At 38.2% G+C, this 72089-nt stretch overlaps 1 protein-coding gene and 2 long non-coding RNA genes across 11 annotated transcripts; 1 reads left to right on the top strand and 2 right to left on the bottom strand.

The window, feature by feature from the left end:
* Window positions 1-41101: 41101 nt before the first annotated feature.
* On the bottom strand, window positions 41102-51279 carry LOC149179096 (elicitor-responsive protein 3-like). 9 transcript variants are annotated; one of them, XM_089420526.1, is made up of 5 exons: window positions 51088-51279; window positions 50101-50311; window positions 42309-42387; window positions 42071-42188; window positions 41109-41416 (listed from the first exon to the last, which is right to left on the bottom strand). In XM_089420526.1, exons 2-5 carry the CDS (start codon window positions 50249-50251, stop codon window positions 41348-41350), a joined length of 417 nt encoding a protein of 138 aa, XP_089276652.1. In that variant the 5' UTR covers window positions 50252-50311; window positions 51088-51279; the 3' UTR covers window positions 41109-41347. The 9 variants fall into 9 exon arrangements, 8 of the variants coding, with proteins under 8 accessions (XP_089276652.1, XP_089276651.1, XP_089276647.1 ...); XM_089420525.1 differs by lacking the exon at window positions 51088-51279 and adding an exon at window positions 50489-51073; XM_089420521.1 differs by lacking the exons at window positions 41109-41416; window positions 42071-42188; window positions 42309-42387 and adding exons at window positions 48162-49223; window positions 50880-50974 and having other exon boundaries at window positions 50101-50740.
* Window positions 43454-44267, bottom strand: LOC149179098 (uncharacterized). Its single transcript, XR_016258896.1, has 2 exons — window positions 43972-44267; window positions 43454-43710 (listed from the first exon to the last, which is right to left on the bottom strand). It is a non-coding gene; the product is annotated as an uncharacterized LOC149179098 (long non-coding RNA).
* Window positions 45319-45893, top strand: LOC149179097 (uncharacterized). The gene is made up of 3 exons (XR_016258895.1): window positions 45319-45446; window positions 45553-45633; window positions 45725-45893. It is a non-coding gene; the product is annotated as an uncharacterized LOC149179097 (long non-coding RNA).
* Window positions 51280-72089: the final 20810 nt, after the last annotated feature.

Genomic DNA, 72089 nt, shown 5'->3' with positions numbered 1-72089 from the left:
AAATCCATTTTGATAACAATGAATTGACCAAGAAATTATTCAGGCTACTGATTCTTGAAGAGTAGAGTCGCCATAAAAATTCGGAACCTTGGGATTCTTTGACATTGGAGTCACCAGGTGAATGATTTCAGCCTTCCTGTGTCTGATTGTTGTCCACCATCAACAATCAGATCTGAACTTGATACATGTTACTGGGGCAATTTGCAAGTTAGATGTTCAGCTTACAAGACTGGACCGGAGATTGAACAGCATGCCTCTAGAAACAAGGGAACTGATTCATTCAGTTTCAAACAACCTCTAAACTGATGAATCTACCTATACAAGTGAAAATCCAACATATTTACATCATAATCCATCAATGTTCATCAAATTACATCATAAATTTTCCATTAGGAAAGTGAAAAAGTCAAACTAGGCAAAGCTGGGTGAAAAACAAAGCAAAACTTGGTCAAACTGGCAATTTTTCCTCTATGCGCCGTGCCTGATTCTCTATGCATAGCGCCTGTTTGGACCCACTTTTGGAGGCCTTCCCGATGTCCAAATGAGCTCCAGGTGTGCTTGCTAGAAAGGTATGCCTGTCTACTTTCCAACCCAAGTGGAATTTTTCAATTTGGCCTCCATTTTCCCCCCCAAAAGTCCATTCTCCCAACACTTCTTCCTGTGTGTCAAAATAGGGGCAGTGAGGTCATTTTTTGAGTGTTTTTTGACCTTTTGAGGGCTCAAAACCTGCCCAAATTTCTTGGTCATAGGTAGAAAAGTGTAATTTTGCATGAAAAATCCAAAAATGCTAAGTTTTTGAGATTTGGAGGCCTCTAGCAAAAGCGAGCGCCACGTGGCGTGGCGCATAGGGCAGAAAAACCTGTTTTTTGTGCCAAAATTTTGCAAAAATACAAAAAGTGCTCCAAATTTCTTGAAATTTGGGCCGAGTCTTCTCTATCAAGTGTTGTGATGGGCCAAGGAAGCTTCAGCCAAGATCTTAAGTCCTTCATCCTCTTTTTTCCTCCTTGATGCTTTCCTTCGCTTTTCTTTCAAATTCCTGATTCTCACTTGGCACACTAAGTTCCGGGACAAGTAATGATATGACAAGTTCCTAAGCATATTTTTCTCATTTATCACCTTATCCAGCTTCCTCTCCAAGTGGATATTGAATCTTTCGAGCCATGACTCCCTATCGGCATTGATCTCTTGCTCCAAGGAAGTGAACTCCACCCTCCTCCTTCGGGCAACTTGGCGGTTTTGCCGAATGTTTTGTAACTCCATCACCACCTGCTGATCCTCAAGTTGTTTGTTCCTCTGCTCCAAATACTGTATATTCCATTGGGCTCTATCCAAGTTGGTGGACAAGGCATCAATGTCCGCCTGCTGCTCCTTGATGATCTCTCTAAGGTTTGCACTTTGTGGGCCCATGTCAGTATCATCACCCTCAATGAGGATGAAATCAGTCTCTCACTCACCTAATGGTCCTTCCTCCTGTAGAGGCCTCTTGCTTCGGTCTTGAACCTGCTGTGCTGATGAAGGAAGTAAGGCCCCTTCCACCCCGGGTGGAGATAACACTCGCTTTGCTGCTGTAAACAACTATCTAATGCCTCTCTGATAGGAGATGAACATCGGCACACTAGCGGTCTCATGGCCCTCATGCTGATAAGAAGGTCCACCTATCTCATGCCCGGCCTCTGAAGGTCCCCGTGAATCTCTGAAAAACTCACGAGAGATGAAGTCATCCCAAGTGATGCCCTATAAATCAAGCTGATGAACGACCACAATTTTGATGAGAGAAAAATATTAAATACTGTTGAACTGCTGTTGAGGGGTCTTGTGCTACACAAGAGTGGTCATCTTCTCTATGTTTCGGCATATGAAGTAAGGAATGTTCATCATCCGTACCCGAGTAAAATGCATTAGCAGCCTGATGTGATAAGCATACAAGCGGGAGAACTGGCCCTCACAGGTGAAATACTTCATGATGAGTTTCATTAAAGGAGCATACTCATCCTTGAGAAACCAAAAAGGAAACACTCTCTTGAGCTGTCTCAAAAAACCGGGTTTGATATATGGTTCATAGTGCTGCCGGTCAATTTTCTGCCTCTTATTCCATGGTTCTCTAATGTTTGGTATGCTTGTTGCCAATGAAATGGTTTCTGGTGTTAATGTGAAAGTAACACCAGCAAGAGTGGCTTTATCACCATGTAATGCAACACAAATAAGCGGGCCAACTCATGATGACACTGAATATTAGCAACCTTCTCACAAAATTCATAACATGACTCATGCTGGAAACAAAAGATGGCAAGAGGGCAGGCCTGTAACTCGGCAAGAGTGGTTGGTTCTTCTCTAATATGTCTGCCACCTCTATGAGGCCTCTTGGGTGCATGTCCCTTCATGAGTGAGTCACTTTGGGTCTCCTCTTCATAATCATATGAAGGATCAGATGCCATAGCTACTGATAGACAAATTGCCTTGGAGAAATAGGTGTTGATGTGTCAAACTGTGTTGGGCTTCTTTTTGGTGATGTGCTTGACCTCTGCCACCAAGGGAAAACAGTGAAATGAGGGAGTATAAGGGGAGGGAAAAATAGTGGGAATTAGGGGCTATTGGGATAGATTTAGTTAGGGGAAATATGGGATGTTTGGGGAGGTTTTGTATAGGGTTAGGGTTTGGGATTTTACAATTAGGATTTGGGAAAGGGAACTTGGGATAGGGGATTAGTGAATTTAGGGGTGTGGGGGAACTTAGGGAACAATGAAATCAAGGGATAAATGGGCTAAGGGAGTGATGGAGGGATGATGAACTTGGTGGAAAAATGTTTAATCAAACCCTAGGCAGCAAGTTTCTTGGAGGTATTTTAAAAGATATGGTTTGATTGTTTTACACAAGCACCATGAAACACACACCATCAAACCATCATCAAACTTGGATAGAAAACAATTTTGAAGATTCTACCTACTTGTATCAAGACCGATTGATGCAATTTGGGGCGATTAGAGCGAGTTTGGAAGTTTTTCGGGCTCTTTGGCTATGTGCACCGCGCCCCACCTATGCTCCGTGCCCTTGTAAAAATGAACTGAGTGCTGAGGCCCAGTGCGCTGCGCCTCCTGCCTAGTGTGCCGCGCCAGCAATCTTACAGCGATTTTCACCCAATTTCTTAGTTGCTCACCAAAATTGCTCTATCTTGCTTCTCTTTTGCAAATGAACTTATCAATGAAGGAATAGCTTATAAACAAAGAGGTTTTGAAATTTTGGCTCATGAAACCCACTTTCATAATGTTTTGGATTTGACTTTATTTCTAAACTCTTTTTTTGGAATTTTCACTTCTTTTGAACTTTATGATGAATTTAATGACTTGAGCTTTGCTTGTTTTGCAGGTGATGGAGCTTCTGAGCTAAGTAAAGAAACCATGATTACAGATGAAGAAATTTACAATGAGGAAAACAAAATTATCATGATTTTTTACAATAAAGGCTAAATACTCTGTTTTTTCCTCAAAATAGAGTTTTGAGGAAAAACACATTTTCAAATGCTTAGTGATAAAATTTATTGATGTTACAACCTCCTCATGGCCTGCTGGTAATTATTGGACATTTTAACACATTTTTTGATGAAACCCTAATGAAACCCTAGACCTAATTGACAATGAAACCCTAAAGACAACCTTTGCAATTTTCGAGATAAAAGAAAGACTATATATGCTTCTTAAATGAACAAACATGAGCCAGCATGTAGATAACATGAGGGAAACTGAAGCCACAACCGTCAGATGATCTATGCGCCTAATGGAATGTGAATGACTGGGCGGGACACCTAATATGAAATGCAACAAGAGGATTTGATCTCCTACGGAGGGATGAGAATACCGACTCTAACACAACCCACATATTCACCCTATTTAAAGACAAATGTTATGACCATACTAAATAGAAAATGGTATAATATTATGTATTATCAAAAGAAAATTGTAAAGTTGCATGCATAATAGTTGGTGGGGCAATGATTTTGTTCATATACTTGATATCAAAGTAAATATATATTTTATGACAATTACAATCCACACATATGTACAAAAACTTTGGAGTTACTTGGTTGTATGGAAAATTGGCTATTAGAGCAGCTCAACTAAGGTAGGAACTTGAAGTGGATCATACAAGAGTATATCTATACATGTGAAAAATTATAGTTAGAGATGCCCAATCAAGCTATGAGCGTGAAATGAAACAATGGTAGACTCGGGAAAATAAATAAATTAAGAAACACCCACACACACACACGTTAACACAGAAAGATATGAACAACCACAAATAAAAACATATAAACATGTTCATTGTCTCAGATGAACATACCCTGAGAGGATGCTAGGTAGTCTCAATTTCATTCTCTTTTGAATTTGTCGTGCTACTATATCCACCAAGGCTATCTTGACAAGATTCTTTTGTGGAGCACTGTTACACTAAAAAATGTCACCATGACTATTTACAGTTAGTATGGCTCAATCAACAGTCATGCTATCCTCTTAGGCAAGTCTTATGCCTCTGCTCTCCATGTCAAAATCCAAAAGAGAGAAGGTCTTTTATAAATGTATTTATCTCTGGGGACGCAGGTTCTCTCAACCTTACCTGCGGGGACGCACCCAATGTTCACAAAAGCTGCGTCTTTGGACGCTCTGTATGTAAAGGGGAAGGTGCGTCCCCCTGTAAAGGTTAAAATGCGCAAGTTTCATCTTTAAAAAGTCACTTGTGGTCATTTCTAGAGCATTCTAGAAGGTTGTTCGACGTGTATTGAGCGCCTCCAGATGGTTCATGCACTCCTACCAAAGAGGAACTTATCCCATCAATAAGGGAGCTATCCCATCCAAAGAGGGGATTATCCCATTGATGGTGGACCTGATTAACTTCCTCTTGAGCACTATAAATACAGGCATTGGGCCAGAAGGAGAGGAGGTTGAAAGCTATACATTTCTAAGGGTAAATGCTGCAGGGATTAGGACTCCCATTTAGAAGCTTGTGAGGAGAGATTGCCATCTTTGCTTGTTCTATTTGGAAGTGGGTGAGCTTTGTCAAAGTAAAGGAGAACTCTTGATGGACCCTGGGAGGGACTTGCACAACACCAAGGCTCAGGTTGTATTTGTTCCTTTTGTTACCTATTAATGCAAATGAGTCCATTCTTCTCAATAACTTGTTATTTATGAGTTGTTTCATGTACTCCTTGGTCTATGTGTTAAATATGTTTTATTCTATGAGATTATCAAGTGCTATTTAATCGTTTGATTGTTAGTGTATGCAGGTTTCAAAGTGAAGGAGGAGCTCATCCGGATCAACGGAGCTGGACTGCTACAACAGCGTTGGATTACAGGTAGGATCTAAACACTTGATTTCCCGTATAGTAAATGCATGTTTAGAGAAGGATTGCTCTTGTTTGTCTTGTTTGTCACTAGAGAGTCTTAGGCTCCTAGGGAGGTTGGTTGTGTCCGCACAATCGACTCTTTCCGCCTGACAAATTGGCGACCATACTGGGGACTCCATTGATGTGAAAAGTCTTTTCCTTTGTGTGAACTTTGCTCTGAGAAAATTGGTTTATTTTTCTGGTTTTGGCTCTGTGACTTTGTCTTTGGGTGGGTTAGCTTAGGATTAGATTCATTTTGGTTTTTCTTGAGTTTTTCAGTAGGACGCACCCTCTGAGTGTTGCACAGTGCGTCCCTGGACGCACTGTCGCTGTGTGCACAGAGCGGGCCCGCACCTGTTCTAACGGGTCGCCTGCGTCCCCTGCTAAAATTTGAGAAAATTCCATTTTTTGCAATTTTACTCTTAGATTTTGTTTTTTCTTAGTTTTTACTGCCCAGATTCATTATTCCCTTGTCAAAGATCTTCACCTGAACTTGTTTCGATAGCATTGAGTTTTTTAGTGGATTTCATCGAAGTGTAAGCCCTAGGGTTTGGTTTTTGAGTAGGTCTTGTAGTGACTTTGGCGGTAGAAGTTGTCAAACCTTAGATCTCTCTGGTTTTGTCAGCATTCTAAGAAGTAAGACCTGTCATAAAGTCTACCTGTGTGAGCAACTTACCATTGAGTTGTCTCTTTGGGCAAATTTCGAAGTGCTTGTTGTTTAAGTCTTGAATTCCATTATACAAAAAGAACAAAAAGATTTGAAATTTGTTTTGACTAGTCTTTTGATTCTGCATTAGCTGGTCCTTGATTTGATTTTGGTCAAGTAAAACAACCTAGAATCATCTTTGTGAGCTTTTGCCTTGTTAGGTTTGCTTAGAGTAATTTCCCTTTTGATTTGCTTGTGAGTCCAGTTTTCATAGATTTTATAGCTTTTGAGATTGTTTTTTGTTAAGATAGGTTTATATGCTTAATTAAAAAGAGAAAATACAAAAACATCTCCTTTGAAAAGTTTTGTTTCAAGTAGCTTTGAAAAATTTTGAAAGAAAAAGAGTTTTTTCGTGCACGTAAGGAGTGGTCATGTTTGTATGCTTGAAAAGATAAAGAGAATTGTTTCTTTGATTGTCTTTTCTAAGAAAGTGGTTTTCTATAAAATTTGCATCTCTCAACTCTCTTAGTTAAGAATTTCATTGAAAAAGGAAAGTAGTGTAAATCATCTTAGGTGCATCTTTGTAGTGGTTTGAGTCGAGTCTACACACCATTGGTTTCACTTCCGCTACCTTTTGTCTTTAAGAAAAACCATAAAATTAACGCTTAAAGTAAAATCGACGTAGTAACTTTTATTTACTAGGGCTCTGAAACACCAATTTAGATCAGGCTAGTGTCTTGGAGTAGGTGAGTAATTAACTCTCCAAGACAACAAAACCAAACAAGTAGCTTATCTTGTGATAGAATAAATCCAATTGTCTCACTTGTACTCTGGGAAAGCTCCTCTTAAAGGAGAAGCACGAGCTCGTGTCCGAACCAGTGAGGGGATCAATCCCCCCTCGTTGGGAACGACGCCAGACACGCACGTATTACAAACGGTAAACCTCGGATTAACCATTGTCGAGGAGCCAGGGGTCACTTGTCGGTAAACCTTGGATTATTGTCAAGGAGCCGGCAAGGGGATTGAGCTTGCTACTCTGCCCTTGCGTGCTGTCGGAGTTTAGACTGTTCCCCCAGGTGCATTTGTTGCAGTTGGTAACCTTAGTGACCATTATCTTTAGGATTCTACCGAGGTGACGGTGGAGGGAAGGTCCCACTGTACCTGGAGCAGACGTCGGCTAGACTCACTTGGATTTTCTAGGGGGTTCACTTCACTCGAGACGGTTAAAGTGGAGGAACTTGGTCCAGTCTATTCATTAAGCAGGTTGCCGGGGTAACTGTTCCACCCGCCACTTCTGTACTGAATCCAGCGATGTTGGGCTTCATCACCAACTAGCGCTTTCGGTCTGGAAGGCTACTGTTTGTGCTTGGTTTGACGCCCTAGATTCTTTAGGCGTGTGATTCAAATTTGTTTGGTTCTTTAGAGACTTTAGGTGGTTTGATTTGAAGTTTTATTTTGTTTTCGTGTGTAGTAGTTAAAAATTTTTAGCTGTGGCGGAATTACCGAGACAGTCCCGTAGACTTCGGGGCCAGTCTCCTGAAGTTGTTTCTGTGGCCGAATTGTTGAGAAGATCCCGTAGGCTTAGGGGATCGCCTCCTCCAGACGACCCAGGTAATCTAGAAGGTTTAAAGGTCCTTGTAACTCCTCCTAGTGGCAGTAGAGTAGGTTCACCTGAAGAAGGAGAATCTTCCTTGGTAGTCCATTCAGATTACCAAGGCTTAGAGACAGGTTATAATCCCGAAGCTGTTACAGTTTCTGAGCTTGTTGGTAGTTTTTCGTCTGCTAGTGATACAGGCGAAGAACCAGAAATATCTGAACCTGTTACTCCGACTTCTAGTGTTCCTGATTCACCGAGAATAGAAAGAATTATCACCGAAAATCTTCCTACTGGTTTGATTGCTATTGAAGAACTTGCTCCAGAGGAAGAAATAGGCGTCTCTAACCTTGAAGATCAACTTACTATTGATCTAAGGGAGCGTGAATCTATCTTTTACAGTCCTCCTAGAAGTACTACTTGGTACCTTTCGTTAACCAATTATTTAGACAACTTTGGGCTAGGTTTTTCTACACCTCGTACTCCTTTTCCACCTGGAGGTATTCATACTCCTGTAAATATGTCTGGTCAGTCGTCCGTGTTTACTCAAAGTCCTGAATCTTTATTACACAGCGGTCCTTCTGTTCCCACTGGGTATCAATCTCTTTCTGGTACCTTTGCGGGGGCATCTCCTCAACCCGTTGATCATGGGTTATTAGTTGGAAACAGTGGTAATATACCATTGGGTGTAGGAGACATTTACATGATGTCAGGTTCAGTTCCCGTTTCCCAACCTCAAGGTGGCCAATTACCGCCTGGGGGGCAACCTCAGTTAACGCCTGGGGGCAACCTCAAGGTACATCATTTGTGTCTGGGGGGCAACCTCAAGGTCAGTACGCGCCTATGGTGCAATACATACCTCAAGGTCAACCCCAGCCTCAATATGTACCCCAGGGTCAACCTCAGTATCAATATCAACCTCAAGGATGGCAACCTCAAGGATGGCAACCCCAAGGGTATCAACCCCAAGGGTATCAACCTCAAGGGTACCAACCTCAAGGTCAAGGTCAACCCCAGTATCCGTATTTACCTCAAGGTTATCAACCTCAAGGTCAATACTCAGGTCAAGGTTATCAACCACCTCAAGGTCAATCATATGTTCCAAGTATAGGAACTGCACCTTACAATTATCAATCCTATCCTCAATCCGGTTATGGATCTCAGTATCCTCAACCTGTTACGGGTCAATACCCTGGAATGTTAGTGTGGGATCCATCACAGGGTCAACAGGTGTTGCAGCCAAGTATACAGTCGGTACCTCAAGCTGGACAACCCGTAGTTTCTGGTCCACCCCAGCAACCGCAACCTGTCCAGTCAAGTGTTCAAACTTCTGTAACTTCGGTAGTTACTCAGCCGCCAATTGCACCTAGTACTCCATCTCAAACGGCTGCTGCAACTACCGCCACATCTACCATACTTACTTCTGGAGTATCGACGGCTCCAGTTTCTACTGTCCCTGTGACCACTCCTCAGACATCTTTACCGTTGTCTGGATCTACGATTCAAACCACGGTCCAGATGCCTATAGGTCAGCCTGGTATAAGTACGGTTGTCACTACTCAACCTCAATTTGTTCAACCTCCGTACCAGGGACAGTACCAACATGGGCAAGCTGTCCAACAGCCGGTTTACCAGTATCAACCGTATCCTGGGTACACTTATCAACAACCTCAACAACCCCAGTACGGTCCGGTTAATCCTGGTTTTCCAGGAGGATATAATATCCCAAATGCGACTCCTGTTCCTAGTTATCCTGGATATCCTCCTCCTGGGGCTGGTATTGTGACCCAGAGTTTTAGAGATCCTAACCGGCAGTTACCGTTTATCGCAACTTTGGATTTACCAGACTTGACGCGCCTAACGAACGATCCAATTCAATATCTTCAGTTCTGGCCGCCAATGCCAAATAAGTTGCCCAGTGATATACCCAAGTTCGAAGGTAAGTCTGGAGAGGATCCGTCCAATCACGTGATGACTTACCACCTCTGGTGTGCTTCAAATTCTATCTCGGATGATTCGATCCGCTTACGTCTTTTCCAGCGTACACTCATTGGTCTCGCGGCCAAGTGGTACATTGAGTTACCACGGGCCTCTTTTTACAATTTTAGCCAGTTAGCTACCTCGTTCTTAACTCACTTTCAGTTGCCGGTCAGATACGATAACGGCACGGAGTTATTAACTTCACTAAAACAATCGACGTCCACGTATATTTCTGATCACATTCATGAGTGGAGACGTCGAAGAAGGCTAGTGAAAGTTTTTATCCCGACCAAATCTTAGCTGAATGGTTTGTTAAATCATTATTACCGAAGATTACTGAAGATGTAGCTAAGGCCGGAGTAGTTACTGAGGAGCAAGTCATTGCTCAGGCGCAATACCTTGACTTAGTTTATACTCAGTCGGGTACGTTACACGAGAAGATTCCGGATCTTCCAAAGTCGAATCAAATCGCTGCTGCTCCTTCGGGATCTCATGCCGCTGATGGTATGATTGGTATCGTGAATACAAAGAGCAAGAAGAAGTCTTCCAAGGCTTCAACTACTCCTATTATCACTTTGCCTGATTCCCCGACAGGAGAGTCTTCTCCTGAACTTACCGCCGATATTCACGCTGTAGAGTCATCTACGGCCAAATCAAAAAACGGTGGAAAGAAGAAAGGAAAGAAGAAGGCTAAAGCAGACAAGGCTCCGAAGGAGAAAACGGAAAAGTCGGAAACCAATGACGAAAAACGCAAACCTCGATATCCTTGTCTTATTTGTGAAGAGGATCATTTTACGAGAGATTGCCCTCATCGGGCCGAGGTTGTGAAAATAGTCAAAGGTTCTCCCACTCCTGCTGTGTTAAAAAATCCATTTCCGGAGCAGGAGAATAAGATGATAGGTTCTTCCTCGAATGCCAGTGAAGAACCCATTTTGATGATGTCTCATGTGAGGATTGCGACTCGATCGCAAGATTATGGTAGTAAGGCTCCTGTTGATGGTAAGGAAGCAGAATCTTCTCATTCTAACCCATCAACCTCAGCTCCTGGTTCCGATCCACTACAGATCGAAAAACCTAACCCGGACTTAGTAATTAAACCGCCCGCCAAGGGTGTACTTCGAAGGTCTGCTTTCAATCCACATGCGAGAGCAGCCCAGAATTACAACATTGTTGAGGACTTAGCTGTTTCACCCTCAGCAATGTCGGCGTTAGAAGTGCTGCAATCATGCCCAGCACAACGAAAATTACTTTTGTCGGCTATCGGAGCTGTTGATGTTCAGGACCCGAACCTGATAATCTTCGATCTAGAAAATAGTACACCATGTCTCCCCCATCAAATGGCTTTCCAAATTCCAGTGATAGTCAAAAACAGGCCTATTCATCGGACTGTGATTGATGAGGGAGCTTCTACGTGTATTATGTCGATTCAATGTTGGAGATCTCTTGGTTCTCCTTCGTTGAACCAATCCCCCACCATCCTTAAGGCCTTTGATGGCCGTGGGTTCCGTCCGTTTGGTATTCTACAGGAATTGCCTATAGGGGTAGAAGGTAAAACCGTTAGTCTGGATGTGGAGGTGGTTGATGCCCCTCTAGACTACAACCTTCTTTTGGGTCGAAGTTGGTCATATGCTATGACAGCGGTCGTTTCATCGGTCTTCAGAGTAATTAAGTTTCCACATAACGGTAAGATCGTGACTATTGATCAGCTGACATACTTTTCATCCGACCCAGCCTCTTCAGAGAGTATCCAGCATGTCGGTAAGACGACAATCCCTTATAGGGACGTTGGCGTAGGTTTAGTTAAAGATTCCGGTTTACTGGGAACTTTTCCTCTCCCTCCACTCAGCGTAGATCCTTCATTTGCAACAATTCATATGATTACATCAGAAAACATTATTTATGATGATCCTTGGATTGTCCCATCTGAATCTGAGATAGACTCATTCGGTGATGCTATGCCTTTGAGTCCATATGAAATTGCTTATGAAGCTGTCATGTCTTTTACCGACTCGCGTTCAACCGAAATCGACCAAATGAATGTGGTCAGTGAAGAATCACTTTTCACCTCAACCTTAGAACGGATAGCGTTTCCCGAAGTCGTGTCATCTGACGAACAACTTCGCGAAATCCTAAGTGTAGACGATCTACCATGGGAAGATCTCCATCACAGATCTTCGTTTTTACCTAAGGATGATGCATTTGAAAATGATTTTTCATCTATCTTTACCGCTGAATATGTCAAAGACGCTCAGGATCCAACGAAACATTCTGATTCAGAGTTGAATTTAGGGAATATTTCTCGTACTATTCCCATTGATATTTCAGTGAAGCCTGGAATTGAGGAGAACATTCCAAACTTACAAGGCCCTATTCCAAGAATTCCGCGATGTGTTTGCCTGGTCTTACGAGGAAATGCCGGGAATCGATCCTGCCATTGTTGTTCATGAAATAAAGACCTACCCGGATGCTAAACCCGTCCGGCAACGGTTGCGTCAGATTCACCCTCGAAAAGCGGCTGCGATTAAAGCAGAAGTCGAAAAGCTGTTGAAAGCAGGTTTCATTTATCCGATCCCGTTAACGGATTGGGTATCGAATATTGTTCCGGTCAACAAGAAACAAGGAACAATAAGAATCTGTATCGACTATAGGGATATCAATCGAGCTTGTCCAAAAGACAACTATCCTACGCCTTATATCGATCAAATTATTGATGATTGTGCCGGAAGTGAAATGTTTTCCTTCATGGATGGTTTTTCGGGCTATAATCAAATCAATATTCTACCTGCCGACCAACCAAAAACGGCATTCATTTGTCCATGGGGGACATTTGCTTATTGCAAATTACCTTTTGGGCTTAAGAATGCCGGGGCCACTTTTCAACGGGCGATGTCTTACGCATTTCATGACATCAAGCACATTGTGCAACCGTATCTCGATGATTTGCCTGCTCATTCTTTACATCGAGCTGATCACCTTGTCCACTTACGAGCAATCTTTATGAGGTGTAGGCATTATCGAATTCGGTTGAATCCCCACAAGTGTGTTTTCTGTATAGAAACAGGTCGATTGCTGGGATTTGTTGTTTCAAAAGCCGGCATTCGCGTCGATCCCTCGAAAGTCGAAGCTATCATCAAATTGCCTCCTCCTTCGAGTTTGCGCCAACTCCAAAGTTTGCAAGGGAAAGCGAACTTTTTACGCCGATTCATCCCAAACTACGCCGAGGTCACTAAAGGTTTTACACGGTTGTTGAAACAGAACGCTCAATTCTTTTGGGACGAGATTGCCCAACAATCTTTTGATGCACTTAAACACGCGTTGACCCATGCACCGTTGTTGCATCCTCCCAACTACAACCAGGACTACTTCTTATACCTCGCAGCTTCGCATTCCACCATTGGAATGGTGTTAGTTCAAGAAGATGAATTCGGAGAGGAACATGTGATATATTATCTCATTAGGACCTTAAATCCCACTGAGCTAAAATATTCGCATGTGGGGAATTGGCCCTGGCAGCCGTTCAAGCTGTCCAGCGTTTTCGTCACTACATTCTTCTCCGTAAAACTACAGTTATTTCGGATTGCAACCCTATGATTTACATTTTGACAAAACAACTGCTAGGGGGCAAGTACTCTAAATGGATCGTTATCCTGCAAGAGTTCGACTTGGAGTTCGAGAAGTCCAAGTCTAAGAAATCCTTAGTTTTTGCGGAATTGATGTGTGATTTCCCGCGTGCTGACACAGAGACTGTGGCAGAGGAGTCCATTGCGGACGAATCTTTGTTTCTTATCAGTACTTTAGATCCGTGGTACGGGGATATAATCATCTATCTCCAAACCCAAACCTTTCGGCCTGAAGCTTCAAAGGCGGAACGTCGAAAAATTCGGTTTCAATCCCAGCAATACAAAATTATTGGAGATACACTTTATCGCCGGGGGGCAGACTTAGTTTTTCGACGTTGTTTAACTCACGAAGAGGCTGAGAGGGTTTTGAATGATTGTCACTCTGGAGCATGTGGCGGTCATATGTCTGGGTATGCCACAGCTCAGAAGGTGTTGCGCGCTGGTTACTTCTGGCCATCTATGTTTAAAGATTGTATCATTGCAGTCCGGAAGTGCCACAACTGTCAAGTGTTTGATCGCAAGATGCGCGCACCACCTGCTCCTCTCCACCCTATAATTGCCGTTGGTCCATTCGCCAAATGGGGTATCGACTTTATTACTTGTAACCCTCACTCGGCCGGGGGGCATGCGTATATCATCCTCGCGGTTGATTATTTTACTAAATGGGCCGAGGCGATGCCTACATTCGACGCAAGCGGCAAAACAGCTGCAGTTTTCGTATTCAATCATATTATAACTAGGTTTGGTGTCCCACAAGCAATCATTACTGACCATGGGAGCCATTTTCGAAACATCATGATGACTGAGCTTACAAGCCAGCTTGGTTTGCGCCACGATAGCTCTACTCCTTATTATCCGCAAGCCAACGGTTTGGTTGAGTCTATCAACAAAGTTCTAGTTATCATGATCCGACGAACCATTGGTATTCATCGGTCGAATTGGCACAACATGTTATTTTCAGCGCTATGGGCATACCGAACCTCAGTGAAAAATTCAACAGGGTTCACTCCTTTCCAGCTAGTTTATGGCTTGGAAGCTGTGTTACCCATTGAATGCGAAATCCCATCACTTCAAATGGCTGTCGAATTACTCCCAGCTACTTCCGAAGAGGAGAAACGTTTATTGTACTTAGCTAAATTAGATGAGACTCGACGTGACGCTACATTGGCAATCGAGACTCACGCGAAGCGAATGAAAGCTCAGTATGATAGAAATGTGACCCCTCGAAGTTTTTCGAAGGGAGACCTAGTGCTATTATATGATCAAGCTAACGATAAGCTAGGTGCTGGAAAATTCGTTCCTATGTGGCATGGACCCTACATTGTAAAGCGAAAGCTAGCAAAAGGGGCTTATGAGCTGGTTGATTTTGATGGGGACTCTTTGGGTAAACCCAGAAATGGACTTTACCTAAAGAGGTATTATGCTTAAATGGTGGGTATGGAGAATTTTTAGTTAGGTTAGGTTTTCTTTCTAGCTAGTATGTTTGTTAGTTAGTCAGTGTGCTTAGCTTAGAGAGTGTGTTTTTCGTCGTTATTCTGGCTTATCTTGGTTTTACTCTTGATATTGCAGATGTCGACGCCTCTCCAAACATACATTGGATTTGCTGATGGTGCTTGTCGTAGTACACGGAATATCTCTTCCGCAGCTTGGGTTATCTATTCGCCCTCTGACGAGTTAGTTTCTATGCATGGGGTAAGCCTCGGTCAAACAACGAACAACATTGCAGAATACAGTGCAGTGGTTGAATTATTATCCGAATCTATTTCATTTGGAATTCGACGTTTGATAGTGAGGTTAGATTCTGAACTTGTTGTATTACAGCTTAATAGAGTATATGCCATTAGAAATCCTGTGTTATTAAGGTTGTTTTTGAGAGTGCGTCTCTTGGAACGTGAATTTGATTACATTGAATATCAGCATATTCCAAGGTCTTTAAATACATTAGCAGATGCAATTGCTTCTCGAATGTTGGACAGACATTTACGATAATCATGCAAGTAAATTTAAAAACATTTCATCACATATGTTAAACAAGATAAGCCGGTAATAGTGATATATATAGATAGGAGTGTGTCAAAAAATATACATCGTCTTCGATCATAGGTTGAAAAACACCTTATGATCGGCAAAAATGATAAAGTACAAAAAGTCAAAAATGTCACATGTGTCTACAAAGTGACTAGCCAATCACTGGTGGTGCTCCCTATACGACACCACTGCACGGGCTACCTTACGCAAAAATCTCCTAAACGGTCCAGGGACTGCGACTACATAGCGCTGAAGCCTGATAGGAATATCATCCATAGTAGTCTCAGGCATATCCGCCGTCAGACGCTCTAGATCATGCTCCAACTCAGCTAGTACCTCTGCAGCCGCGTCCTGTGGGGCCTGTACCGGTGCAACTGGATGTCTCCTCTCAAAAGGCCGGAGGTTGGCTGGGCGCTGTGGACCAACATCTGCATTTTGAAAATTTTTACTGTCAGTTTTGAGACGATATATATAAAAAACAAAAAAATACATAATTTGAAAACTTGTGAAAAATAAAGTACCTCTGTCATCCCATTGTTCTCCCTGTGGAAGAACCATGTCCGGATCACCTCGAAAATCTACTCCGGCATACGGAAAGTCCTGGATCGAAAAAACCTGGTCCTCTAACCAGTGAAAATAACTATCAGAGAATCGAACAACCGCCGCGCCCTCGTCAGGATGCCGGGCCATCACCGCAACCCATCGTACCAGCTTTGGCTCCCGAGGACCCAAGATATCAACAGTGAGTTGCTGAGGGATCAGCATCGGAACTCTCTCTAAGGCAAAGCTCACGACTAAAGGCCCATATCCAAAAGTTTTCAGTCGTCCGTTCTTTGCCTTAGTCAGTTGGCTCTTCATATTAGCCGACACAGCATCACACCAGTTGAAAATGGTGCCTTGGTAACAGTCAATTGCCATCCGCATTTGGGACCTAGAAGCAATGTGTAAAGCGGCTACGCCGCAAATTCTGGTAACCGTGAAAGCTATAACTTTGAGTTCACGCAGAGAGATGTGTTTGATTTCCACGCCTTTCGAATGGTGTGCATTGGGTGTGCACCAATCTTCCCGGAGACTAACAAGGGATTGGCCACCCGGCCTAGTCCCGGCTAGATTGAGTTGCTCGCCTCTATTTGGCAAGCCAGTGAGAAAGTATACATCAGAGGGCTCTATCTCGAGCTGGTGCCCTCCTATGTAAAAGCATTGCTCTTGAACGTTCCATCTCTCAACCAACCATTCTAAGAATCTCACCTGAGCCCTCATGCCAGGTATGGCCCAGTATTTATATAGCCCGCATGCTTTTAGGGCATCAATGGAAGGTTGATGTTCAATTGCAGCTAAATCAACGTCCTCATGCTCTCTTTCTCTCCAATCCAACATGGTGAGTGCCCTACACACCAAGAAACAATGATTAGAATTAATTTGGGGAAATTTGAATGGTTGTTTGTGAGGATTGGGGTTTCAAATTCCGCGTTCCACGGAGGACGCACCCCGCGTTTAGAACACAGGGCGTCTGGACGCAGCTGGCCTGAAGGTGGGCTGCGTCCCCCGACCATTTTCCTGTATAGGAAAAAGTCGGGGGACGCAGGTCACCCGAAGGGCACCTGCGTCCACCGCAGAGCGCATTTTGAAACCTAAACCCCCCCAAAAACAAAACTAAAACCTAAAATACAATTTTAATCGGATGAAATTGAAGAGTAGGATGTTGTAAAATACCTGGAAGAGACGGCGTTCGATTCTGACGGTCGGATTTTCCGCAGCGACCACGGGAAGTTTCTTGCCAAAAGCCCTTTTTTCAACCTCAACAGTAAAATGGTAAAAATGACATGGTAAAAAGTCTTTTTATAGGTTTTTTGGATGAATTTGTTCATTTTTTACCATGGAAAGATGTTTTTTGATGTATTTTTGCCTATCTTAAACAGGTATGAGTAATGTGTTGTTTTTGTGCAGGACAAAGGGACTTAGAGGGAAAATTGTCATTTTTCACGAACCAAAATATCAGAGTCATCTTTTAAGCCCTTTTCTGACTCCTAAAAAATGAAAAGATTGCCGAGCGTTTCTTTTACACTCGTTAAAACGGAATTAAAAGACGGTCCCCTTATAGCTCTTTTCTGACCGTAAAATCAGGAAAAGATTGCCGGGTTTTTGTCGTTTCAAACTCGATACGGAAATAAAACGACGTGTCCTTGATCGCTTTTTACTTTTCAGGTCAGTGACACTAATTATGAAAGTACTCCTTGGTCGCAAGATCAAGCGGTTCCCCCAGGTATTATTTTATATTTTTTCGGGCTTGAGGGACACAAATCTACGAAAAAGTTCAACTTGGAGTCTTCTTAAGTTTTTCAGACTCTCTAAAATTGAAAAACGCCGAGTTTCTCCTATACTGGGCTCGTTAAACATTTCACAGTAAAGGACCTGTTCAATTACAAACAGGAACGAACCACTCCTTCCTAGGGTTCGAATCAAAACTAGGTTGGACTCATCCGAAGGATGAGCTTATAATCAAGCATATGTTATCCTCCTCAAGCTTGTTAAAAATAAAGAGGTACTTGCCAGAAATGGTGGGGGAAAAGAGAGAAGAATGAGCCTATTTGTTACCTTTTGTCTCAGAAGAAACTTTATTACCACTCTTGAACACGACACTTTTCATTCACCTGGGTTGGGAAATCCTTCACCTCACAGTTGATCAAACCACTTTGAAAGTCTTCAGCCGGGTTCCAGGGATTAACTTTGAGTTATTCATCACCAAGCCATCTGTCGTGTCGTTATGTGTTCAAGAGGTCTGCAAGCAAAACTTTCATCTGCAAAATACTTGTCATCCATTTGACCATCCCTGAGTCAGTCCTTACAGCAACATTTCTTCAACTTGAACAATGATTTCGTGTTGCAGGCTTGCCTGCAACGGGTCGCTTTCTATCGACATCAGCACATTATCTAGAGAGATGACTTAGAAATCGTCAGTACCTTGAAGTCTGCATGCATCAATGGCAGGTTTCTCGCCTTTGACGTCAGTTTACATCATTGACTTTCGATCAAAGGATTCCGTGAAATGTTCGACATCAACTCATTCATTCACATCTCATGGATTGTACTGGGTACTTTGAGAACCATTGACATTACTGGTGGTCTCTCTCACGCTTGTTAACAGTTTACATCATCGACTGGTAATCAAGTGGTTTCTACCATGTTCGACATCAACTCATTTATTCGCATGGCTAGAATCGTACCAATTCGAGAAGTAGAAATGAAGACCCTGGATCTAGTTTCCACCATCCAGGCTGCGAGGAGTTTTGTATTCATTATCTAAGTAGACTAATCATAAACAGATGGCTGCGCCCATACTGTGTCTACAAAAGTCTATGATTATGATGTACTGCAAGATCATTCCTGTATCAGAGTAGTTAGTCTGTTAGTTAAAGTTTTAATCTGAGTATGGGAATGCCTACCTCAGTGATGATATAATCTTATACATGTATTTTGTGTTGAAAATTGCAGGTTCTGACCAGGCTCTCCACGAGATAATCCTTGAAATGATAAAGCGCTTCACCCTTCCTAGATAATACAAAACCCTAATCTATTACAGACTTCGCACTTTAGGGGGCAATCTGTTACACTAAAAAATGTCACCATGACTATTTACAGTTAGTATGGCTCAATCAACAGTCATGCTATCCTCTTAGGCAAGTCTTATGCCTCTGCTCTCCATGTCAAACTCCAAAAGAGATAAGGTCTTTTATAAATGTATTTATCTCTGGGGACGTAGGTTCTCTCAACCTTACCTGCGGGGACGCACCCAATGTTCACAAAAGCTGCGTCTTTGGACGCTCTGTATGTAAAGGGGAAGGTGCGTCCCCCTGTAAAGGTTAAAATGCGCAAGTTTCATCTTTAAAAAGTCACTTGTGGTCGTTTCTAGAGCATTCTAGAAGGTTGTTCGACGTGTATTGAGCGCCTCCAGATGGTTCATGCACTCCTACCAAAGAGGAACTTATCCCACCAATAAGGGAGCTATCCCATCCAAAGAGGGGATTATCCCATTGATGGTGGACCTGATTAACTTCCTCTTGAGCACTATAAATACAGGCATTGGGCCAGAAGGAGAGGAGGTTGAAAGCTATACATTTCTAAGGGTAAATGCTGCAGGAATTAGGACTCCCATTTAGAAGCTTGTGAGGAGAGATTGCCATCTTTGCTTGTTCTATTTGGAAGTGGGTGAGCTTTGTCAAAGTAAAGGAGAACTCTTGATGGACCCTGGGAGGGACTTGCACAACACCAAGGCTCAGGTTGTATTTGTTCCTTTTGTTACCTATTAATGCAAATGAGTCCATTCTTCTCAATAACTTGTTATTTATGAGTTGTTTCATGTACTCCTTGGTCTATGTGTTAAATATGTTTTATTCTATGAGATTATCAAGTGCTATTTAATCGTTTGATTGTTAGTGTATGCAGGTTTCAAAGTGAAGGAGGAGCTCATCCGGATCAGCGGAGCTGGACTGCTACAACAGCGTTGGATTACAGGTAGGATCTAAACACTTGATTTCCCGTATAGTAAATGCATGTTTAGAGAAGGATCGCTCTTGTTTGTCTTGTTTGTCACTAGAGAGTCTTAGGCTCCTAGGGAGGTTGGTTGTGTCCGCACAATCGACTCTTTCCGCCTGACAAGCACCAGTGAAAATTGACTTCAAACTCTCACTCTCTACCCTCCACACTATTTCTCATGAGATTTATGCCCCTAAAAATCCTGATTGTGTTGGAGTAATAGATACAGACTGACCAGTCAAAGCAACCTAGGGAATATATTGGGTCATGCGTGGTCCTTGACCCAACTAAAGTGTTTGAAACCCAACAAGGATTTTTTGATCAGTAGCTGCTTGATCTATCTTACAACGAACACTAATTTTCCTTATACCTAAAATTTTAGGAAATAAAATGGGTAACAACTTGTAATGGAAAAAGAATAATAAAAATACACCCAATCTGACAACTTGGAATCTCCTATGAAAAATGATCATGTACAGTAAGATCTTTGATTTAGTATAAAATAAAATTAATGCAAACCATCAGGATTGAATTCAAGGGCCAGTTTAAGAGCTTGGGACTAAGAAATGTTTGGTGCTTGTGATGTAGGCCCTACAATCAAAGGAATTGCATCAATGTGTTCCACATAGAAACTGGTTTATATTTAAAGCATCCATTTTCAGAGCATCAATATGGAAACATATCCATGAAACTAATACTCGAAATCTAGAATTAAAAACGTAATATCATATGCTAAAAACTAAAAAACAACACAAAAATTAGGAAAAAGATCTTCAAGGCTTTCATAACTTCCTAAAACATAATAACATAGGAAGACTAAAATGAAAGGAATTGTAAGGAAATTATATTAATGTCCACCAATGACCAAAATGTGTCAATGGACATAAGAACAACAATTAATAACAGCAATAAGGAGTTCCTAAAACACCCCCAAAAGAGGATAAGAAAAGGTATTATTACTAACCATTGAATCATCCATAATTTGTTGATCAAGTCTCGAAAAATCAATTAGTGTCAATAGAGGAGCTACAAGGTACAAACCAAAATACAGATCAATAAACTAAACCTATATTAGACCATTATCTCAAGAGTTCAACAAATATGAAATAAACATATGCATTGAAATAATCATACCATTCAAAACACAAGTACTTTTTGTGTAGTGCCAATGCTAACACCATACTTTCAACACACCAGTGTTTAAACTAGAATTTGGTTTAAAAGTTATGATAACTTCCCAAAACGTTTTATAATCAAGACTAAAATATTTGATCTAATTTCAAGGTACAAATACACTACTATAGGAACACAACCGCATAGTCGTATGCATACCCTATACTCAATTCGAGAGCCGCTACACACCATTTAGTACCCACCATGTCTGAGTATGAGTAGGTAACTCCCACACAGAAGAACAAAACATATACTCATATGGGGATAGGAACCCTAAAATTTGAGTACTCTTATGGATGACATTTGCATGTCAAAATTTTTTAAGAGAAAAACAAAGAAAATGGCAGAGACCTCCTCTAAAAAAAGTACATTCCTTGATTTATATGTGAACACTAAAATCAAGTACTCTTAAAGGAAAATTTTGCATGTCAATTAAATAAAAAGTTAAGTAAAACAAAAACAAAAATTTTAAAAAGAAAAGTGTGCCCTCTTGTAAAACTCTAATCCATCACTTCCCAAACAATCTTATGAACTCAAAAGAACAAAAAGACTCTTCAATTTGACCTTTTCATTATCAAATTGTAAGACAAAACAATACAAAAGTTGTAATGTTCCCAGGAAATTAATTTCCTAAAGGACGAAAAAGGTTATTGATCCTCATAGCCTACAATCCTCAATAAAGAGGAAAAACCCTAGCGTTTTCAATTTTGGATGAGTTTTGGGGCCATTGTGAAATTTATTCAATCATTTAAGGAGAAGAGACCCCTCTAGGAAATCTATAAATATAAGAGTGATGAATTCGTTTCGATCATCACGAGATTGGATCATTTATCTCTATTTAGATTTGAGCCTGAGGTTCTTAACGAACTTTTAATACTTTTTACCCTACTAATTTCGGTGGTGAAGGATTTCACTCTAGTTAGTTCCTTTTTTTTGTTTTATTTTTCTTCACTTGTTCTGGCATATAGGTTCGTGCAGGAGCAATTTGGTTTGGTTCACAACTTAAATCTCTACCATGTTCTGAGACAGTATATCCTTGTGGTAGCAACTTGGTTTCGTCTATTAAGAAAATAGTTTCTATGTCTAAATTTGGAGATTTCATGTTACTCATATTTTGAGGTAGCAAGGGCTATTCTTGTGCTTTGCTTGGCTGTTGAATTCCCTGTTCCAAGCAGCGATGGTCCTCTTTCTAGCTGTGAATTCCCAGGCAGGTAATTCTCTGGCAATGTTTTCTCTATAGTTGTCGAATACAAGAAAGCGAGGGTCCATGGCATATCAATATTCGATAGAGTATCCTCTACGGACCAACCACTGATAAAACAAGGATTGACTCGTGTCTACCCAAACCTTGAATTGCATCATGTGAAAGGGTAAGCGTTGGCATCCTGGGAGAAACACCATTTCCGAAGCTAAGAGAGAAAAAAACTGAAGTTGACCGCTGCCACAGAAGAACAAAATGGAGCAGCTATAATAAATTAAGATGCGAACAAATGATGTAAGGAATCCCCGTGAAGAAAGGTAGTTACAGAAAAGAAATCGAGAATATGGCAATAAATTGGAAGTTGTGAAGAACTAACCAAACAATAAAAGATATGGAGATTTTACCATCTCATTAAGACAATAGTTAATGAGGTGAAATCTTTAGTAGTGTGATAATGAAGAATATTATCATGCCCACGACAAAACCAAAGGTAATAAGCATGATTTATTAGTTAATGAAAATTCTTCTTCTATACCTTTTATCATTCCATTCAAGGGCAAAGCAAAGATGGATATCTATGCAGATGGACAAGTTGATACCAAATTGTTGGCCCATTGCTTCAATTTCTAGAGGAATATTTTGTTATTCAGGGGTATAAACATTAATAAATGATATATTTTCACTGTAGAAGATCATTGACCATTAATTTATAATTAATGTGGAAGGAAAGTCACATGCAAACAACCAAAACAACCCTCCCCACTTTCAATTCAAGACGCCAACAAAAAATCAATTTTGTGACCTTGTTGGGTATCAAGAAGGCCAACATCTCAAATGGAAATTATTTTACCAGGGAAAGGGGAAAAGAATCCCATATCACATTATTGATTTAATGAAATGAGCTTTATCATTATACCTCAAGCATGAGGATCAAGAATTCTTAATGTAATATAGTGGAGGTTTACAACACTACCAAATATGTGAGCTAGCCATGTTTGAGATAAAGAACTCTATGATCATTGTGAGAAGGATTTATTTATAGAGGCTAGGCACAAGAAATCAACACAAAATGGAGAGGTGGAAAACCCCAAGGAAGGTCAAATTTCAATGCACCAGAAGGGAAATGAAATCCTAGTTACAAGGCAATGTAATTTTAAATTCGACATCTCGATTCCTTTCAATGATGATCATAATCCCATTAGATGTCTGTAATGTGTTCTTTGGTATCACTTATTATGTTATTTGTGGATTTTTGATGCCACGTACCTTGTTAAACCACATAAACATACATTGATTAAAGATGGACAACTATTTGTGGTTCACACTTATAAAGCTAAGGAAAATATATGATGCATTAAACAACCCTTACATATTGCATAAAGATAACATCAAGCATAGGTTGATCCTAAAGCTTAAAAGCATTCTTTCACTTTTATCCAACGACCTTATCCACAACATCATTTTGTTCTATGATTTCAATCCAAGGTTCAATAATTTTTTTTAAATGATTCCTGTAAACCTCCTGCATCATTTGCTTTGTATCACCCTTAGTTTCCACAAGACACCACATTAGAGTACCTTCCAAAAACTTTAGAGTTTATAACCTATTATTTAGTTCTCTCTTTACTTGAAAGTTTATATGTGGTTTCCTCTTCTCATTGGTTCACTAGTTATAACCCAATTCAACATATTTCATCACCATAAGCTTCCCTTCAGGATAAAAATGCTTTCCATTGGGATATTTGTCTCCAAATAAAATGAGCATCCATAATGTCATCAAGACATTTCATGAGTCAACATTGGGAAAAAAGATCCTAATTAGTGATCCTATCGATATTGTTCTATATTTTTAGGTTCCACTAGTTGTAGATAAGGGTCATTGGATTTCCCAACACTAAATGCAACAACATTTTCTCTATCTCCTAAAAGCATTAGATACCAATGTTTTTATTGTTGAGAGAGACGATAAATATTCTACTTCTTATTTTTTAGGATATGTATTTCTCATTATTATTTTGGTGGGATGTGTCATTGTGGATTGATGCAGCAAATCCTTTTGGTTTCCTATTCTCATGGACTAGTTGAAATCCAATATCTAACTATCTCTATTATTGTGCTTCATTTCTAGTTTTTAGGATGTTGTTGCAATTTTCTCTCCTAGTTTGGTGAGTTAGTTTTCTTGATGTAAAGCTATAAAAACTTAATTGCTTGATAAAAAAGCAATCAAAAATTGTGTTTCACACTATAGTGTTAAACTCTGCTAATAAGTGGGATTTCCCACATCTAACATATTACTAATTTCAATATTAATACATGGAATTGTATTCCTCCATCGTTTAACAATTGTATATGCATTCCAACACTTATGTGAAAGTGAACCCATCTATTTGTTCTTCATGGTTATGTTTTCACTTCTTATCAATACTTGGTACAGTGTGTTAGTTTTGGTTACAAGATCATTGCAATTCTAAGAACATATTTTTGTACAAATAAATTGTACTAAAACAAAGAAGACACATATATTACACAAACTTCAATTCAATATATGGATTAAAATATTAAACGGAGGTAAAACCTAAGTTAGTCAATGTGAACATGGTAATAAGATAACGTAATTTTATTGATGTCTAATGAACGACAACAAAATTGATCAATGGGACTCAAAATTATAGCCTAACATAAATTATACAAAAGTAGTTAAAATCCTGAAACATACAAAAGGCAAACAAGAAGATTCGAGATTACCAATAAAAAGTCAAATAGTGTGCCATTAAAAGGAAGTAGTTTGCATCTAACTAGGTGAAGCATAAACTGGGATTGAGCATTTTTATTTATTTCAAAAAAGAATTGATTTATCCAAAATTGATTTTCCTTTTAAAGTAAAGGTATGTAAGATACCTCTCCCGAGGAAATATGCTGGAGAAATTTATCCAGCAATTTATCTTCAAATTTTCGGTAAAGTTCTAGTGCAATAACACGGGTTCGTTCAGAATTCTGCACCAATTTCTCACTTAACCTCACTAACTCACCTTCAACAACTTGTGATTTAAAAAGAAAATTTTAGCAATAAGGAAACATGTACCAAACATGTACCAATTATTCATGAGTATGATTACTAACAAACATTTAGTTTCAAACATGTTGTATTTCAATTTAAATGATGGACCATATTTCTTTATGTCAGAATTTCATATCAACTGCAATTTTCGGATTTTCTAAGTTAACGTATATGCAACCATTACTATAAATAAATTCCGCATTCATATTTTTAAAATATGATACCTATCTACTTTTCTTTCTAACAGATTTGAAGAGAGATCACATTTATTTGCTACCAATTTCTTATTTGTAATAAAATCATTTTAATTGACCCAAATTCGTTTTTGGTCAAGTCCAGTTATTATGACATATATATGGATATTTAATTATAAAGAATGACGGCATTTAGTAAAGGAATCGTCAGAACCAACCATAGATTGCATGATCAATTGATATGTATGCTATGTATAAATTCTTCGCATAAGGTCTTTTTAAAAACATTTAGGGATAGCAATGATCAAATATCTTCATACTTTTTAAAGTTCCATTTCGCTATTTTAAATTTAGTAGCATATGTAAACAAAAAGAAAAAAATGATTCAAGTATGGGCAACCATAATGGGGGAGATAGGGCTCACAACTCATCCAAAAGGGAATTACCCTTGCAAATATAATATCTAGGTAACATTAACATAACAATTATTTGTCAAGGGAATTGACTAAGTTTCGTTTCTTTTTCTGTGTTTTTTTTTTTTTTTTTTTTCATGAAAAAAAACTCTATTTTTCTACTTATATGCATTTTTGCACATGTTAGAGATAACTTCGATGAACATCAAAATAGTATTTTATTTATATTACATTTTAAATACAAAAATAAAATCCTATTGGGCACCCACCCTTCAACCCACATATTCACCCTATTGAAAGACAAATGTTATGACCATACTAATTAGAAAATGTTATAATATTATGTATTATCAAAAGAAAAATGTAAAGTTTCATGCAAAATAGTTGGTGGGGCACAGAGTCTATTCATGTACTTGATAAAAAAGTAAATACCAGTAAATATATATTTTATGGCAATTGCAATCCACACATATGTACACCATGCTTATGAAAACTTTGGTCAAAGTTACTTGGTTGTATGGAAAATTAGTTATCAGAGCAGCTCAACTAAGGTAGGAACTTGAAGTGGATCATACAAGAGTATATCTATACATGTGTAAAATTGTAGCTACAAATGAAATGAAACAATGGCAATTTCATTGTCTTTCAAATTTGTCGTGTTACTGTATCCACCAAGGCTATCATGACAACTTATATTGTGGAGCACCACTCAAAAATGACTTCAAACTCTCACTCTCTACCCTCCACACTATTTCTCATGAGATTTATGCCCCTAAAAATCCTGATTGTGTTGAGGTAATAAATACAGACTGACCAGTGAAAGAAACCCAAGGAATATATTGGGTCATGTGTGGTCCCTGACCCAACAAAAGTGTTTGAAACCCAACAAGACGTTTTTGACCAGTAGCTTCTTGATCTATCTTACCGATAACACTAATATTCCTTGTAACTAAAAGTTTAGGAAATAAAGTGGGTAACAACTTATATGGGAAAAGAATAATAAAAAACACCCAATCCGACAACTTGGAATCTCCAATGAAAAAAAGATCATGTACAATAACATCTTCGATTTGTTCTTGCTCAGTGTAAAAACAAATTAATGCATACCATAAGGGAAAATTTTAGGGGCTAATATTCGCAGATGGGCTAATTTTATATGTCTTTTCCTAAAAAAAGATTCGCCAATCCAAATATTTCTCTAAAAATGATTCACCCAAATTTTATAGGATAAAATTATTTTACCTTAAAAATCACAAAATTTTTATAGAAGACTATCTAAAATCATTAGAAATTTGAATATTTTTATAAAAATATTACCAAACATTTTATATTTTGCATATTTAGTACGTTTCACCAAGATTTCTAAATTTTAAGATAAATTTCCATTCTTAAAAGTTTCCCTGCATACCATGAGGATTGAATTCAAGGGCCAGTTTAAGAGCTTGGGACCAAGAAATTTTTGGTGCCTGTGATGTAGGAACTACAATCAAAAGAATTGCATCAATGTGTTCCACATAGACACTGGTCTATATTTAAAGCACCCATTTTCAGAGCATCAATATGGAAACATATCCATCAAAACTAATACTCAATATCAAGAATTAAAAAGGTAATATCATATGCTAAAAACTAAAAAATAACACAAAAATTAGGGAAAAATATCTTCAAGGCTTTCATAACTTCCTAAAACATAATAACATAGGAAGGCTAAAATGAAATTATATTAATTTTAATCAAGGTTGTCATTGATGTCAATATGGCATTGACCGAGATGGCAAGTATACTTGAGATGCCTGTCTCCAAATGATGATAAGGTACATGTTGAGAAAACTCTTGTTTGATAAAGATGCCATCAATGAAGATCTCAAGTTATTAATATGTCAAGCCACCAATGAAGAAATATTAAGAAGTACTAGAACTAACTATGATATTGTTGAGGGTCAATCATGTCCCTTGATTGATGAACCAGACCTTAAGTGCCAATGATATATCTAATGTACAAACCCTTGATGACATATGGAGGACTATACTTAATGATGCCATACATGATGGCTCTTGATGACCAGAGTGCTTTAATAGTACATGTTGACACTATAATGAATCACTTGGTGACATATGATGACATGGAGGACTTCATGATGATGTGAAAATAATATAAAGACATAGTTGGAGTCATAAAAATGAAGAAGCCATTAATGAACTCATGCTGTCCCAAACATTTTATGCACAAAAATTCAAGGGATGTCACAAAGAAAAATATTTTTTAACACCTTGGAGGCATATTTCCACAATGAGTCCTACACCATCTTAAAGAGAGTTTTTTCCTCTTTCTAATGAGCTACTACTTTCCCCCAAAATCCTTGTTGTTGATGAGATATTGAATTTTTAAGGTTATCTATATCTATATATATATATCTATATATATATATATAGATGTGGATGCTAGCCAACCTACAATTTGTCACTCATGGCGGCCTACGCTAGAAAGACGTGTCCCTTCATCTCAATGTAGAATCCATATAAATAAAGGATCAGAGTCTCATTTCAGGATAAGGAACTCAATCAAGGGTTACATAAAGACGAAAACAGTGAACACTATAGCACCAAGAAGAGGAGAATTAGAGGCCGAGAAGAACTTTGTTTTTGGACCTGTGACTTTGTGACATCTAGACAGAGCGGTCTCTTAAGTAGTAGACCGAGGATTCTGAAGCTTCTTGCAGCATGAATCTGTGGAGTCTTGGAGCAGAATTTAGATTTGCAATTAGGGAATAAACCTCGACCTAACAGACAGTAACCTCAGATTGATGCACAAAGCTCTATTCCTCAGACATGCAACTCAATTCCTCAGACCTGCAACTCTATTCCTCAGACCTGCAACTCTATTCCTCTAACTTGTAAGTCAATTCCTCATACCTGCAACTCTGTGTTTTAGACCAGTATAAACTTGTTTCTCAGATTGTGTTCATCAAGGGTTACAGGATTGTCTCTTGGCCTTCATTACAAGACATATTTTCAACCTTTATTATAGTGATAGGTCTCTCGGATTAGGCAGGGTACAATGGTGCAAAAGAAATTGGACTGTGTAGAGGGTTACTCTCCTTAAATAAGACACAAAATATCATAAAGGTATGTACTCTCGGAGACCTCATATTAGTGTACTGTTGGTTGGGTTGTGACTCCAATACAATACCCATATTGGGCAGTGCTTAATAGTGCTCAGATTTTTGAAGATTGTGTTCCTAGATAGTGGCTTACCTTTTTGGACTATGACAGATACACTATAGTGGAGTATCGTGCAAAATATTATTAATAGTGGTTTGATGATTGAGAACTATATGTGGCAGCGACTTCAATAATAAACTCTAAAATCCAATTGAAGACAAGAGCATAAGTAAATTCAAGCAATAGTGAAGCACAAGACTTGGGAAGAGAAGCATTTGAGGAAAGGTTTAGAAGTAGATTTTATTGAAGGAGGAGTGAGGCCAGCATAGTGTTTTGGAGCATCTTTTAAAGTACTCTTGAAGGAGCATTTCTTTTGAATATTATTTTGGAGTACATCAAAGATACCTTAGGACATTTTTGAAGAACTTGTGAAGACCTTGTCTGGAGTCTTTGTGAAGTGATATTGAAGAAGATCCCAGATTGGAGCATTCTTGTTGAGTTTCCTTGATTGACCTTGGAGACATTTGTTAAAGAAATTCTTAGATACATGCCTTGAAGACCTTGTGGAGATAATGTTGAAGACCATGGTGCATTAGCCATCATGAGGTGACCTTGGAGAAATTCTTTTGGGTACCATGAAGAACAGTGGAGACACCTTCATGTGAACAAAAAGGTTGTCATTGATGAAGTGGCATGGAGAATGAGTGAAGGCATAGCTGAATATTGACAAGGCTCCTTGAAGAAGACATTGGGAGCTATGAAGTATAACCAAATATATCTTAATGAAGTAAAGTAAGGGTTGGAGCCCAAGAGGTTGGAGCCTTGAAAAGAAAAGGTTGGTGCCTTGGAGGATATGGTTGGAGCCCTAAAGGATTGGAGTCCTCAAGAAACCAAGTCAGAGCCTGAACCATATATGCAGTTAGAGCCCTTGAGGTTGGTGCCTCAAAAATTGACAAGGTTTTATCCTTGAAAGTCTAAGCAGGTGCTAGGTAAATACAGGTTGGGGCTTGGGATATTGTAGACCGTTGTTTTCATCTAAGGGTTGGAGCCCTACATGTAGTGTACTTTATTTATTAAAGAAATTAATAAAATCATTTATCCTTATTGTTCATTTTGTGTTCTAAATATAAGTGATCTAACTGGTAAAAGTAACAATTTAAAAGGAATACTGATTCACACCCCCCTCTCAGTATTTCCAACAATTGGTATCAGAGCCAATACCTTCACTCAAAGCCTAGAAACTTGAAGGTTGATCCTTAGAACATAAATGGAAAAGCCAAGGAAGAAAGCCTCCAATCCTCCTCAATATGTCTCTTCCGCAACCATGAAAAATGAAGACAATCAAATTGAGAAAGTTCCAACATTCAATGGAAACTTTGATGTATGGAAGGTAAGAATGAGAAATTTCTTAATGGATCAAGGAGTTGGAGTATGGGAATCAGTGATTACTAATAGCATGATGGACGATGAATTCAAGGAGTACAATACAAGAGAAATGAAGACAATTTTGAATGGGCTACTAAATTCTATAAAGGCCAATTTGGAAAAACTATTCGTCACCAAAAGATATATGGGACAAACTTCAAGACCTTCACTCAAAAGGAGCATTGACCATGACCACTAGTCAAGAAGATGATGGAAAGCAAGAAGGAAATCCAGAACCCATCAAGGAAGCTAAAAATAAGAATGATGACATAAAGGCTAAAGAAGACATAGAAGAAGAAGAAACAAAAGAAGATTTTGAAGAAGATCTCTTGACTAAACTTATCGCTGACATGGAAGAGATTACCAGTTTGAAAAAGGAAAATGAGGAACTTAAGAAGAAAGCACAAGATGGTGACCAGGACAAGAAAAGGAAGGAAGTTTACCTTTTCAAGCTTTAAGTACAAGAAAGAGATGGGGAGCTCACCAAACGTAAGGAGAAATTTCATCGAAACAAAAGAAAGCATCATTAAGAATTCATATCCATAATAAATCAATTAAATAAGGTAAAGAAAAAGGAAGAAAATTTGTCAAGCCACCTTGAACAAAGACTTAAGAGCTTGAACAAACTTGAAGCAGAGATTGGTCAATACAAGGAAGAGGTCTCCTCCCTTATATCTCAACTAGAAGATGCAAGGAAATAAGCAGAAGGAGGTGAGAGGGCGATGGAAGCTTTGGAATTCATCGAAAGACAAGTTGATGAAGTAGAAAAGGAGAGAAACACCATGATATGCCAACTAGAAGAAAATGATGTTGACATCGCCAAGTTAAGATTAGAAATCACTTCTCTTAAGGCCCAATCATGTGAAGCAACCAAGATGAAGGAAGAAATGGAGATCATTCTATCAAAGAAGGATGAATAATGCTAGGAAATGAAGGAAGAAATTGTCTTTCTTAAAAAGGAAGTTGACTTGCTAAATAAGAACTTGAAAAGTTCTCAAACCCTAGATGACATCATAAGTCATCAAAGATCTCCCCTTGATAAATCAGGTCTTGGCTATGTAGGTGAATCCTCAAGCAAGAATGATAATTCTTCAAACATCAAGGATGTGAGGAATCCTGGAAGAAATGTTGATGCTCCCAGTTTCAGCAAAGGCAAGGAGAAGAATCAAGGAACCATTAGAAGAAATCCTACTCCAAGGAGACTTGCAGATGGTGTCTAGAATAAAAAAGGCAATGAATATCATCAAAGAATCCCAAGGCAAAAAGACTTTAGAATTACATCAATGAAATCTTCATCTGTAGGGTACCAAAGTATATTTCTTGGTTATTTATATTCTTGTACAAACTTTGGGCACATGGAAAAATATTGCAGGGCATATCACTAAGAAAAATATAATCATCCTTGTCAATCTCCTAGAAGCAATTTTGCAAGAAGAAGTGATGATTCATCATTCATGAACAAGATGGAGTGCTTCAATTTCCATAAAATTGGACATATGGCTCATGATTGCAACTTGACTTGGGTCCCTAAACAAGATAATACCATAACATCCAAGATAGAGAAGAAAGTTACACAAGTATGGAGAAGGAATAAAATCAGATCCGAAAATATCTCCAAACAACAACACATGTTGTTGATCTGGTGAATTCATCCTTGATATTCCAAGAGTTTGATAATGAGACTATGCCAAAGGAGATCGTGCATACTGTTAGGGGGATCTTATGATTCTTAATCATTCTTTCAGAAGCTATTTGTGAATGGGCCCTATGAAATTATTGATGAGTCACACATGGAGAATCATCTTTTGATAGTTCATCTCTTGGGAGAAACTCCATTCAAGAACATGATTCGTTACTTATTCGATGGACTCTTATTGAAGATTTCTTCCACTTGATCATAAGGAAAAATTATTTCTTGTCTAAAGAAGCTAGAGGAGTTTGTTTAGGAAGGGGGAGTTGGTTCATCATATGAAGAAATGTAAACACATCTATCATGAACCACATTGTCAGAAGAAAGAAGTAGCTTGACAGGGGGAGTACTCGGGCACCTTGTTTTCCATTGATGTCAAAGGGGGAGAGAATGTTGGAAGGGAAAGAATATTTCCATCAATGACAAAGGGGGAGATTGCTAATCAAGGTTGTCATTGATGTCAATATGGAATTGACCAAGATGGAAAGTATTCTTCAGATTCCTGGTTCCAGTTGATGATAAGGTACATGTTGAAAAAACTCTTGTATGATAAAGATGCCATCGATGAAGATGTCAAGCTATTAATATGTCAAGCCACCAATGAAGAAATATTAAGAATTCCTAGAACTAACTATGATATTTCCGAGTTCAAATCATGCACCTTAATTGATGATCCAGATTTTAAGCTCCAATGATGTATCTAATATACAAGCCCTTGGTGACATATGGAGGACTATACTTGATGATGTCATACGTGATGGCTCTTGATGACAAGAATGTTGCACTATTACATGTTGATACTATAATGAATCACTTGGTGACATATGATGACATGGAGGACTTCATGATGACGTGAAAATAATATAAAGACATAGTTGGAGTCATAACAATGAATAATCCATTAACAACGTCATGTCGTGCCAAACATTTTATGCACAGAAATTCAAGGGCAATCACAAAGAAAAATAGTTGTTGACGCCTTGGAGGCATCTTTCCACAATGAGTCCTATACCATCTTAAAGAGGATTTTTTAATATTTCTAATGAGCTATTACTTGCCCCCAAGCTCCTGTGGTTTATGAGATATTAAAATTTTAAGGTATATATAAAATCCTCTTTAAGATGGTATAGGACTCATTGTGGAAAGATGCCTCCAAGGTGTCAACAATTATTTTTCTTTGTGACTGCCCTATATATGTGTAGGGTAGCCAACATACACTTTGTCACTCATGATAGCCTACGCCAGAAATACATGTCCCTTCATCTCAATGTAGAATTCATATAAATAAAGGCTTGGACTCTCATTTCGGGATAAGAAACTTAGTCAAGGATTACATAAAGGCAAAGACAATGAACACTACAACACTGAGAAGATTTTTTTTTTGGATCTATGACTTTGTGACATCTAGATAGAGAAATCTCTTTAGTAGTAGACTGAGGATTATGAAGCTTCTTACAGGGATAATATGTGGAGTCTTGGAGTAGAATTTAGGTCTACAATTACGGTATAGACCTTGGCCTAGAGACAGTAACCTCAGACTAATGCACATAGCTCTTTTCCTCGGACCTGCAACTCAATTCCTCAGACCTGCAACTCTATTCCTTTGACCTGAAACTCTGTTCCTAGAACCTAAAACTCAATTCCTCGTACCTGCAACTCCGTGTTTCAAACCTATATAAACTTGTTTCTTGGACTGTGTTCATCACGGGTTACAGGATTGTCTCTCGACCTTTATTACAGTGACAGGACTCTCAGATTAGGCAGGGTATAGTGGTGCAACAACACTTGGAATGTGTATAGGGTTACTCTCCCTAAAGAAGACACAAAAGATTAGATAGGAATCTAGACTTGGAGACCTCATATTAGTGTATTGTAGCTTGGGCTATGACTCCAATACAATACCCAGACTGGACAATGCTCGGATTTGTTGAAAATGGCAACAAGAAATGCTAAAAATAGAAGTGCTAAAAATAGCACTGCTATAAATAGTGTTTGGGTACCAGTGCTGGATTGAGCAACAGGGAATGAAAAATGGAACTGCTAAAAATAACATTCTATTTTTAGCAGTTCAGGATAGATTCCTATTTTTAGTCAGTCCCTAGACTAGAAATAGGAAGTAAAATTCGAATTTGAACTTAAGAGCTGTTTGAAAATAAATAAATTAATTCTCCATGAGTTAATTAGTTGTGAAAAATTAAACATGAAGTCTATGTGAGGACATGCAACAGTTTATCTATTAATTGAGGAATTTATCCATCAGTTAAAGAGATAAGGATGAGTTCTATATTGAGTAGTAATTAGTTGGCTCAATTAACTGAGTCAAGTCCAGTTATAATTGATTTAAACAGTTTGTTTAAATTAAGTAAGTTCAGTTAGTTAATGCATGCTCGCATAACTGCTACACTTCAGATAACTGAAGATTCACTCATGAATAACTCATGCATGTCAGTTCAGACAGAGACCCAGTTGAGATCAAAGAAGGGACAATGTACTATCAGTTGGATGAATATTTTTCCTATAAAGGAAGCTCATCCATGATGAGGATTTATCTCCTTCAGGACTGTGTAGTTGGATCAAAGGTTAGTGAGTGTTTGAAGAGGCCAATTCACACAAGCAGCTGCACTCGACCCCAATCAAAATTGCTCAAAGAAATAGGAGGCTTGGAGGGCAGAGGAGAAGGTTTGAGAGAGGCCTTTGACTATCTATGAGCAATAGAGGGATTGCAGAGAGAACATGATAGCTTGTGAGCTGATTCCTTTTGTAATCTGGACTATATTTCCACTTGTATGATAATACAGAGTTGGGGTTTTAGGCTGAGGCTTTCCCCTGGTTATATCTTCTGTTTTATGTGTGATTAATTCCTTCTTATAAATTATATGTGTTCTTATTGATGTTTCTCATGTTCGATTAAGCTTCTGCTAAATTGGTTGTAGAAGTAGATCAAGTATTTTGCTTTAGTCTATTGCATTATCAGGTGATCTACAGGTGGGAATTTCTACATGGTATCAGAGTAAAGGTGATCAAAGCGGAGAACAATATACTAGAGGAGATTTCGAAGTTTTGAGTTTCGGGCCGCGAGTTTCCAGAGCAGATTTGAAAATTTTTGTGCAAAATTTTCAAAAAAAAAATAGCAGATCTGGATTCCTTGTGGAAAAAGACCCAAATTCAAAAAAAAAAACATCGGCTAAATCGGAGTTCGGATGAGGGAGATATTGCTGATTTAAAATCAACTCTTTTTCTAGAAAATTTCGTGACAGTGGGAAATATGAAACAGATTGGTGTGCTAGCCAAGAACCTGTATGCTCTTGAGGTTCAAGATGCATGCAAAGCCTTGAGGATCAAGGAAAAGGTTAGATACTTGTTGGTTGATAGGGAGAGTACATTACCTCTCAACATGCAGTGCCAGAAGAAGTCTTAGACGATTGTGGAGTAGCCACAATTAGAGAATCTAAGAGGAGATCGAGTAGAGACATCTACTCATGTAGAGACCTCCAGTAGGGGGAAATTTCAAGCCAAGTGGGCAGAGGGATCACATGCAGCCATACCTCCAGGTAGGAGGTGGGGCGATGTGGAGTGATCGTCCCAAGAAGGCTGGAATAGGGGCAGGATCCTTGAGGTACCCAACCTCTTTGATTCGACTTTTCTACAGGAGCCCCGACGAGGAGTAGCAGGACTGACTGATTGGGTAGAGACAGATGCGGATGGAGCAGCAGAGAGAGCTATAGTGCAGGAGTCCCAGGACTGTGTAGAGCTAGCAGGCTGCAACAATGCGAGAGGCACAGGAGTGTTGCACCAGTGCAGGATGGCACAGAGAGGTGTGCAATGGTGCGAGATGCATGGAGTGTTGCAGTAGCTCAGAGGTCAGAGAGGGAGCACTTGTCAGCAACAGGTAGAGCTTCAACATCAGAGTATGTTTCTAGCCCAATAGAGGTCAGTTGGCATTTTTTTTTGTCTCTAGAGTTTCTAAAGCAACCACACTTGGTAGAAGCGTTGCATGTAGAACATTCCAAAGGTACATGATCAGGTTCAAGTTGAAGCCTTTCTTGTTGAGAGGGAGTGTTGAAAATGGCAACAAGAAATGCTAAAAATAGAAGTGCTAAAAATAGAAGTGCTAAAACTAGCACTGCTATAAATAGTAGTTTGGGTACCATTGTTGGATTGAGCAACAGGGAATGAAAAATGGAAGTGCTAAAAATAGCATTCTATTTTTAGCAGTTTAGGATAGATTCCTATTTTTAGTTAGTCCCTGGACTAGAAATAGGAAGTAAAATTCGAATTTGAACTTAACCGCTGTTTGAAAATAAATTAATTAATTCTCCATGAGTTAGTTAGTTGTGAAAAATAAAGCATGAAGTCTATGTGAGGACATGCAAAAATTTATCTATTAATTGAGGAATTTATCAATCAGTTAAAGAGATAAGGATGAGTTCCATATTGAGTAGTAACTAATTGGCTCAGTTAACTGAGTCAAGTCCAGTTATAATTGGTTTAAACAGTTTGTTTAAATTAAGTAAGTTCAGTTAGTTAATGCATGCTTGCATATAACTGTTGCACTTCAGATAACTGAAGATTCACTCATGAATAACTCATGCATGTCAATTTAGACAGAGACCCAGTAGTTGAGATCAAAGAAGGGACAATGTACTATCAGTTGGATGAATATTTTTCCTATAAAGGAAGCTCATCCATGATGAGGATTTATCTCCTTCAGGACTGCGTAGTCGGATTAGAGGTTAGTGAGTGTGTGAAGAGGCCAATTCACACAAGTGACTGCACTAGACCCCAATCAAAATTGTGCAAAGAAATAGGAGGCTTGGAGAGCAGAGGAGAAGGTTTGAGAGAGGCCTTTGGCTGTCTATGAGCAGCAGAGGGATTGCAGAGAGAACATGATAGCTTGTGAGCTGATTCTTTTTGTAATCCGAACTATATTTCCACTTGTATGATAATACAGAGTTGGGGTTTTAGGCTGAGGCTTTCCCCTGGTTATATCTTCTATGTTATGTGTGATTGATTCCTTCTTATCAGTTATATGTGTTCTTATTGATGTTGCTCATGTTCGATAGTTTCCGCTAAATTGGTTGTAGAAGTAGATCAAGTATTTTGCTTTAGTCTATTGCATTATCAGGTGATCTATAGGTGGGAATTTCTATAGGATTATTGAAGACTATGTTCCTAGACAGTGGCTCACCATTTTAGACAGTGATAGATACAATATAGTGGAGTATTGTGAAAAAATATTATTAATAGTGGTTTGACAATTGAGAAGTCCCTTTGGCAGCGACTTCAACAATAAACTCTAAAATCCAAGTGAAGACAAGAGCATAAGTAAAGTCAAGCACTAGTGAATCACAAGACATGGTAAGAGAAGCATTTGGGGAAAGGTTTAGAAGAATATTTTCTTGAAGGAGGATTGAGGTTAGCATAGTGTTTTGGAGCATATTTTAAAGTACTCTTGAAGGAGCATTTATTTTGAAGATTCTTTTGGAGTACATCAAAGATACCATGGAACATTTTTTAATAACTTGTGAATACCTTGTATGGAGTCTTTGTGAAGTGATATTAAAGAAGATCCTAGATTGGAGCAATCTTGTTGAGTTTCCTTGACTGACCTTCGAGACATTTGTTGAAGACATTCTGAGATACTTGCCTTGAAGACCTAGTGGCAATAATGTTGAAGACAATGATGCATTAGCCATCATGAGGTGACTTTGGAGAAAGTTTTTTGGGTACCATGAAGAACAATGGAGACACCTTCATGTGAAGAAAAAGGTTGTCATTGATGAAGTGGTGTGGAGAATGATTGAAGGCATAGTTGAAGATTGACAGGGCTCGTTGAAGAAGACATTGGGAGCCGTGAAGGATAACCAAATATATCTTAACAAAGTAAAGCAAGGGTTGGAGCCCAAGAGGTTGGAGCCTCGAAAAGACAAGGTTGGTTCCTTGGAGGATAGGGTTGGAGCCTTAGAGGATCAAAGTCCTCAAGAAACCAGTTCGGAGCCTGAACCATATATATGGTTGGAGCCCTTCAGGTTGGTGCCTCAAAATTAACAATGTTGGAGCCTTCAAAGTCCAAGTTAGTGCTTGGAAAATACAGGTTGGAGCCTGGGAGATTGAAGATCAGTGTCTTCATCTAAGGGTTGGAGCCCTACATGTAGTGTACTTGATTTATTGAAGAAATTGATAAAAGAATTTATTCTTATTGTTCATTTTTTGTTCTAAATTTAAGTGATCTAACTGGTAAAAGTAACAATTGAAAAGGAATATTGATTCACCCCCCTTCAGAAATTTCCAACAATAGGTATCAGAGACAGTACCTTCACTCAAAGCCTGGAAGCTTGAAGGATGATCCTTAGAACATAAATGGCAAAGCCAAGGAAGACGGAATCCAATCCTCCTAAAGATGTCTCTTCCTCAACCTTGAAAAATGAAGACAATCAAATTGAGAAAGTTCTAGTGTTCAATGGAAAATTTGATGTATGGAAGGTAAGAATGAGAAATTCTTAATGGCTCAAGGTGTTGGAGTATGGGAATCAGTGATTACTGATAACACGATTGACGATGAATTCAAGGAGTACAATACAAGAGCAATGAAGGCAACTTTGAATGGGATACCAAATTCTATAAATGTAAATTTAGAAAAATGTTTGTCAACAAAAGGTATATGTGACAAACTTCATGACCTTCACTCAAAATGAGCATTAACCTTGACCAATAGTCAAGAATATGATGGAAAGCAAGAAAGAAATTTATAACCCATCAAGGAAGCTAAAAATAAGAATGATGACATAAAGGCCAAAGAAGATTGAGAAGAACAAAAAATCAAACAAGGCTTTGAAGAAGATATCTTGAGTAAGCATATAGCTTCCATGGAAGAGATTAATAGTTTGAAAAAGGAAAATGATGAACTTAAGAAGAAAGCACAAGATGCTGACTGGGACAAGACAAGGAAGGAAGTTGACATTTTCAAGCTTCAAGTACAAGAAAAAGATGAGGATCTCACCAAACCTAAGGAGGAATTTCATAAGAACAAAAAAAAGAATCATGAAGAAGTCATATCCATGAAAAATCAATTAAATAAGGTAAAGAAAAGGGAAGAAAAATTTTCAATCCACCTTGAAAAAAGACTTAAGAGCTTGAAAAAACTTGAAGCAGAGATTGTTCAATACAAGGAAGAGTCTCCTCCCTTAGATCTCAACTAGAAGAAGCAAGGAAACAAGCACGAGGAGGTGAGAAGGTGATGGAAACTTTAGCATTCATAGAAGGACAAGTTGATGAAGCAGAAAAGGAGAGAAACACCATGATATGTGAACTAGAAGAAAACGATGATGACATCAACAAGTTAAGATCATAAATCACTTATCTTAAGGCCCAAACATGTGAAGTAACCAAGATGAAGGAAGAAATGGAGATCATTCTATCAAATAAGGATGAAGTATGCAAGGAAATGAAGGAAGAAATTATCTTTCTTGAAAAGGAAGTTGACTTGCTGAATAAGAACTTGAAAATTTCTCAAACCCTAGATGAAATCCTAAGTCATCAAACGTATCCCCTTGATAAATCATGTCTTGGCAAGTGAATCCTTAAGCAAGAATGATAATGCTTCAAACATAAAGGATGTGAGGAAGCCTGGAAGAAATGTTGATGCTCCCAGTTCCAACAAAGGCAAGGAGAAGAATCAAGACAACATTAGAAGAAATCCTACTCCAAGGAGACTTGCATATGGTGTCAAGAATACAAAAGACAATGAATATCATCAAAGAATCCCAAGGCAAAAAGACTTCAGAAGTACATCAAGGAAATATTCATCTCCCAGGTACTAGAGTATATTTCTTGGTTATTGTTATTCTTGTACAAAATTTGGGCACATCGCAAGAGATTGCAGGTCATATCACAAAGACAAATATAATGGTCCTTGTCAATCTCCTAGAAGCAATTTTGCAAGAATAAGTCATGATTCCTCATTCATGAACAAGATGGAGTGCTTCAATTGCCATAAAATTGGACATATGGCTCGTGATTGTAACTTGACTTGGGTCCCTAAACAAGATAAAGCCATAACATCCAAGCCAAAGAAGAAAGTTACACAAGTATGGAGAAGGAAGCAAATTGGATCCAAAAATATCTCTAAACAACAACACATGTTGTTGATTTGATGAAGTCATTCTTGATATTCCAAGTATTTGATAACAAGACTCTGCCAAAGGAGATCATGCATACTGTTAAGGGGAGCTTATTATTCTTAATCATTCTTGCAGAAGTTATCTGTGAATGGGCCCTATGAAATTCTTGATGAGTCACACATGGACAATCATATTTTGATAGATCATTTGTTGGGAGAAACTCCATTGAAGAACGTGATTCCTTACTTATTCGATGGACTATTGTTGAAGATTTCTTCCACTTGATCATAAGGCAGAAATATTTCTTGTCTAAAGAAGCTAGAGGATTTTATGCAGGCAGGGGGAGTACTTTGGCCATAGACCACATTTCCAGAAGAAAGAAGCAACTTGATAGGGGGATTAAATCTATCATAGACCACATTTCTAGAAGAAAGAAACAACTTGACAGGGGGAGTACTTTGGCACCCCATTTGCATTGACATCAAAAGGGGAGAGAATGTTGGAAGGGAAAGAATATTTCCATAATGAAAAAGAAGGATATTTTTAATCAAGGTTTTCATTGATGCCAATATGGCATTGAACAAGTTGGAAAGTATTCTTGAGATGCCTGGTTCCATATGATGATAAGGTACATGTTGAACAAACTCTTGTTTGATAAAGATGTCATCAATGAAGAAGTCAAGCTATTAATATGTCAAGCCACCAATGAAGAAATATTAAGAAGTCCTAGAACTAGCATTTGCACCAGATGCTGCAAAGAAAATGCCGTAAGGCATAAAGTGCGGAAATCCATTCTGTATAGTCTCTAGAGAAATCACAACGTTTCACTCTTCAATGATTGGTAAAAAAGATAAACATCAAACCACACAAAAAGAGTCATAGTCCAGGAACGATGTGGATACACTCCAAATAAACATATTTCAGAATTTATGTGTTAGATGCGACACTGAAAGAGAGTCATAGTCGAGGAAAGATGCAGATATACTCCCAATAAACATTATTTCAGAATGATATACTCCCAATAAACACTATTTCAGAATTTCTTGCGTTTGATGTAAGAGTACATTCGATTTCTTTGAAGGTTTTCTATGTTATGTGACCTACTGGTAACTGAACATAACAATGGAAAGGAATGGTCAGTGGGAGCTTTCTTTCCACCCTCCGACCTCCTCCGTTGCTGCTTCCTCACCGCAATCTTCTTCTTCCTGCAATTTCCAATCACCGTAATATGAAAAAACATATTTAAGTTCATAGAATTGAAGTAATTTGATGGGAATTTATATGAAAAAACACAATTACATGTTAGGGTTATGGAATCGAAATTAATTTGATAATAAATTCTTGGAATATTTTAGAATTTGAGAATATGATAGAATCTGCCTGGTCAATTTGTTTGACCTGTTTCACCTTAATCTTATTTGTAATCTCTCTAAGATTCTCATATTCTACAATATTCATGGATCTTGAATATACTCAAAACCTACCATATTCATGGATCCATGAAATTCTAGAAAAGTATTTAACTTTAAAGTTTAAACTTTGTATTGCTCCCTAAGATTCTCAAATTCTATAATATTCATATATCTTGAATATTCTCAAAATCTACAATACATCCTTTATATCCATAGATCATTTATATCCTTAAATCCATTAAATTCTAAAAAGATATTTAACTTTAAAAGATCTAGAAGGAATAAGTTTAAACTTTTTATTGAAATTATCTTCTTACGTCTGTAAAACAAAATTTGAAAATGAAATTTACAGTGATTGGTCAATATCCAGAGCTAATATGAATCCATCCTATTACCATTCAAAAAAACGTTTTTGATATAAAGAGCCTCTGCATATATATAATCGACCTTAATAGTGAATGTGAGGCCAACTTTTATCTCCCCACAGTAGGTCTGGTCTGGAAGGACAACATTGTAGGAAGTCGGGGGTAGGCTTCCTTCCATGAATACTCCCTCCAGGGGAATGCTGTGCACCACAATCAGAAATATAAAGATATATGATCAGAAAACAGAAATATTGAAAAACGATGAAAGACCGCAGGATCTGAAAAAATGACAGATCATAATGCTGGAGACTCATCTGCACCTTGCTTCCCCAACGAAGTCATCCGCGTTTCCACTATCGCTGTCCATTATTTTTAAGGTGAGTTCAGTAACCCCGTCGGCTACAGTGAAAACAAATTGCTCATTCCACTTGGGATTGCTACCTTTACTTGCAATTTCAGAGATCCGATCTATTAATTTTTAACTCTATATAGCCTTCCAATAGTGTTTGGAGCTTGAATTTCCAACTGACATAATTCGTGACATCCAGGTTATTAGCTTCGTTTGCAGCTTGAATTTCCAATTAAGATAATTCGTGACATCTAGATTATTAGATTAGACTCTATTGAGAATCACAACAATCTCTTAGAAAATAGGATCTAAATTTAATCTTATAACATAATCGAAACAACAAAACAAACAACTTTTCTCCATTATTTCTAAATTTTCATTAAAATTAACCTCTAATCTTATCAAAATTCAAAATTCCAAATTCCAAAATGGTGAAGCAAAAAAAACCCATAGTATATATGCTTGAAAGTGGGGTCAAGTAGATTAATGTTTAAATTACAGTGATGCTATAATGTGTTTTTACCTTGGAAGCAAATAATTTAAGTTATATTCAGGTATCATGTCAATATTCAAAAGGCAAGCAAACAATTCCATTTCTATGTTTTGTTATTTATCCGTCGTCATATCACTCAAATAACTTCAGGAGGATATGCTATATGCTCAAATAGCAATCAGATTAGCGTAATGGTATATTTTGTTATATATGGCAACCAAACATTACCTTTTATTAATAATCATACCAATATCCAAACATTACAGAGATAATTTCATATTTTATTAATATCAACCTTCAAATAACTTACAAAATATGCCATATGCTTCAGTGTGTGAAAGTCGAGTAAAATAAAAGTCAAATTTCCATGATAATATATGCTGTAAAGCATGAACCCATTGGACACTCTCTAAATTATTGTGAAGTTATAAGCTGTGAAAAAATGAATACAGAGAACATTATCTTGTGTCTTTTTCTTATATATAATTCCAATAGGCTATGCTGGGCTAATTTAAATTGGTTAACAATGTGTTCACATTATTGATAAAAATGAACCAAATTGACTTTACTGGGACTTAATAAGTATACACAACCATATGTAATAAGTTGTACAACTTAACTCAGAAACAGGAGTCTATTATTACTCTCCTTTGATTTCATGGAGAATCAGTACAAAAGCCACAGTGAAAGCATGATCGATTCCCTCATACACAGTGATAAGAAATGTATCAGAAACATGAATCCATTACTACTCTCCTATGATTTCATGGAGAATTAGTACAAGAGCCACAGTAAAAGCATGATCGATTCCAGGGTACACAGTGATTAGAAATGTGTCCCTTCCCAACAAAAATTGTGAAACTGTATATTTACGCCTCATCTGTATTTAACAAATTCGTATAATAAGATGTTAAGTGGCAAATCTGTATAAAAAAATTTAAAATGTGTGCAATTAAATATAATTTAATTATAAATTTCAGAATATTTTGAAAATCTGATGAACTCCTATTAAATTTCTAAAATATTTTATAATCTATAATCGATATAAAAATAACCATGTATATTTCAAGACCTATAATCCAAATAAGAATGACCACTAAGAAAATGTTAGATATAAAAGTGTATATACTTGGTATTCTACCTGTGCAATGATGGTTGCACCCTGATAAATTGTACAGGATCGTCGAAAAAAACTGCCTTTCACTTTGAAATCGGTCTGGGCAGCAGAGCCTGACAAAGACACATTTAGAGTCGAAAAAAACTGCCTTTCACTTTGAAATCGGTCTGGGCAGCAGAGCCTGACAAAGATACATTTAGAGACGTTCTCAACTGAAACACTTTAGGTGTGCGTGCTGTGAAAAGCAGATTCTCTTGCTTGCTTTCCTCGCCTCTGTATGCTTCCCATTTCTGGTGAAGGCTTAGCAACTGTTATGGGAATTAAATGTTCAAAGGGGAGGGAATAATAACTTTTTTTTCCAATTAAATTTTCAATTAAATAATTATTAAACATTATTGAATGCTATATAAACATTCTGAGGGTCAAGTGAAATAGTCACGATATGAATGCTATGAGGCACAAATGAAATCTGCCCATGTGGAGAGTGTATCTGACACCAAAATATGCCAGGCAATTTTGGTGTCAGATACACTCTCCACATGGGCAGATTTCATTTGTGCCTCATAGCATTCATATCATGCCTATTTCACTTGACCCTCAGAATGTTTATATAGCATTCAATAATGTTTAATAATTATTTAATTGAATATTTAATTGAAAAAAAGTTATGTGAATCCCTTTTAAAGGGATTCACAGTTTTTTATTCCCTCCCCTTTGAACATTTAATTCCCATAACAGTTGCTAAGCCTTCACCAGAAATTGCTTGGCATATTTCTGTCTAGGTGTCAGATACACTCTCCACATGGGCAGATTTGCAAGCAAAACAGAATAGTGAATTGCTAAAGAATTTAGGCAACTTTGTTCATCATTCTTTGAGTTTTCTTGCAAAGGCTTCAGGTGAAGGTTATGGATCTATTGTCCCAGATGCCCCAGGGGTAAACACTCCATCAATTAAAACTCAGTAAAAAAATAAATTACGTTTTGTAAACATAGTATAACGCATAGGAAAATTTCTATACAGTGATTACGGTTCACGTCATAAGTCTCAAACTTAATGAATGTTGTACTTTACCATGTGATACACCCAAACTCGGCGTGAATGATGCACAGGTGGCAACCCAGTTTTCATTCCCGCTATCCAACTAATCTAATCGATGATTTTTTTTAATGGGCATTGTTTTCCATGCCCTGCTCTGCCACGATACGTGGCACGAGCAGGGTCTGTCTCAGCATAGTTTTCCTCGGGCTTGGCGATGCATCAACGGAGGATGTTGGCTGAGAAAATCTGACGGACAGCCTTGGTTTCATTTGGTACCAATCCTCCTGTCGACTGCCTGGAGTTCCTTTTTGTTTCTCTCCCGCTCCCGGAGCTCCGCTCTGCCCCTTCTCATGCCCTACATGCTGCTGGATCAACCTGCGGCGCTGGCTGGAACCACGATGCAGGTTCACTGCTACTACGCTATGGTTCATTCTTACACAGCAACTCTCAGGAAGGCCAGGTATCTCGGATTAATTTAAATTACCAAGGGCACAGTTTTCCTTTTCTGCTATTATTTTTTGTTTGTTTTATTCTCAATGCTTAACGATTACGATGTTTACCTACAGGTGTTTCAACGGAGGATTCTGTTACTTCTTCGAACAGAGAGTTGTGCTACCAGCCAGACCCCTCCGCTCTTAACTGCTCGGGTAAGCAACGACCTCCGTTTTTTTTTTTCTTTTCTGGGTTGATGGGTTTCTGGCCATAACTCCTTTGAGTATACTACCTTCTGGCTTCCAGGATTCCACTGTTGATGAGTGAGAAGTGGGAAGGGCCGATTGGCACCGTGACACTGCTGATACTCAGCGTTGTAGCAGAAGTTAAAGTATAGATTAAATATATTGAGTCCATAGTCCTCTTAGTGTCCCACGACTGATTTATTGAGTTTTCTTAGTCTTGTATGCCTTTGGAAAACCCTGGTCAGCTTCGCATATTTTGTATTTCAGTGTTACATTCTGAGAAGAGGGTTTTGTAAGTTTTTTTTTTTCTTCCTGAACTATGTAAAGCACGGTTTCCTAAATTAGGCATGCAACTAAGGGTTTGAATATGTATAATTTCCACTTGCATAATACTGCTGCATCTACTTGTATTCAGCTATATGTAATTGTTTTTCCTATTTATTAATATGGCTGTATTGAGAATTGTTAATCGATGTTATGAACACCCGAATGGTTCCCGAGTTCAGGTCTGAATGACTTAATCAGTTTAATTCTTTAGTGTAAGAAAGTTATATTTTATTGGCTATCGTTTCACTAAATACAAAGTTTTGTTGAGACTATTAGTGATTTTTCCTTCCCGTACAACCGAGGGTTTCTTTGTCGCAAGAGGTGTTTTATCATTTCCGGTATACGACGAGTCATCCTTGGCCGACTCAGGCCCAGGTTACCGTCGACCCTAAAGTCCTCCGGTCCTTTGGTAACGTTCAACTTCATTCTTAGCTAACACTTATCGGCCAGAGCTGGGCACAAAACTACTGTTACTACTTTTGTTTAGTAGGGACAGAGAGGTAAAAACTGTATAATTTCCTAATAACTGCTGTTGTTTTGCGTCCGTTGCTACAGGGTGTCTCGTCCTTGAGCTCTACAGCTCTCTAAGAAACCTTGCTGCGAAAGAGCTTCTGATTCTACTTACAATTACACAGTATGGACCATATCCCTGTTTGTTGGTGTCTTCTTTTTTTTCTTTTCTTTCCTACCCTTCCATTCGATAAGGGTTAACAGAGACTATTGTTTTCTTTAAGTTTACTATATAGTCTATCTGCTTATTTTTTTTATAGGAACTACATAGAATTACTCACGGAGTACAGGATTTTAATCCTAAATCTCATAGAGGAATTCTTTACATACTAAATGAAATACCCAGGCTTATTCTCTTAACAGAATCTACACCGAAATACACAGGTTTTTAATCCAACCTTTAAGAAAGAAATTAACAGTTTCCTAAGTCAGCTAGTCCTGTAAAATTTTCTTCTTTTATTGGCATACTGACTTTAGGATCGATGGTAACCTAAGCCTGAGTCGGCCAAGGATGACTCGTCGTATACCAGAGATGATAAAACACCCTTTGTGACAGAGAAACCCTCGGTTGTACGGGAAGGAAAAATCACTAATAGTCTCAACAAAAACTTTGTATTTAGTGAAATGACAGCCAATAAAATAGAACTTTCTTACACAGTAAAGAATTAAACTGATTAAGTCTTTCAGCCATGAACTCGGAGAACCATTCGGGTGTTCATAACATCGATTATCAATTCTCAATACAACCATATTAATAAACAGGAAAAACAATTACATATAGCTGAATACAAGCAGATGCAACAGTATTATGCAAGTGGAAGTTATACATGTTCAAACCCTTAGTTGCACGCCTAAATTAGGAAACCGTGCTTTACATAGTTCAGGAAGCAAAAAAGAAACTTACAAAACCCTCCTCTCAGAATGTAATACTGAAAATACAAAATATGCGGAGCTGACCAGGGTTTTCCAAAGGCATACAAGACCAAGAAAACTCAATAAATCAGTCGTGGGACACTAAGAGGACTATGGACTCAATATATTTAATCTATACTTTAACTTCTGCTACAGGGCTGAGTATCAGCAGTGTCACGGTGCCAATCGGCCCTTCCCACTTCTCACTCATCAACAGTGGAATCCTGGAAGCCAGAAGGTAGTATACTCAAAGGAGTTACGGCCAGAAACCCATCAACCCAGAAAAGAAAAAAAATGGAGGTCGTTGCTTACCCGAGAAGTTAAGAGCGGAGGGGTTTGGTTGGTAGCATAGCTCTCTGTTCGAAGAAGTAATAGAATCCTCCGTTGAAACACCTGTAGGTAAACATCGTAATCGCTAAGCATTGAGAATAAAACAAACAAAAATAATAGCAGAAAAGGAAAACTGTGCCCTTGGTAATTTAAATTAATCCGAGATACCTGGCCTCACTGAGAGTTGTTGTGTAAGAATGAACCATAGCGTAGTAGCAGTGAACCTGCATCGTGGTTCCAGCCAGCGCTGCTCACTGATCCAGTAGCATGTAGGGCATGAGAAGGGGCGGAGCGGAGCTCCAGGAGCGGGAGAGAAACAAAAAGGAACTCTAGGCAGTGGACAGGAGGATTGGTACCAAATGAAACCAAGGCTGTCCGCCAGATTTTCTCAGCCAACATCCTCCGTTGATGCATCGCCAGGCCCAAGGAAATCTATGCTGAGACATACCCTGCTCGTGCCACGTACCGTGGCAGAGCAGGGCATGGAAAACAATGCCCATTAAAAAAAATCATCGATTAGATTAGTTGGAAAGCGGGAATGAAAACTGGGTTGCCACCTGTGCATTATATACTTACTTCTACTTACTTCTTGAGATCTGGGGGCTGCCCTGACCTGCTCATGATGTCTCTTAAGAGGGGAAAAACACAAACAAAAAATGAACAGCAATGTGTCAACCGAAACTCGGTTACCGCACTCAAGATAACAACGCTGGTGCTTCCACGGCCATTTGTTTCAAAATTTTAGAAAGCTTTTGTATTATATAGTTGTGAGTGTAAATAGTTTGTTTAATAACCACAATATGCTTAACCCGCACACATTTTCATGGGAGCAAGTTAGCCTACATTTTATATTTTTTAGGGGTTTGAATTTGGTGGTAAAAAAAATTATGAAATGGTGTATTTTTGTTATTTAAAAAGGAATTTTTTAATGCATAAATGTCTTTAGGGTTTTCAAAAACTCTGGGATATTTGAAATGCTTAAATTACAAAGTTTAAATTTGGAAATTCTTACTAAATTTTGAATAAAATTGATGGTAAAAAAATTTTATCATCAATAAATCAAGTGGGAGACAGCTTTGCAGAAATCACTCCCATCTCTATTATACCTCGACTCACGGTTCGATCTCGGTGTCTCTATTCTATCAAACCCCTTTCTAGAACCCTCACGGTCCCTCCTGGGCGGAACCCTGCCGTAACTGTCCCTGGATCTCTCAAGCCCCCCATCGGTCTCGTGTTCAATTCTCTTCCTCGACATCCGGCTTTCATCCATTGATTTTTCATAGCCAAAGCTCCGGCTGCCGCCATTGTAGCTTTTCTTATAACTGCTGGGTCTACTGCTCTCCCCCTCCAAACCCTTGAGCGATCGCATCTTCACTCCCTCGGGCTCCCTTCGTCCCCTATCTTTACTATTACCATCACCCTCCATCAAATCCTCGCCATACGACCTCGGCCGCTTCATTTTTGAACGATCAATAAACAGCCTGAACGGTTTATTGAACCATAAATGAAAGAAAAACAAAAATATCATTTCTATAGCAGAACATAAATGAAAGAAAAACAAAAATATCATTTCCATAGCAGAACAAAATAGTAGAACATAAATGAAAGAAAAACAAAAATATCATTTCCATAGCAGAACGTAAATGAAAGAAAAAAAATTAATACAGAATCACTGATATACATTTAGGCAGCACTTCAAATTACAAAAAATTGTAATGAAGGCAGCGCTTAAAATTACGAAAATGGTAAAAGAGCAGAGCATAAATGTAAGAAAAACCATTAAAATAAAATCACTGCAATGAAATACATGGAGGCATCCCATAAGATTGACGAAAATGAAAATACATGAAGAAAAATCAATGGAAACTTTCTATGAGTAATAAAACCAGCTCTGGAATGACAGAATCATCAACTGAAACCCAAGTTTTATATAAAAAAATGGAACGACCGTGGAAAGGGTGATTGCTTTTCTATTTTTAGAAATTGATGTGGCTGCCAGGTAAACATGATATCTGGTGTCTTCTATTAAAGGAGAAATATTTAAACGTCAAGACAAAGACAGGCATACTGACATATCCGTAACCACGGGATAAAAAACAAAATAAATAAAACTGGAAATTTCAGTATTGAAGACTAAAAAATTAATTAAAAACCAGAGAAGTTAAAACCCAAAACACAGTTGGCAATTTCAAGATAATGACCGAATATTTTAGAACAACAATTGTTAAGCACGAAAAATGAAACAATAAGAATTATAAAATGTATGTCTGTCGAGTTCTTTACCAAAACAAATACAAATATATGCAAAGCTAGATCTAAAAAACATAAAAGAGAACAACAGAGATATCAGTAACCTACATGAATGAAGAGCCACCGCCCGATGCGTCTCGACCTCCTGACGCCCAAGATGCGTGCCTCTCATCCTCTGCGATTCCATATTCCGCCAACAACTGGGAGAGTGGAAGTATCTCACTTGGCTAATATCGCCATTGATGATTTTAACTCTCATGATGTCGTACTGACTGGCAGATTGTAGGCTTCGGAGGATTGAAACACTTCGAGTCAAACCCTGAGAGACAGGGGACAAAGGGTTTATCAGAACGGAGACAAAGGGTTATCAGAACAGGATTCTTTAGAGGAAACCAACAAGAGGAGAATCAAAGCCCTGTCGGACCTCCTCCATTGAGGGATTTCGATAGGGAAAAAGCCGCAACGGCTTTGGCTACCTTCGAATTCAACTGTCTACCTGCTATGCTGTTCAATTTCGGAACAATTGAAGCAGCCACCTCGTACTGACTGGCAAATTGCAGGCTTCAGAGGATTGAAACCCTTCAAGTGAAACCTAGAGAGACAAGCAACAAAGGGTTTATCAGAATGGGGTTCTTTAGAGGAAACGAACACAAGGAGAATCGAAGCCCTGTTGGTCCTCCTCCATTGAGGGATTTCAATAGGGGAAAAGCTGCAGCAGCTTTGGATGCCTTCGAACTCAGCGGTTTTCCTGCCATGCATTTCAATTTCAGCACAATTGAAGCAACCACATCGTAGTGACTAGCAGATTGCAAGCTTCAGAGGATTGAAACCCCTAGAGACGGGCGACAAAATGTTTATCGAAACGAGATTCTTTAGAGGAAACGAACATGAGGAGAATCCAACGAGGAGTCCAAATCCGCCCAGCCACTCTACCAGTTACTTGTCTGGCAATTTCTCCCCGCGGAGCAATTTATCCGGAATGCTTCCAGTGAATCAAAGAAATTAAATTAGGTCGAAGCAAGTCATTAATATGAACAAAAAAAACAAAAAAATGTGCATCAAAACAAAAAAATGTGCATCAAACTGATTACCGACCTTCGAAGAGGGGTGGCGTCTGGAAGAGCATGCTCACATGGCACAGGACGGCGAGCGCGTTGAGGCTGGTGATGTCGTCGTTCTCGATGAAGACGGAGTTGAAGGGCGGTTCCCAGAGCCTGTTCAGTGCCCTCAGGAATGTCGACTTTCCGCTCCCCCTCTGCACTAAATCGAAAGGCTAACAAACTAACTGAATAAATAATAATTTGGTAATTGAATAAATAATAGTTCGGCGGAAATGGTGATATCGAACGGCCAATAACATTTTAATCGTCTAACATGTCATCTGACGGTCGAAACGAGATCCACGAATCACCTTAGGAGAGTTATTTCCAAAGGGGAACGCCTTACGGCGTAATTAATTATGATATTTCCAAGTGTCGATCATGTGTCTTGATTGATGATTGAGACCTTAAGTGCCAATGATGTATCTAATATACAAGCCCTTGATGACATATGGAGGACTATACTTGATGATGTCATACGTGATGGCTCTTGATGACATGAATGTAGCACTATTACATGTTGACACTACAATGAATCACTTGGTGACATATGATGACATGGAGGACTTCATGATGACGTCAAAATAATATAAAGCCATCGTTGGAGTCATAACAATGAATAAGCCATTAATGACCTCATGTTGTCCCAAACATTTTATGCACAAAATATATATGGGTGTGGAGCCTGATTATCTTCTTTATTCAGAGGTATCGCCACATTAGACCCCAGTTTGTAATGTTCTGGCAATGCTGCTCGTAATATTTGTGTTGCAAGGGGGGTCCGGGGGGGGCGACTGCGATCTTTGGGAGCCCCCCCTGGCGGGGGATTGGGGGCAGTGCCCCCGAAGCTAAAAATAGATGTAAAATTGCCTTATAAAATGTTGTAATTTCATAGTCAATCTGGGTCGTTCATTAGGCGGAGATCTAATGGTAGAAATTATGTTTAATCTATGGTTTTTTTCCCTAGAAGGAAACCCCTTGCTATATATGAGGGAATTGTATTGCGTCTATGTAGATATGTATTCTGAGTGAGAAAGAGAGAGGAGATTGTGTGAGAGCAAAGAGGGAATTACAACAGATCTGTTGTAGGTTGTATCTCTTCAGTTTGCTAGATAATATAAAAGGAAGGATTGGTTGTTTCTCCATGGACGTAGCCCAAATTGGGTGAACCACGTATATCTGTGTCTCTCTTGTTATATGTGTTTTTGTGTGTTTATATTTCTGAAATATATTTTATGTGTTCCATTGCTCTGTAATATATAATTTTCTAACAACTGGCATCAGAGACGAAGGTCTATTTGGCTAATAAACTTGCAAGAGAGAAGGGTTCTTGGTTCGAGTGGGAGCAATAGCGGAAGATGGTAGGTTTAGGGTTAAAAAATTTAACGGCCAAAACTACTAGCTAAGGAAGATGTAGATGGAAGATTATTTGTACTAGAAAGATCTTTACCAACCATTGAGCGGAAAGACAAAGAAGCCGATGATTATGATAGACATAGAATGGGATATTCTTGAAAAAAAGGCACTTGGAATAATAAGGCTATGCCTAGCGGCGTCGGCAACCTTTAATATTTCAAAGGAAACGAAAATAGAGGGTTTAATATCGGAATTGGCCAAACTATATGAAAAACCCTCAGCCTGAAATAAGGTATTTCTTATGAAGCATTTATTTAATATGAAGATGTCAGAAGGTGGATCTGTTGCTGATCATTTAAATGAATTTAATACAGTTACCAGTCAGTTAAGTTCTGTAGGGGTAATTTTTTATAATGAAGTTAGAGCTCTGTTATTTCTGTGCTCATTTCTAGAAAGTTGGAATGGTTTAGTTATGGCCATTAGTAACTCTGTCTATGGATCTAGTACTTTAAAGTTTGATGATGTTGTCGATGCAATCCTTAGTGAGGAAATGTGACAGAAAAGCTTCGGTGAGACATCAGGTAATGCTTTGACTGCAGAGGCTAGGGGAAAAAAATGGAAAGAGGAAAGAGCCCAGGATATCGCAGTAAGTCAAGGAAAGGCATATCCAAGTCTAGATCGGGGATAGTGTGCTGGAAATGCGGGAAGAAAAGACACCTAAAGAAATATTGCAAGTCTCAGAAGGGAAAAGAAGGAGACGTGCAGCAATAAAACAATCATGAAGCGAATGTGATAGGTTATGTGTTGCAAGATGCTTTGATTCTTTCATTAGAAAATATTATTGATGCCTAGGTGGTAAATTCAGGGGCCTCATTCCATGCCAAAATCTGATAGGAAACATTTTCATGATTATGTTCAAGGAGATTTTGGACAAGTTCGATTGGGTGATGATAAACCCTGTAAAATAATTGGAATGGGTACAGTTTTCATAAAACAACTGAATGGAAATCAATGGTCATTGAAGGAGGTAACAAATGTTCCAGATATAGAGAAAAATCTTATTTCAACAGGGAAGTTGGGGGTTGAAGGCTGTGTGACTGCCTTTGTAGATAAAACCTGGAAGGTCACTAAAGGATCCCTGGTAATAGCGAAAGGAGAAAGATTGGTACATTTTATTTATGCAATGGTATTTCTAATTCTGTTAATGATTTAACCTCTATAGGAGAAGATACGACATTGTGGCATCATAGGCTTGGGCACACGAGTGAGAAGGGGATGCAGATTCTTCACTCAAGAAATTTGTTTCCATGTTTGAAGCATGTTGATTTTAAATTCTGTGAGAATTGTGTTTATGGAAAACAGAAGAGTCAGATTCCTCAGAGTTGGGAAAGAAAAGAAGAGTGAAAAATTCGAGCTTGTGCATACAGATGTATGGGGACCTACTCAGGTATCATCTCTCAGTGGCTCTCGTTATTATGTTACTTTTATTGATGATGCAACTAAAAAAACATGGATCTATTGTATTCGAAATAAATTTTATGTATTTGATACTTTCAATAAATAGAAAGCTTTTGTTGAAAATGAGATAGGAAAAAGGTTGAAGTGTCTCAGATCAGACAATGGAGGTGAATATTGCAGCAAAGAGTTTGATAGGTACTGTTAAGAGAATGGAATTCACAGAGAGAAGACAGTTCCAGGAACACCACAAGAAAATGGTGTGTTAGAAAGGATGAACAGGACAATCATGGAGTGTGCAAGCTACATGAGATTGCATGCAGGATTGCCTTTACAATTTTGGGCAAATTTTGTAGATACTGTTGTTTATCTAATAAACAGAGGGCCTTCAAATTCCTTGGATGGTGGTATTCCAAAGGAGGCATGGATAGGTAAAAAGGTAAACTACTCATTTTTAGAGACTTTTCATTGTGAAGCCTTTATCCACATTAATAAAAAAAATAAAACAAAGATTGAGGCAAAATCAAAGAAATGTAGCTTTATTGGATATGGTGTTAATGATTTTGGTTATTGCTTTTATGATTATGTAAAACACAAAGTCATTAGAAGCAGATATGTCATATTCAATGAAAAGGTTTTGTATAAGGATCAACTGCAGGAAAAGAAATAGGAAAAAGAAAATAGAGAATACATAGTGCTTGATGAGATCACATAAAAAGTGATGGTGCCTAAAAATCATAATGATCAACAATCAGAACAACAACAACAACCACAACAACAACAAGCACCTCAAACACTTGAAAGTGGTGTTAGAAAATCGACCAAGATAAGTAGACTCCCTGAACGATACTCTCCTCTAGTATATTATGTATTGTTGACTGATTCTGGTGAACTAGAATGTTATGAAGAAGCAGTGTAGGTAGAAACCAGGAAGAAGTGGGAGCAAGCCATGAAAGAAGAGATGGACTCCTTAGCACATAACCAGAGTTTGGACTTAGTCAGGTTGCCTACAGGTAAAACAACATTGCAAAATAAATGGGTTTATAGGTTGAAGGAAGAAGATGGAGGTAGAAAAAGGTATAAATCTAGACTTGTGGTGAAGGGGTTTTCACAGAAAAAGGGTATATATTTTGATGAGATATTTTCTCATGTTGTTAAAATGACTTCAATCAGAACTATTTTAAGTCTAGTAGCAGTTGAAGATGTGCATTTTGAGCAGTTAGATGTAAAGACAACCTTTCTCCATGGGGATTTGGAGGAAGAGATATATATGCAACATCCACAAGGATATGAGGCAAAAGGGAAGGAGAAGCTAGTGTGCAAGTTGAAGAAGAGCTTGTATGGATTAAAACAGGATCCAAGGCAGTGGTATCTAAAATTTGACAGGTTTATGTTTGAACAAGGTTATACTAGATGTCACTCTGATCATTGTGTTTATCTCAAAAGGAAAAATGATGGCAGCTATATTATATTGTTATTATATGTAGATGACATGCTTGTTGTAGGTTCTAACATGCAGGAAATAAATGTGCTCAAAAGAAAATTGGTGAATTCATTTGCAATGAAGGATTTGGGTGCTGCAAAACAAATCCTTGGTATGAGAATAACTAGAGACAGGAAGAATAAAAAATTAACATTGTCTTAGAGTGAGTACATAGAAAAGGTGTTGAAAAGATTTAATATGCAAAATGAAAAACCAGTTAGTATACCTTTGGCTAGCCATTTCAAACTAAGTAAGGAGGTGTGTCCCAAGACTCAAGAATAAATGACTTATATGTCTAAAGTTCCATATGCATCAGTAGTTGGAAGCTTAATGTATGCAATGGTCTGCACAAGGCCTGATATTGTACATGCAGTGGGAATTGTAAGCAGGTACATGAAAAATATAGGAAAATAACATTGGATGGCAGTGAAATGGATTCTTAGGTATTTGAGAGGTACCACAAATCAAGCATTATGCTTTGGTGGTTCAAACATTTCTCTACAGGGATATGTTGATAAAGATATGGTGGGTGATAGAGATAACAAGAGGAGCACAATAGGGCATGTGTTTACTGTAGGTGGAACGACTGTCAGTTGGGTTTTAAAACTGCAAAGTGTTGTTGCACTCTCAACAATGGAAGCAAAGTATGTTGCTGCTACAGAGGCTATTAAAGAAATGATTTGGTTACAAAGGTTTCTGGATGAATTGGGTAAGAAGAAGGAGTTGGGAAGGTTATACAGTGACAACCAGAGTGCCATACATCTTGCAAAGAACTCTTCATTTCATTCCAAGACTAAACATATATATCTCAAGTACCATTTCATATGGTTAGTGTTGGAAGATGGACAATTGAAGATGGAAAAGATACACACTAGACATAATCCTACAAATATGTTAACAAAAGTTGTAACCAGGGAGAAACTGAGATTCTGCTCGGTTTCAATTGGTCTTCAAGTATGATGATGAAGATGAGAAATAGGCAGGTCCAAAGTGGATTCATTTTCCAGCAAATGAAGCAACAGTGGAGTTGCTATAATCAGTCTCCAAGTGGGAGATTGTTGGGTGTGGAGCTTGATTATCTTCTTTATTCAGAGGTATCGCCACATTGGACCCCAGTTCGTAATGTGGCAACAAGACTGCCCGTAATATTTGCACTGCAAGGGGGGTCGAGGAGGGGGGGGGGGGGGGGGGGGCTAGGATCTTTGGGAGCCCCCCCTAGCGGGGGATTAGGGGCAGCGTCCCCAAAGCTAAAAATAGATGTAAAATTGCCTTGTAAAATGTTGTAATTTCATAGTCAATCTGGGTCGTTCATTAGGCGAAGATCTGACGGTAGAAGTTATGTTTAATTTATGGTTTTTTTCCCTAGAAGGCAACCCCTTGCTATATATGAGGGAATTGTATTGCGTCTGTGTAGATCTGTATTCTGAGTGAGAAAGAGAGAGGATAATGTGTGAGAGCAAAGAGGGAATTACAACGGATCTGCTATAGGTTGTATCTCTTCAGTTTGCGGGATAATATAAAAGGAAGGATTGACTGTTTCTCCATGGACGTAGCCCAAATTGGGCGAACCACGTATATCTATGTCTCTCTTGTTTTATGTGTTTTCTGTGTTTATATTTCTGAAATATATTTTATGTGTTCCATTGCTCTGTAATATATAATTTTCTAACACACTTTTTCACTCATGTCGGCCTACATCAAACAGACGTGTCCATTCATCTCAATGTAGAGTCAATATAAATAAAGGCTTTGAATCTCATTTCAGGATAAGGAACTCGGTCAAGGATTACATAAAGACAAAAAAAGTGAACACTATAACACTAAGAAGAGGAGAATTAGAGGTCGAGAAGAATTTTTTTTGGACCTGTGACTTTCTGACATTTAGACAGAGTAGTCTCTTAAGTAGTAGACCAAGGATTCTGAAACTTCTTGCACAACGGATCTTTGGAGTCTTGGAGAATAATTTATGTCTAAAATTAGGGCATAGAGCTCAACCTAATAGACAATAACCTCAGATTGATGCATAGAGCTCTATTCATCAGACCTGCAACTCAATTCGTTAGACCTGCAACTCTATTCCTCGAACCTGAAACTCTTTTCCTCAGACTTGCAACTCAATTCCTCATTGCAACTCTATGTTTGGGACCTATATAAAAAATTTTCCCAGACTGTGTTCATCATGGGTTACAGGACTGTCTCTCGACCTTCATTATAGGACAAATTTTCGACTTTTATTACAGTGACAGGACTCTCGGATTAGACAGGGTACAATGGTGCAATAGAACTTGGACTGTGTAGAGGGTTAATCTCCCTAAATATGACACAAAGTAAAATATAGGGATGTAGACTCAGAGAGCTCATATTAGTCTACTATAGCTTGGGTTGTGACTCCAATACAATACCCAGATTGGACAGTGCTTAACGGTGCTTAGATTATTGAAGAATGTGTTCCTAGATAGTGGCTCACCTTTTGACATTTGAGAATTCCTTGTGGCAGCGACTTCAACAATAAACTCTAAAATCCAACTGAAGACAAGAGCATAAGTAAATTCAAGCATTAATGAAGCACAAGACTTTGTAAGAGAAACATTTGAGGAAAGGTTTAAAAGTAGATTTTCTTGAAGGAGGATTGAGGTCAACATAGTGTTTTGGAGCATCTTTCAAAGTACTCTTGAAGGAGGATTTATTTTGAATAATTTTTTGGAGTACATCAAAGATACCTTGGAACATTTTTGAAGAAATTGTGAAGACCTTGTCTAGACTATTGTGAAGTGATATTGAAGAAGATCCCATATTTGAGCATTCTTGTTGAGTTTCCTTGACTGACTTTGGAGACATTTGTTAAAGACATTCTTAGATACAATCCTTGAAGACCTTTTAGAGATAATGTTGAAGACCATGATGCATTAGCCATCATTAGGTGACCTTAGAGAAAAAATTTTGGGTACCATGAAGAACAGTGGAGAAACCTTCATGTGAAAAATAAGGCTTTCATTGATGAAGTGACGTGGAGAAGGAGTGAAGGCATAGCTAAAGATTGACAAGGCTCGTTGTAGAAGACATTAGGATCTGTTAAGTATAACCAAATATATCTTAACAAAGTTAAGCAAGGGCTAGAGCCTTGAAAATACAAGTTTGGTGCCTTGGAGGATAGGGTTGGAGCCCTAGAGGATCAGAGTCCTCAAGAAACTAGGTCGAAGCCTTAACCAGATATATGGTTGGAGCCCTTGAGGTTGGTGCCTCAAAATTGACAAGGTTGGAGCCTTCAAAGTCCAAGTCTGTGCTTGGAAAATACAGGTTGGAGCCTAGAATATTGCATATCAGTGTCTTCATCTAAGGGTTGGATCCCTACATGTAGTGTACTTGATTTATTGAAGAAATTAATAAAAACATTTATTCTTATTATTCATTTTGTGTTCTAAATATAAGTTATCTAACTAGTAAAAGTAACAACTCAAAAGGAATACTGATTCACAACCCCTTCTTAGTATTTCCAAAAAATTATATCAGATTCAATACCTTCACTCAAATCCTAGCAACTTGAAGGTTGATCCTTAGAAAAGAAATGGCAAATCCAAGGAAGAAAGTCTCCAATCCTCGTAAATATATCTCTTTCTCAACCATGAGAAACGAAGACAATAAAAGTTCCAGTGTTCAATGGAAACTTTGATATATGGAAGGTAAGAATGAAAAATTTCTTAATGGCTGAAGGTGTTGGAGTATGGGAATCAATGATTACTGATATCACGATGGATGATGAATTCAAGGAGTAAAATACAAGAGTGATAAATACAATTTTGAATGGGCTACCAAATTCTATAAAGGCCAATTTGGAAAACTGTTCATCAGAAAAATCTATGTGGGACAAACTTCATGACCTTCACTCAAAAGGAGCATTGACCATGACCACTAGTCAAGAAGATGATGGAAAGTAAGAAGGAAATCCAGAACCCATCAAGGAAGCTAAAAATAAGAATGATGACATAAAGGCCAAAGAAGACCTAGAAGAAGAAGAAAAGGAGACTTTGAAGTAGATCTCTTGACTAAACTTATAGCTGCCATTGAAGAGATTAATAGTTTGAAAAAGGAAAATGAGGAACTTAAGAAGAAAGCACAAGATGGTGACGAGGAAAATACTAGGAAGGAAGTTGAACTTTTGAAGATTCAAGTACAAGAAAGAGATGAGGAGCTCACCAAACTTAAGGAGGAATTTCATCAAAACAAAAGAAAGCATCATGAAGAAGTCATATCCATGACAAATCAATTAAATAAGGTAAAGAAAAGGGAAGAAAATTTGTCAAGCCACCTTGAACAAAGACTGAAGAGCTGGAACAAAATTGAAGCAGAGATTGGTCAATACAAGGAAGATATCTCCTCCCTTAGATATCAACTTGAAGAAGCAAGGAAACAAGCACAAAGAGCTGAGAAGGTGATGGAAGCTTTGGCTCTCATAGAAGGACAAGTTGATGAAGCAGAAAAAGAGAGAAACAGCATGATATACTAACTAGAAGAAAAGGATGATGACATCACCAAGTTAAGATCATAAATCACTTCTCTTAAGGCCCAATCATGTGAAGCAAGCAAGATGAATGAAGAAATGGAGATCATTCTATCAAAGCAGGATGAAGAATGAAAATGAAGGAAGAAATTGTATTTCTTGAAAAGGAAGTTGACTTGCTAAATAAGATCTTGAAAATTTCTCAAACCCTAGATGATATCCTAAGTGATCAAAGGTATCCCCTTGACAAATCAGGTCTTGGCTACGTAGGTGAATGCTCAAGAAAGAATGATAATGCTTCAAACATGAAGGATGTGAGAAAGATTGGAAGAAATGTTCATGCTCCCAGCTCCAGCAAAGGCAAGGAGAAGAATAAAGACAACATTAGAAGAAATCCTACTCCAAGGAGACTTGCAGATGGTGTCAGGAATACAAAAGTAAATGAATATCATCAAAGAATCCCAAGCCAAAAAGACTTCAAAAGTACATCAAGGAAATCTTAGTCTCCCAGGTACCAAAGTATATTTCTTGGTTATGCCATTCTTGTAAAAACTTTGGGCACATGATTCCTAGAAGCATTTTTTCAAGAATAGGCCATGATTCCTCATTCATGAACAAGATGGAGTGCTTCAATTGCCATAAAAATGGACATATGGATCGTGATTGTAACTTGATTTGGGTCCCTAAACAAGTTAAAACCATAACATCCAATCCAAAGAAGAAAGTTACACAAGTATGGTGAAGGAAGAAAATTGGATCCAAAAATCTCTCCACACAAAAACACATGTTGTTGATATGATGATGTCATCCTTGATATTCCAAGTGTTTGATAACGATAATCTACCAAAGGAGATCATGCATACTATTAGGGGGAGCTTATGATTCTTAATAATTATCGCAGAAGCTATCCATGAATGGGCCCTATGAAGTTCTTGATGAGTCACACATGGACAATCATCTTTTGTTAGATCATCTCTTGGGAGAAACTCCATTGAAGAACATGATTCCTTACTTATGCGATGTACTATTGTTGAATATTTCTTCCACTTGATCATAAGGTAGAAATATTTATTTTCTAAAGAAGCTATAGTAGTTTATGTAGGCAGGGGGAGTTGGTTCATCACATGAAGAAATGTCAACACATCTATCATGGACTGCATTTCCAAAAGAAGGAAGCAACTTGACAGGGGGAGAAATTCAGCACCCCATTTTCCATTGATGTCAAAGGGCGAGAGAATGTTGGAAGGGAAAGAATATTTCCATCAATGACAAAGGGGGGATTGTTAATCAAGGTTGTCATTGATGTCAATATGGCATTGGCCAAGATGGAAAGTATTCTTGAGATGCCTGGTTCTAGATGATGACAAGGTACATGTTGAAAAAACTCTTGTTTGATAAAGATGCCATCAATGAAGATGTCAAGATATTAATATGTCATGCCACCAATGAAGAAATATTAAGAAGTCCTAGAATTAACTATGATATTTCCAAGTGTCAATCATGTGCCTTGATTGATGATCCAAACCTGAAGTGCCAATGATTTATCTAATATACAAGCCCTTGATGACATGTGGAGGACTATACTTGATGATGTCATACATGATGGCTCTTAATGACATGAATGTTGCAATATTACATGTTGACACCATAATTAATCACTTGGTGGAATATGATTACATGGAGGACTTCATGATGACGTGAAAATAATATAAAGACATAGTTGGAGTCATAACAATGAAGAAGCCATTAATGACCTCATGATGTCCCAAACATTTTATGCACAAAAATTCAAGGGAAATCACAAAGAAAAATCATTTTTGACATGTTGGAGGAATATTTACACAATGAGTCTTATACCATCTTAAAGAGGATCTTTTCCTCTTTCTAATGAGTTATTACTTGCCCCCAAATTCCTGGTGATTGATGAGATATTGAATTTTTAAGGTATCTCTCTCTCTCTCTCTCTCTCTCTCTCTCTCTCTATATATATATATATATATATATATATTTGTAGGCTAATCGACCTACACTTTGTCACTCATGTCGGCCTACGCCAGATAGATGTGTCCCTTCATCTCAATGTAGAACCCATATAAATAAAGGCTCATACTCTCATTTTAGGATAAGAAACTCTATCAAGGATTACATGAAGACGAAAACACTAAACACTACAACACCGAGTGGAGGATAATTAGAGGTCGAGAAGAATTTTTTTTTGGACCTGTGACTTTGTGACATACAAAGAGAGCAGTCTCTTAAGTAGGAGACTGAGGATTCTGAATCTTCTTGCAGCACATATATGTGGAGTCTTGGAGAATAATTTAGGTCTTCAATTAGGGCATAGACCTCGGCCTAACAAGAAGTAACCTCATATTGATGCACAAACCTCTGTTCCTTTGACCTGCAACTCAATTCCTCAGACCTGCAACTCTATTCCTCAGAGCTGCAACTCTTTTCCACGGACCTGTAACTCAATTCCTCATACCTGCAACTAAGTGTCTTGGACCTGTATAAATTTGTTTCTCGAATTGTGTTCATCACAGGTTATAGGATTGTCTCTCATCCTTCATTACAGGAAAAATTTTCGACCTTTATTACAGTGGCATGACTCTTGGATTAGGCAGGGTACAATGGTGTAGCAGTACTTGGACTGTGTAGAGGGTTACTCTCGCTAAAGAAGACACAAATGCTCTAATAGGAATGTAGACTCAGAGACCTCAGATTATTGTATTGTAGCTTGGGGTATGACTCTAAAACAGTACCCAGATTGGACAGTGCTCAGATTATTGAAGAATGTGGTCCTAGATAGTGGCTCACCTTTTTGGACAATGATAGATACACTATAGTGGAGTATAGTGCAAAAGCTTATTAACAATGATTTGATGATTGAGAACTTCATGTGGTAGTGACTTTAACAATAAACTCTAAAATCCAAGTGAAGACAAGAGCATAAGTAAAGTCAAGCACTAATGAAGCACAAGACTTGGTAAGAGAAACATTTGAGGAAAGGTTTAGAAGTAGATTTTCTTGAAGGAGTATTGAGGTCAGCATAGTGTTTTGGAGCATCTTTTAAAGTACTCTTGAAGGAGCATTTATTTTGAAGATTCTTTTGGAGTACATCAAAGATACCTTGGAATTTTTTTGAAGAACTTGTGAAGACCTTGTCTGGATTCTTTGTGAAGTGATATTGCATAATATCCCATATTGGAGCATTCTTGTTGAGTTGCCTTGATTGACCTTGGAGACATTCGTGGAATACATTCTTAGATACATGCCTTGAAGACCTTTTGGAGATAATGTTGAAGGCCATGATTCATTAGCCATCATGTGGTGACCTTGGAGAAAGTGTTTTGGGTACCATGAAGAACAATGGACACACCTTCATGTGAAGAATAAGGTTTCCATCAATGAAGTGGCATGGAAAATGAGTGAAGGCATAATTGAATATTGACAGGTTTCATTGTACAAGACATTGGGAGCTGTGAAGTATAACCAAATATATCTTAACGAAGTAAAGCAAGGGTTAGGGCCTCGAAAAGATAAGGTTGGTGCCTTGGAGGATAAGGTTGGAGCCCTAGAGGATCAGAGTCCTCATGAAACCAGGTCAGAGCCTGAACCAGATACACGGTTGCAGCCCTTGAGGTTGGTGCCTCAAAATTGACAAGGTTGGAGCCTTGACAGTCTAAGTTGGTGCATGGAAAATACATGTGGGAATGTGGGAGATTGAATATCAGTGTCTTCATCTAAGGGTTGGAGCCCTACATGTAGTGTATTTTATTTATCGAAGAAACTAATAAAAGCATTTATTATTATTTTTCATTTTGTGTTCTAAATATAAGTGATCTAACTGGTAAAAGTGAAAAATAATAACAACAATAAGGAGTTCCTAAAACACCCCCAAAAAAGAATAAAAAAATGTATTATTACTAACCATTGCATCATCCATAATTTGTCGATCAAGTCTCGACAAATCAATCAGTGTCAATAGAGGAGCTAAAAGGTACAAACCAAAATACAAATCAATAAAGTAAACCTATATTATACCGTTATCTCAAGAGTTCAGCAAATATGTAATAAACATATGCATTGAAATAATCATACCATTCAAAATACAAGTGCTTTTTGTGTAATTCCAATGCTAACACCATACTTTCACCACACCAACGTTTAAACTAAAATTTGGCTTAAAAGTTATGATAAGTTCCCAAAATGTTTTATAATCAAGATTGAAATATTTGATTTACTTTCAAGATACACATACACTAGCTTAGGTACACAGCCGCATAGTCATGTGCATACCCTATACTCCATTCGAGAGTAGTCACACACCATTTAGTACCCACCATGTCTGAGTTTGAGTAGGTAACTCCCACACAGAAGAACAAAACATATACTCATATGGGGACAGGAACCCTAAAATTTGAGTACTCTTGTGGGTGACATTTGAATGTCAATTTCTTTTTAAGAGAAAAACAATGCAAATGGCAGGGACCTCCTCTAAAAAAAATGTACATCCCTCGATTTATATGTGAACACTAAAATCAAGTACTCTTAAAGGAAAATTTTGCATGCCAATTAAATAAAAAATTAAGTAAAAGAAAAACAAAAAAATTAAAAAGAAAGGTGTTCCCTCCTACAAAACTCTAATCCATCACTTCCCGAACACTCTTATAAACTCAAAGGAATAAAAATACTCTTCAATTTGACACTTTAATTATCAAATTATAGGACGAAACAATACGCAAGTTGTAATGTTCCCAGGAAATTAATTTCCTAAAGGAAGAAATAGGTTATTGATCATCATGGCTTACAATCCTCAATAAAGAGGAAAAACTCCAAAATTTCCAATTTTGGATGAGTTTTCGGGCCATTGGGAAAAGAAACCCAAAACTAGGGTTTGAAGTGAAATTTACTCAATCATTTAAGGAGGAGAGACCCCTCTAGGAAATCTATAAATATGAGAGTGATGAATTCATTTTGATCATCATGAGATTGGATCATTTATCTCTATTCAGATTTGAGCTTGAGGCTCTTAAAGTTTTAAGACCCTTTTTACCCTACTAATTTCGGTGGTGAAGGATTCCACCCTAGTTAGTTCCTTTTTCTATTTTCTTTTTCTTCACTTGTTCCGACACAGGTTTGTGCAAGAGAAGTTTGGTTTGGTTCACAAGTTAAATCTCTACCATGTTCTGAGACAGTATATCCTTGTGGGAGCAACTTGGTTTTTTCTATTAAGTAAATAGTTTCTCTTTGAAAGGCTAAATTTGGTGATTTCATGTTGTTCATATTTTGAGGTAGCAAGGGATATTCTTATTCTTTGCTTGGTCATTAAATTCCCTATTCCAAGCAGCGAAGACCTTCTTTCTAGTTGTGAATTCCAAGGTGGGTCATTCTGTTATGAAACCAGCTCAAGAAAAAGATAGAAAAGATAGATCAACGCCTTAGAATTCAGCCTCTTCAAGGGGGAAACCTCCTTTACATTACATAACTAAACAATTCTTGGATGATACAAATGAAAATACCTCCTTTCTATATATAGGAGTCTAAGGGGTCATAACATAATCAGAGCCGACATAACAATAATAATGTAAGGGCACAATAATAACAATAGTGGGCTTCTATGGGGCACAATAGTAAAAATATGGGCACTACATGGGTACATCAATATAATAAGTGGGTTGTAGTAATAACAATAAGGGGTTACACTAGTAGTATAGGGGCCTAACATGCCCCTCTCCTTCAAAAAGCGTTGTCCTCAACGCTTGAGTAGTTCTTTATGCTTTTGTATAAAGTTCTTGTCCTCCCATGTGGAATCTTCAACGGGTAAGTTCTTCCACTTGATGAGATACTCTGAAATTGATCGATTTCGTAGCTGTTGGGTTCTTGTTTCTATGACTGCTCCAGGTTCCAATATGATTTTTCCTTCCTCTTCAATTTCTAGCAATATTGTTTGAATTGGGATCTTTTGCAACTTTTGAATAAGTGGCCATACTTCTTCATCCTTCTTCCATTCATCCCTTGCTTTGTTTATCCAATCTGGTTGGATAATAGAAATAGCACAAAACAATGCTTCCACATCCTCATCCTTGAAGAGTCTTCCCATTCGGTAAGGTCGCCATTTTTTAAGTGCATGTAGTATTGCCAACATTTCCTTCTCATAAATAGCTTCCTTGAGATGTAGCAGTAAAAATACCCAATCACCTACATCAAAACATTTTTCACTACGATGTTGATCTACCTGTTGTTTCGTTTGATTTTGCACCGAAGTGGCGTTATCCTTTAAAAGTTGGAGAACTTGTTGTTGATGCTCGATGTGATCTTTCACTGCTTGAACCTTTTTCTTATTGATATGTCCTTCTATCTCTAGAGTTTGAGGAGTGGTAATTTCTTCCAATCCTTTACAAGATATGGTCAGATTCATTTCTTGATGCTCGATGTGATCTTTCACTTCTTGAACATTTTTCTTGTTGATATGTCCTTCTATCTTGATAGTTTGAGGAGTGGTAATTTCGACCAATGAATTACAAGATATGGTTGGATTCATTTATTCTTTCTCGATGTGATATTTCACTTCTTGCACCTTTTTCTTCTTGATATGTCCTTCTATATTGAGAGTTTGAGGAGTGGTAATTCTTGCCAATGCTTTACAAGATATGGTCTGATTCATTTCTTCTTTCTCTGGGGTGGGGTCTTGGCGTATATCTTCTTCTTTTGATGTTTCTTGATCCTTTTCTTCCTCCTCTTCATATTCTATGTAAAATAATTTCTTCTCATCACACTTATGACCTTTAGTGCATTTTCTATCACAATTGTAACAAATCCCTTTTTCTCTTTTTTCTTCCAATTGTTGTGGTGTAACCCTTGTAGGTTGTGGAAGGCTAGGAGAAACAACACTTCCATCTTTATAGTTGTGAGGGGTATGCTTCCTGGTTTCCATAATTTTTCTTTCCACTATGTCACAAAGCCCTTTTACTCTTTCAAATTGTTGTGGTGTTGCTCTAAAGAATGTGTTGCTCTTTGTATCCTCATAATGTGCTATCATTTCCTCCATGAAAATTGACCATGTAACAAGTTGTTTACGAGAACAAAGCATTTGATACCATACAAACTGATTTGGTTTCAAATATAAAGTTGCCATACGTACCTTTTGTGTGTCTTGCACATTATTGAGATCGAAGAATTGCTCCATCTGTAATATCCATGTGGCGGGATCCTTGCCATCAAACTTCCTCATATCGAGTTTTGGAATATGGTGGGTCTTTGATCCAACATTAGAGTCTATGGAATCATGATTAAAAAATTTTTTGTTCACATCATGAGTTTCCTTTACAACCTTTTCACCATTAGTAAGTATTTCTTGTAGAAAATTTGTCAAATCTGTCTTCAAATCTGCCATGTTTGTCTTCAAATCTATCTTCAAGTCTGCCATGTCTCTCTTCAAATCTGTCTTCGAATCATCCATTTTAGCTTCCATGCCCTTTATCTTAGATTCCATGCCATTTATCTTAGATTCCACGCCATTTATCTTAGATTCTGTTAGATTTTGTGAGCGTGACATTTGTTGCACTTGTTCTTGTAATTTTGATATATCATGTAGCATTTCTTCCTCTTCTTCATGAGTCATGCTAGAGCTTTCAGGTTCCTTACTAGGTGTTTGCATTTTCTTTCCTTGGGGCATCAGTTACCGATAATAATGCTTTACTATGCCCTTTGAATTCCTTCAAACCAAGCTTATGCAAAATTTTAAGAAAAACTACACACCTTTTTTCACTTTGTAGAAGCCTGATATTGAATCTGATGTATCTCTGTAAATTCAAATCCTCCAGTTCTGAAATTGTGACCTGTAGTAGCCTTCTCTGTCCTCTTTCCAATGCCACAAGTCTGACCCAAATTGGATTCTCCAAGGAAGAGCTATGCGAAATCTCCTACAGTGACTTGATTATATACTAGTTCCGTAGAGTAAACTTGTATGACGTGCCACGAGTCACTGTTTCGACCTTTGGATCTGAAAAATGCATACAAGAAACTAAAGGGAATCCTCTTTCTATCCCTTCTTACGAAATTTCAATCTGATCCGCAGAGAGAAAGTTATGACAATTTTCCCCAGGTCACCTGTTTGGAATGTAATTCAGGAGTCTGCAAAAAGACAAACTTCCTCAGATCATATCTCCACAAATATAGCGCGAAAAGCTCTAAACTTCAGACCTGAGGTTCAGCGAGATATCTTCTAAAATGGGTTTTTTTTTCAACTTTTGAAACATCACAGAAAAAAAATTATAGAGAAAATGCCACGATGACCTGTTTGGAGCAGCTAAACCCTAGAATCCAAAGCTCTGATACCAAATGTTATGAAACCAGCTCAAGGAAAAGATAGAAAAGATAGATCAACGCCTTAGAATTCAGCCTCTTCGAGGGGGCAACCTCCTTTACATTACATAAATGAACAATTATTGGATGATACAAATGAAAAGACCTCCTTTCTATATATAGGAGTCTAAGGGGTCATGACATAATCAGAGCCGACATAACAATAATAATGTAAGGGCACAATAATAACAATAGTGGGCTTCTATGGGGCACAATAGTAAAAATATGGGCACTACATGGGTACATCAATATAATAAGTGGGTTGTTGTTATGAAACCAGCTCAAGAAAAGATAGAAAAGATAGATCAACGCCTTAGAATTCAGCCTCTTCGAGGGGGCAACCTCCTTTACATTACATAAATGAACAATTCTTGGATGATACAAATGAAAAAACCTCCTTTCTATATATAGGAGTCTAAGGAGTCACAATATAATCCAGCCGACCTAACAATAATAATATAAAGCCACAAAAATAACAATAGAGGGATTCTATGGGGCACAGTAATAACAATATGGGGGCAATAGGGGCACAACAATATTAATAAGGGGTATAACTACAATAGTAATGGGGTAATCACTAGTATTATAGGGACCCAACATGCCCCTCTCCTTCAAAAAAGTGTTGTCCTCAACGCTTGAGTAGTTCTGGATACTTCTGCATAAAATTCTCATCCTCCCATGTGGAATCTTCAGCGGATAAGTTCTTCCACTTGATAAGATACTCTGAAATTGATCGATTTCGTAGCTGTCGAGTTCTTGTTTCTGTGACTGCTTCCGGTTCCAATATAATTTTTCCTTCCTCGTCAAGTTCTGGCAATATTGTTTGAACTGGGAGCTTGTCGCCTATAACCTTCTTTAAACATGAAACATGGAAAACTGGGTGCAATCGAGAAGCTGCAGGAAGCTCCAATTTGTATGCCATAGTACCAATCTTTTGCAACACCTTGTACGGACCATAATACTTTGGTGATAATTTATTATCCTTCTTAGCTTGCTTGAGGGACATTTGCTTATATGGTTGTAGCCGTAGGAATACCCAATCACCTACATCAAAACTTCTTTCACTGCGATGTTGATCTGCCTGTTGTTTCATTCTATTCTGTGCCAACACGAGGTTATCCTTTAAGAGTTGGAGGACTTGTTGTTGATGTTCGATGTGATGTTCCACTGCCTGAACCTTAGAATTTTCTCTTAAATATGATGTGATGGATGGTGGTTGATACCCATAAAGTGCCATAAATGGGGTCATTTTTGTTGCTGTATGGAAGGAAGTGTTATACCACCATTTGTTTACTATCTCAGTTTTCCCATCAGAATGAGGATGATAAGATGAGCTATGAGCTAACTGAGTACCAAGACAAGAAAATAATTCTGTCCAAAAATTTCCAGTGAAAATGGGATCTCTGTCACTTACAATAATCTTTGGGTTTCCATGTAGCTTTTGAATTGTTTCCATAAATGCAGTAGAAACTGTACTGGCTTTAAATGGATGTGATAATGCACAAAAGTGTGCATACTTGGTAAGTCTGTCAACTACCACCATGATGACACTCTTTCCCTCAGACTTGGGTAAACCTGTGATAAAATCCATTGAAACCTCCTCCCAACGTTGGCTTGGAATGGATAAAGGTTGTAATAGACCTGGTGTCTTAATTGTTTCAACTTTATTTTGTTGGCAAACCAAACATTCCGCCACAAACTTTTGAATATCTGATTTAAGGCCATCCCAAAAAAATTCCTTCTTAACCCTGTGGTAAGTTTTTAAAAATCCTGAGTGCCCTCCTAAGGGAGAAGTGTGCAATTCCATAAGAATCTTTTGTTTTAGCTGGGAATTCTTACAGAGGTATAAGCGATCTTTGTACCATAACGAATCATTTTTCCAGCTAAATGTATCAGACGTACTGGAATCTTGTTGTAACTTTCGAATAAGTGCCCACACTTCTTCGTCATTCTTCCATTCCTCCCTTGCTTCGTTTATCCAATCTGGTTGGATAATAGAAATGGCGCACAACAATGCTTCCACATCCTCATCCTTTCTTGAGAGTGCATCTGCCACCACATTTTGCTTCCCTTTTTTGTAGATGATTTCAAAGTCATAACCCAACATCTTTGTGACCCACTTTTGTTGCTCTTCAGAGGATAATCTTTGTTCTAAAAAGTATTTAAGGCTATCATGATCCGTTTTTACCTTGAAGTGTCTTCCCATTAGGTAGGGTCGCCATTTCTTAAGTGCATGGAGTATTGCCAACATTTCCTTCTCATAAATAGCTTTGTTAAAAACTTTCCCTTGATTGGACGACTTTCAAAAGCAATGGGTCTTTCATCTTGCATTAAAACAACACCAATTCCATTTCCTGAAGCATCACATTCCACAATAAAGGTTTTTGTGAAGTCCGGTGTAGCTAAGACCGGTGCTTGGCACATTGCCTCTTTAAGATGTTCAAAGGCCTTTGTTGCTTCTGGAGTCCATGAAAATGCATCTTTCTTCAATAATGTTGTTAGAGGTGCTGCTATTCTCCCATAATTCTTAACAAACTTGCGATAATACCCTGTCAACCCAAGAAATCCTCGCAGATGCTTTATGGATGTGGGGATTTTCCATTCCTTAATGGCTTTAATTTTGCTAGGGTCTACCTTAACTCCTTCATGAGATACAATATGACCCAAATATTCCACCTCTTGGACTCCAAAGAAACATTTGGATCTTTTTGCATATAATTGTTTCTCCTCCAATAGTTGTAGCACCCTGTCAACATGTTCAACATGATCCTTCAAAAAATACTAACACAAATTTTCTAAGGAATGGTTTGAAAATTGAATTCATCAAACCTTGAAATGTTGAAGGTGCATTGGTAAGGCCAAAAGGCATGACCAAAAATTCATAATGACCCTCATGAGTTCTAAATGCTGTTTTCGGAATGTCTTCAATCTTCATTCTGATTTGATGATATCCCGAACGAAGATCCAACTTGGTGAAGTAAATTGATCCATGCAATTCATCCAGTAATTCATCAATGACAGGAATGGGAAACTTATCTTTAATAGTGAGCTTGTTGAGCTCCCTATAATCCGGACACATGCGCCATGATCCATCCTTCTTGTGCACCAATACTACTGGAGCAGAGAAAGAACTTTGACTTGGTTGAATTATACCAGCCTCTAGCATTTCTGCAACCATACGTTCAATTTCACTCTTTTGGGCATAGGGATATCTGTACGGCCTGATGTTTGGAGGAACACTTCCTGGAATCAGATGAATAGCATGATCATGATCACGCATAGGTGGGAGACCTTTGGGAGTCTCAAATACCTTGGAATGATTGTCCAAGACTTTTTGGAGATCTGGAGAAATAGATGATTCCAATGTGGAAACATCTAGCGAACATAATTGTGCAATTACACCTCTTTGCTCCTTTTTTAGAAGCTTTGTCATACCATTAGAGCTGATTATCTTTCCTGGTTTCCCTGCAATACCCCTTAATTCAACTTCCTTTCCTTCCACAGAAAATTTCATGAAAAGTTCTTGAAAATTAAAAGCTATTGTACCCAAGGATTGTAGCCATTGGACTCCTAGTACAACATCAGCACCTCCCATTGGAATGGAAAGCATTGGGCTAGTCAATACATATTCTCCCATGGATAGCTTGATATTATGGCACTTTCCAGAGCAATTTATTGTTCCTCCATTTGCAATCATCACTTGACACTCTGGTGCTGGATATAGGAAGCAATTCAATTCTTTTGCTACCTTACAATGAATAAAATTGTGGGTGCTTCCTGAATCAATCAACACTATTACCTTTTTCTTCTTGATTTGTCCTTCTATCTTGATGGTTTG

Source organism: Pinus tabuliformis, chromosome 4_1 (genome assembly GCF_031772625.1).
Source record: "Pinus tabuliformis cultivar Carrire ecotype Pingquan chromosome 4_1, CPIR1, whole genome shotgun sequence".
NCBI classification, from domain to species: Eukaryota; Viridiplantae; Streptophyta; class Pinopsida; order Pinales; family Pinaceae; genus Pinus; species Pinus tabuliformis.
Note: the sequence above shows the minus strand (reverse complement) of the source record. Positions and strands in the feature narration are given on the sequence as shown.